Below are 72,089 nucleotides of genomic sequence, written 5' to 3' on the forward strand. Positions count from 1 at the left end.
ATTTCTGTTTTCCTGTGTTCCAGCTTTAACTCCTCCGAAACCTACAAACATCCTGAACATGCCTGGTGCCAGTGTTCCCTCACCTAGTTTACCCACATCTGGATTACCTAGCAAGCCTTCCTCTTCATCCTCCTTGGCTTCATCCAGTCCAGCGCAGACCAGCACATCCGTCTCCCACTCAAGCCTCACTTCAACCTCCACATCTACATCCACTTCTTCAGCTGTCCCGACAGGCCCCCGACCTGATCCTCCCAAAGAGCGTGACCCTGAGAGATCAAGAGAGAAGGAGAAGCCCAAGGAAAAGGCGGAGAAGTCGGCAACACCCTCTTCAACCGGAAGCACCCCAGCTCCTTCCACTTCAGCTGCGAGTGCCAGGAAAGAGAAACCAGACACGGCTGTGCCTGCTACGTCTATGCCTACACCTGGTATGGAATATGTGGTAGATCCAGCCCAGCTTCAGGCACTGCAGGCTGCATTGGCATCCGACCCCACAGCCCTCCTCACAAGTCAGTTCCTGCCCTACTTCATGCCTGGCTTTTCCCCCTATTATGCCCCTCAAATGTCTGGAGCTCTTCAAGGAGGCTACCTGCAGCCAATGTATGGTATGGAAAGCCTATTTCCATACAACCCTACATTGTCACAAGCATTGATGGGCCTTTCACCAGGGTCACTGCTGCAGCATTACCAGCAATATCAGCAGAGCTTACAGGACGCACTACAGCAGCAGCAGAGGCAGCTTCAGCAGATCCAGCAACCCAAAGCGAGCCAAACCCCCGCCCCCTCTCAACCCTCGGGGGATCGCAAAGAATCTTCCAAAGATTCAAGCAAGACAGTGGAGCATAAAGGCAAATCCCATAGCGAAAACTCCTTCAACAATAAAGGTCCCTCAGACAAGAAAGGGATGGATGGCAAAGTTGTGGACTCCCTCGTAGACCAGTACATAGTCCCCAAGGTACAGTTCAAGCTGGCCTGCCGCAAGTGTCAAGCAGTTTTCACCAAGGAAGAAGCAGCCCTTACCCACCTTAAGTCTATCTGTTTTTTCGGTCAGTCTGTGGCAAACCTTCAAGAGATGTTGCTGCGTGTCCCTAGTGGCGCAGAGTCTGGGAGTCTCTATGACTGCCTCGCTTGTGATACCACATTGGATGGGGAGAAAGCACTCAGTCAACACCTGGAGTCGGCATTGCACAAACACAGAACAATCAAGCGGTCAGCCAGAAATGCCAAAGAGCACGCTACTAGTTTATTACCTCACTCTTCAGCCTGCTTCCCCAGTCCTAACACCGCATCTACCTCGCAGTCTGCCACTCATCCCATCAGCAGCCCCTCTACCCCGCCAACATCAACATCCACCATGCCATCCTCTGCCGTTCCTTCTTCCCTGTGTTCATCTTCTACGACACCGCTCGTCACCACAGCTGCCGGTAAACCCTGGTCCCAGGCCCCTTTCTCTAGAGCTTTAGCTGGAAAGCCCAATGCCACTCCCTCCTCTTCTTCCGCCTCTTTTCCTTCAGTGTCCTCCCCTTCAACGGTTACCTCAAGTTCATTGAGCACCTCAGGAGTTCAGACCTCGATACCAACAGACGTCTTTACAGACGAGTCTGACTCTGACAGCAGTCAGAAGTCAGCAGACAGGCTGGGTAGGACAACGGAGGAGCCACAACAGCCTGGCTGTGTCAAAGACAGTAGTAGTTGTAGTAGTAATCTTGCTAGTGTAGGAACAGACTCCATCAGATTGTAAAAGAGCTTTCAGTGATGGACAATATTTAAAAAATACAAAAGACAAAAAAAAACACAAACGGAAAAAAACAAAAAAAAAAAGCAGCAATGTTAAAATACATTTAAAAGTATACAAACCAATTTCAGAAAAAAGATGTGTAAAGACTAACTGCAATTCCAAAGCTTGTAACCAAAAATTTTAATGTTAGTGGATTGTTTTCCCATATCAACATGCTGGTTTCATTTTTTTTTTCTGTCAACTGAAATACATGATAATAATATACAAGGATAGAAAACAAAAGTCACTGCAATTAGGTTTTGGGTAATGATGGAGTGAAAGCTGTACTGTATGGCAATGGACTGCCTTTGAAGTTGATATATGGCCCATAATCCCTTTTGACACAATATAAGACAATAAGCTATCCCTTTTTTTGTGTTATTAATATAAATATAATTATTTTTATTGAATAGCACACACACAAAAAAGCCAGTATGTACTGTATGGGAGAATAGTCTATCCGTTTTTCATGCTATTTAAGCATTCAGATACCAATGGCTTGCAAAGGTAATAGAATAATGTAATGTCTATTTTATTCTCAGGTCAACAGCTCACAGATGTTTTTTTTTGTTGCAGAAATTCATGTTTTACACCTTCTGACTGAAGATGACCAGTTTTTGTTTAGAAAAATTCGATTTAACAACAGAAAGTTTTCAAATTAATTATCTTAAAATTACAAGTTTTTGGGCATTCAAAAAGGATAGTTAATTGTCTGATTGGACATTTGTGCTTTAAAAGGTTGGGAAATTATCAATTTCATTATCCAGACATAGGGAGCATTGCAGACACGATGGGCGATAAAAAGATTTTTGATGATAAAAAAAACTTTCTGTATTTATTATAGATATGAACATTTTTGGTGTTAAGTAGATTGTTGCATTGGAACTGAATTTAACAGTATGGTAGAATGAAAAAAAACTGTGTACATTTAGCTTTTGTATTGTCCAACTTTAAGACGCTTCATTTGATGTTGTCTTGGTCATTCCAATAGACTAGATTATGGACAGGTAATTTATCTAAACTTTATTTCTGTCTTAGTCTCAGCTTCAGGGCAAATGTTCACCCAAATGCCCATCGTTGGCAAGGCAGGATCCTTTGTTTTAAAATCATTTCAGTTCTAAGGATCAGTTGGTATGACACTTACTAATAAGAAAAAGGTCCTGGATGAGGTGTTCATTTTTTTTTATGATCTTTGTGCACTTATCCCTGTCTTCACTCCTATTTCTCACTCGAAATTGTTACTCTTTTTCCGCACTTATTTTTGCTCCAACTGTTCTGTAGATATTAAGAAAGCTACTGCTCCTTATACACTACAAAACAGGTTCACGTAGTGTGGCTACAGTCTTTCCCAACTTTAATTTCACTTAAACTTTTATTTTATTGTCATGAATGAAAATGAAAAAAGAAACCAATAATAATTCTCACGCTTTAAACAAAAAGAAAATCCAAAGACTAAACACTTTCACCATTGGTGCATAAAGATGAGAAAGAGGCTTCTTTATACTTGAGAATTTGTTGCTGTTTTTAGGAAAGGAAACAAAGTTTAAAAAGATAAAGAGGTACGCATCAGAGTTGCCGTTCTTGCTTCTTTGCAAGCAAACAGGTGGCTTTTTTACGTAAATACCAAGAATACCAAAAACCAAAAAGGGCCCTTGTCCTGCATTGTGGAGTAGCACCGTTACAGAGCCATTGCAGTTTGTAAGATAAAGGTTATTAATCTTTGTTTGACTTTTATGTCACATTCAAAAGTCCATTTTTTTAAGAAAATGTATAAGGTCTGGTCTTCGAGGACGTACGTTTTGCTGCTAATGTAGTATTTTGAAAGAAAAAAAGTAACTAGATGCATGGTCATTTTGCTTTTGGCGAAGCTTTAACTAAAACAATAAACCAATTTCCTGCCTCTGTGACACCTTTTTCTTTCTCTTGTTGCAAAAACGGAACTTTGAAGACTGTGAATATATGTTCCAATGGACATTTTGCAGATTTTCGTTTTGAACAGACCAATGTTTAAAGCCAATGATCTATAACGTTTGTAAAGAACAGTGCATTCCAAATATCACAATGGATTTTTTTTTCTTACGCAAGGACTGATTTTATTGTTTTAAATTGTCATGATATATTTTTTTGCTAACTTCTAAAGTGACTGTAAGCTGTTGTGTAAATTTAGCATCATGGGTTGCTAAACAAAGTGAACTAGATATGTCATTTTGTGCTGGCAGAATACATCCATCCAGTTTAAGGTTCTTGCTCACGTGCAAGTAATAGTGGTTACCAAAAAATGTATATAATACATCTGGTACTGATGCGTCTTATGAGTTGTGTCACCATGCCTGTCAACTTGCAACTAGTCTCAGAAGGAATTTCTTTTAGGGGCCTTTTGCAAGTGGTTGCCAATTCCTTGGAAATCCACTTGTCATTTGCCCAGGAGCCTGAAGGGTGCCACTTTCGTGCAAAATAAAGGCTTACAGGTTTGTAGGGATATCTTCTTTCCAAAGCATTATGTATGGAAATAGCAGGAGGTTTTTGGAAGGTTTCCCTTGATTCAAAAATAGTATTTCACGCTTTCATGTCCAAAGAAGTCGACCACCACACAATGATGGGTATGGATATGCTTCATACCGTCTCAAAGAACACCCACTTTACTTTACTTTTCTTTTTACCAAAACCAATATTTAAATGTCTTTAAGAACCCTTTCTTTGGCCACAAATGTATAGCAGAGTGAAATTGCCCTATTAAATCCTTTGCGCGATCTCAGAGTTGTGTTTTAAGTGTTACGTTTTTAAGAGCAATGTGATTCGATGCTGACACCTCAGCATGCTTTTGAAATTGTATTCATTTAGTGTGGAAGCTTGCCACTTCTCTTAAGTCCTGTTCTCTAAAATATTGTTCATATGTACTTTCTTATTTTTGAGAATTCTAATGTACAGTTTCTTGCTTGATTTTTGTGTTAGACATGTATAATTTTTTATTTTTTGGGATCACATTTTAGTTGATTACTTATCACTTAAATTAACACTAACTTGAATTGGATTGACTGAAATCAAAAATGCAAACACATTGTATTCTATGACCTGGCCACTTTATCTGTCACAATCTTTTGTAGTGTGTGCGTGTGTGAGTGTGTGCACGTCACGCATGCGTCAGTGTGTGTGTTTTAAGAGCCAGCATCTATTATTTTAGTAAGTACTTTATACACCAAAACCAACTGAAACACATACCTTGACTATTAGAATAAATGGAAATTTAGAAAATCGAAAATTTAAAATAACGATAAATGAGTAGAAAGATAATACCGAAGCACTGAGCAGTTTTTACTTTAATTGAGAATACAAATGTGGCCAAAGCTTTATGCAGCTGAAACAAAAAGAACAAAAAGAGCCGTGCCCAAAATGATTATGTGTATATTTTATTGTGGCACAATAGCTTTCAGTGGATACTGAAATCCACTGTCTCAAAATTGGGAGACTTGATTTAATGGACATTTACAGAGCAAGTAAGGACAAGGGTTTGCTGTAGAGGTCATTTGTTTGCCCACTGTGAAAATGAACGTATACCTGTATACAGATAGATATATTTAAAACAAGGCATCATCTTTTTTTTTGTTTTTTGTTTTTTGTTTTGAGATGAAGACAAATGAAAATAAAATGACTCTGGGAAAGCTTTGGAGATCTTGTAAAGTGGACATAATGAGAGGCTGGGAGCACACCAAAACTGGGCACAGGAGCCAAAGGCAGGATTACCACAGCTTTAATGTCACCTCCTTATTTGAATAATGAAATCTCTGCAATGGGAAAGGACTCTTGAACCAATGAATACGTGTGACACAGGGAGGACCGTCTTTCGATTAAACTGAACCTGCAGTGGCCCCAGCTGCAACCCCCCCCCCCCCCCCCCCCCCCCCCCCCCTCCCCCAACCAACTACACACACACACACACACAACACCCACCCACCTTTGTCTCTTTGTTTCTCAAGCTCTGCCTCTGGTTCTGCTCTTTGATGGACGTTTGCCTCACTGAGGAACGGGATGGACAGAGATGCTTGCATACTTTCTCCCCGATTCACATCGTTGCTACTACCTGTTTGATTTCCTTGTACTTGTCTCTGGTTGACATGTAGAACTCTTCAAGTCAAAAGGAGGGCCCACCCTCCCCTCTGTGCGTCACTCCATGGAAATAGAGGAATGAACAACAGAGAAAGGGGAGGCGATCCTTACAACTGTCATTCTCTTAAAGAGACGGTGAAACACAAAAAAAAAGCGTATCAACCAAAATGTACAACCAAACTAACAAACAACCAACCAAAACCATTTGCTCCACCTTGAAAGATGAACTGTTTCTTGGAGCTCTCTGTTCCTTTTGTGACTTTTGGTGCCACAATGTTTTTTTATGCATTTGTTTTTCTTTTCTTTATTTTGTTTCCTTGACTTATTCCTCCTCTGAGCCTCACAAGCATGGCTCTGTGGCTCCAGGCAGCCCACCCGAGGGTAGAAAAAACAGCCTTGCAATGTACAAAAAAGAGCAAGTTAAACCAAAAATGTTGTTCTTGATGTCTTTTCTATACTGTAGTCTTGTTAGCTTTTTTGTTACTGTAATTATATGAAGATTTCCAAACTGTACCAAACAACATGGAAACTAACATACATAAACCACATGGAACTTCAGACTTTTAAAGAAACTTTTGTCACAAAACCTTGTTGTCCTAGTTAAGTTGATTGTAGATGGTAATTGAATATACTCCTTTGAAAATATTTCATCAAGTATGTTTCTTGCTCATTGTGATACATTAAAAAAAGTATGAGCATAAATCGGCTGGTTTCACTTATTTTTAGGATGATTACAAGGAATGAACCTGTTTCCCTTTATAAAATAGGTCCTTTAATCCTTTATCACAGAGGCGCTAGAGTAGTCGCTAACACAGGTGTATCTCATTATGTTCATTATGGGCACTGGCCTACCTGCAAACCCATCGTTGACCTTAATGAGCTACACCTGTACGTGTCTCTCCCTACTATTAAACCACTGTGATCAAGGCCGATTAATCACGTTGCAATTAAACCTCTGCGTTGATGAGCAAGCAGAGTTTTGGTAAGTGATTATGACAGTCTGAATGACTCTGCACGTGTCTAGGATACAGTATTTGTAGTTTGCTCTTTGATTGCTGTGTTTTTGTTAGCCTTTTCAAAGTTGCGCTTCCTCACTCAATTATTTTCCCCTCATGCTAAATGATTCATAAAACATGGATACAACTTTTACTGATAATAATAGTAGTATTTGTATGAAATGTATGAAAAGTCTCTGCCTATTGTGGGTTACTTGTGTATATTTGTAGGAGGAGAAGATCTGAATGAAAAGGAAAAACGAACAAAAAACTTCAAGCATAGAGGTAGCGTTGACGTTTGGAATCTCTGGAGAGTTTTCACAAAGAACCGTCACATTTCAAGCAGTCAGCCAGATCCATTGGCCATGTTGAGCCAATTAACACGCTGGGGCACATCTCGAAAGAATTAAAAACACCCTAATCTGATCAGTTTAGAAAACCTTCCTTCATAGGCCTGGACCAGATGGCACTAAAAACTCCCATGCCATGGTGAAACAGGCCAGGCCCAGCCACAGAGTGTGAAATTAGGTTAGCGCCTGAGTCTAACACAGGCCCCAGGCAATCTGGGCTCTCAAAATCATGCTCTCTTGGCCTTAAGGTGCATGGCCCTACCATACAGATCTTAGGCGCCATATTTAATTATGATCCTCTGTGCTTCACATTTAGTCAATCATCAAGTGAGGGATTGGTGTGACAGACATCTTTCTAGGGTCGCTTGGCTCTCAGCCCTACCAATGTACAGCTTAGATATTGTATTCCTCAAAGACTCTGGGCCTGGCATACGGAAAGTATTGTCCTCATGTGTTGAGACCCCTAAATCTGTGCTGTTGGAAGGGAAATCACTTTTAGTTTTGCAGTGATATGAAAACAAAACACGGGAATGCCGTAGTGTTCAGTGTGAGCTTCATATTTGTAATAATAGTATTGCATGTTGTTCCTTTTTATATAATTCTACATTATAGATATTAAGTATAGGACATATGACAAACAATATTGTCACGGCCTGGTGGATATTTAAGTTAATATCTTGTGCGATTTATGTGTGGTCAGTAAACTCAATAGAGGAGGTACGCCTGAGCCATCCTTTTGATAGGATCTGGCTGCAAGGAGCGGATGAGCGATAGCAAACAATGGTATAAAGTTGTAAACTCAATGGGCACATACAATGCCATCTCAAAGATACTGTTTGGCCAACAATATATTCATTGATTAATGTCCTAAATCTCTGTAAGTTGACTACATGGAGGTGAAAAATTACGTAAAGTAGTGAAATATTTCCCATTTTCCCTTTGTAGGTTCAAAATGGAACTAGCATGTTGGCTTTCGATTCTAGAAAATAAACAACACAATCTGGAGTGGACGCCTACTGCATTTCGCTGTATAAGTGGATTTCCACCTTATTGCTGTAACCAATGAAAAAGGCCAACACCTTTTCAGGCCATTTTTCTTAAAGCAGCGCCTTCACTGAATTAACATTGAAAAATTGTAGGAACAATTTCACTTTAGACATTTCAGTAAACTGTTCTGAATTGCATGAACGTTACAAATTATGTTCTGTCACCAGCCAGATATGGCGGTGGACATAATGGATACATTTGTGGATAAGCCAGTGAAAGGCCCCAGTTACCCGGGGCAGCTTTGCACATGAGCAGCTTTGTCTGTTGACGAGGGGGTTATCCTCTGATGGACGGCTTGCTGAAATAATATCGAGAAGCGTGAAGAAGAGGAACCTCATTGGCAATCCTTCTTTCAACATTTCATGCCTAGAGCCCTTGACTTGTTCCTTCCCCCATCAGTGTAGCTCTGAGCCACAATCTCTCTCTCTGTACCCTAGCAATGTCTTTTGCTCAACCACATGTGAGCTTCAAGGACAAGTCCAACTGATTATAAATCTTTAGTGATGAACTGTTAATAAAACATCAGACTTTATTGAAAAGTGTGAATAGCTTAGTAAGCCTTGTGAGACCATCTTGAACTCTGTTAATTTAGTCTCTTTCTGCAGAGCAGTCAGGTTTCAATCACGTTGAAATCCTCTTCCAAAAAGAAATTGGCAGGACCAATCAGGGCAAGGAGGAGGAAGTTTCAGTTCCTGACTGACAAGGAGCACAGCAGTCTGCTGAGCTTCTAAACAATGGCGGTGCCCATGGAAAGTGTAGAAATCGACAAAGCAATAAAAAAGTTTTTCTTCGAGATGTACTCAATCACAATGTTTAAAGATAAACAGAAGTTACTATGATTTTGCTTTACTTCCAACCGGATTGGGCACAAGTGAAGAGAGCAAAGGCTTAACATAGTTCTTTATATGATTGGCTGTTGTATTTTGAACAACGTAAGGCTGCATCCACTTGTGGTAATCCTTTTCTGCCCAGCCATGGCCAGACTGATATTCCTTGTGACAAAACAAAACACCACAACACAGCCACAATCTAGAATATCTTTATTGTCTCTCCTTTTTTGGAGCCTTTGTGTAGTGGTAGGAAGGTGTAGTGGAGTGTGCTTTGGGAAAATGGTGTCTTTATATTCCCCTCGCCTCCTGGCCATAGGATCAGGTGTCGCCATTTTTGCAAGCGCCTTCTGGTTCTGTTTAACAGGAAATGAGGTCCATCAGAGGAACTCTGACCAAAACTGAGCCAGAATGGACCCTGACAGGCAGGAATATTAGCCTTTGACGGCAGGCAGTAATTGAATGATCGAACCATCCCCTCCCCCCTCCTTTCACTCATAATGAAGAGAATATGTGCTGGGAATGTGTTTGCCCGTCTCCCTCCTTTATCTGCCCACTCCGTTTCTCCTCTCCTGTTTTTCACCCCTTTATAAATCATTGGCGGGGGGATAAGGGATAATTTGACTTTCCTTCAAAGTTCTTCTCCTGGTGTGACACCTCGATGACCTTCAAGTGATGCTGTGTTACGAGAGAGCCTCCAGCCCACTCCTCTGTCTGAATGCATTATATCCTCCTGAAACTTTGATGGGTCGATGGGTGTCGTGAGAGACTGAGCTGGAATACATGAGAGATCAATTATCACACCTCATTTTTGGCTCAAATATGCAAAATGATAATGGGAAGACCATGTAGGATCTCGAAGGGCGCGTGTGGTCCATAAATGTGTTAAACAGATTGCTTGAAAGAAGTCTGTTAAGGCACTTTATCAGTTTAATCATTTAAGGGGGAAGATGTGTTTTTCATATTACACAATTATTCTATTTAAAGACCCAAACTTCTATCATAAAAAAAGGACAATAAAATAAATAAATGTAAAGATCAAATATATGTGTAAACAAGTAAAGAAACTATGTTTTTAGCATGATTGTGTGCGTGTGTTTGAATGCACGCATGTGTATGTGTGCTTGAATGTAACCCCTGGTATTTGACTTGCTGGTTAGCAGGCTTCAGCTCGAAGCATCAAATTTCAATGACCTGTGAAGAAAATCTGAAAATTATTTATGCTAAAATTGCTCTTGGGCTAGCTTTTTCTTTTTTTTAATCCCAACCCCCTCCTCCCCACCTTAAAAAAAAAAAAAAAAAAAACATCCTTTAACTAAAGTCAGTTGTTGTCTGTTGCTGCTGGAATGTCTGTCAGACTGTAGGCCCTGACCCTGGACTGGCTGCAATAATGATGAGAAGATGAAAGCACCCGCAGCCCATTCCCAGGCTGCCCTGTTGGGGGGTGCAGGCCTGTGAAATGGACACATAATGGAGAGCAGGTGTGGAGTCCAGGACCGGGACACCACTGCTCTGTCAGTCTGAGAGCTCCACTCAGTGAACGGGACGGCTCACTACCGCCAGTCAAACATCACTGTGTGTGTGTGTGTGTGTGTGTGTGTGTGTGTGTGTGTGCGCGCATCTGCATGTGTTTGTGTGGTGTCCTTGATTGCATGGACATCATTATCACATTCATAAAGATGAAAAAAAAATTAAAATTCTGAGAACAAAGAAACTATTAGTGAAGCGCTTGCCCTTTGCAGCCACTGTTCATTTTCATTTTAAAAAGAAAGAGCAGGCAGATTGCCCGCAAAAGTTTTTTTAATCAGAACCGACAGACTGGCAAAGCTCATTTGTAATTACATTCTAATTAGCAAGCGCAGTACAACATGCCATTGAACATCAACGGATTAACCCTTTAGGCATTGAGGATGTGCCAAGTTATCCTTCACAAATGTGCCAAATATTGGTCTTCCCAATTACAATATTCTGCAGCGGATAAGAATCAATGGCATACAATCAATTGCGACTCAAGTTCAAGTCATTTGATTTTGATTGTATTGTATTAAAATATGTAATAATTATTTTTATAATCACTTTGTCTTCCCCACATTATCACAAGATTATTAATAGACATCTGCAGAAGCGTCAGTGTCAAGTATGAGCTAATTATTCTTCAATGAGGAGGACATTCAAAGTGCCATGAGAACAAAAGAACATGCAGAGAGTGTATTTGCGTCAGTTTCAACACAGTATTAATCAAATTATGCACACACGTTTGTAGGTCTGTCAAGAGAAGATTTAGAGGAATATAGAGTTTATACTATAAACCAAAAGTTTAAAATATAAAGCTAGAGGTTTACGTATTCTTTTTTGTTTGTGCTTGTGCCAGTATGTATATCTGATCCGACTCCCCATTTTAATGAATCATAACTGTCGAAGCTGTCATCCTGCCAAATTATCCTGGCAAGGAGATCTTTTGGCATATTAAGAGTTAGAAGAACACAGGGAAATCGGATCTCAAAGACAGCCCAATTACTTCATGGTGAACAATATTGGTTGCGGTTGAAAAGAGAGCCGTGTTGTTCGCCAGTTGACTTGGCCCGCTATGGGTTTTCTGTGTTCATTTGTCTGCAGCTCTCCGTGCACCTGACTAGCCCTGACAGGACACATATTGACTGTATCGGAGTGCTGGAGTCTGGATACCGGCAGCAGAGAGACAAGGACTGGCATCGTTTCATCTCTTCGCTCATCATGCTCACCACTGGTGCTCCACTCACCGCTTAGTCCAGCTCTCCTTGTTAGCTACATATCACTGAAGGACATTTGGACTTAGCCTATCATTCGTAAAGGGACGCAATCGGTGCCAGATTTTACAGGCGATTTGGAAGGCGCTGTCAGGAAAGGCAGAATACAACACAAAACATGTCCTGTGCACAACTTTGTTTAATGTGTTTCATCATGCGTAAAGCATGATGAAACACAAGTAGCTCATAAGCCCATAGCTCATAAGCTCATAGGTATACTGGTCAATTTTCACACCTTCAGGGCAGCTCCAGCAGAGACCTGATGCATTCATCTTATCATTGTTCTCTCTCTCTCTCTCTCTCTCTCTCTCTCTCTCTCTCTCTCTCTCTCTCTCTCTCTCTCTCTCTCTCTCTCTCTCTCTCTCTCTCTCTCTCTCTCTCTCTCTCTCTCTCTCTCTCTTCCCCCCCCCCCCCCACCCCCCCCCCCTTTATTTTTTTGACCAAATGATGTATGACGTATTGAGCCTTGGCTGTTGCCATGGAGACAGCGGTCTCCTGCTACATGTCATGAGAGCACAAACAAGCGCTGGCATCTAATGCCATTCCACTCCCCATGTGGGGAGTGATGAGGAACACTCCCTCCCTGTCCTCTGTTTCAATTGTTTCTGATGTGGATTATTTGGATTTGCACCATGAGTCACCATGGCAACTGTCTTGAGGGATTGTTAGGCCCGTAAAATGAACAAGGAGGTTGGGGGGGACAATACAACACCAAAGATGAAAGCTGTTGGTTTGTTCAGCCTTCCAGTTGCTCACTGTTTTCCTGTTGTTGCCTATAGTAAGGCTATGCTTCCTACTAGTTTGGTGTCCACCAGTATGTTTGAGTACCCGTATGTGATTGCTCATTGTCTGACCTATTTCATACATTGTGTAGTTATTTTTGGAAAACAGAAACATAAAAATCAATTGAAGATAATACATGGATTATATTGTAAACAATGGTATGAACAATAATGGTACTACAAATTTTCATTTAATTAATAATATTTAAGTCATACGCTTTAACAGGAAAAGTGCTTTAGTTCTGTTTTTTTGAGGTGAGGTGCCCTAACCCATTTATTTCCTCCCCGCCTTTTCTCTGAGCATAATCTCTTTCTCAAACAGAACATTAATCCTTCCTTATTTTCTCTGTCTGTGTTGCAGCGTTTTATTACTTCCAGGTGTTGGGGTTGGGCCTTGCGGGCAGATGTGGTTGAAGCTGTTCTGAAGAAACGATGCCTTGCATCTTCATTCTAAAAAAGCCTTATCTGGGTGGCTTATTTCAGAATAAACCTCATTAAATAAACTATGTAGAATGAAACATTAATCTTTATCAACAAACTGTTTGTATATATATGCTTCAATATAAATTATTGTAATTTTTTACTTAATAAATGCATGTATTATGTATTGGGGGGCTATATATTTGGAAACACTGATTTATCAGATAGATATAGATGCAAGGTTTATCTTGTGATTAGTATTCTTATATTTAATATGATTGACATTCAAATTCCAATCTTTGAATGGCCAATCTTTGGAAATTGCTGTCAATCCCATCAACGATTAATTGGATAGCTAATGTATTCTGTACATTGAAAAGTAATGTGTCTTAGCGCATTGAGAACTACATTTAAATGTATCTTTTTCTAAAAAAAATAATATTCCAAAAAGTATTTAATAAAAAATGACTAAGTGATATACTTTTCAAATGTCTCTTGTGGACTTTCTCCACTTTCCTTTGGTCAGCTAAACTGAGATCCCATGTACTTGCAATGAGAACTGACAGAGAATTGACCAAAGCATTGGAAATCAATGGAAGTAAATGTGCTCCCTAAGTACAAGTGAACAGCTCCAGCAGCCTCTGTCTACTTATCCCTTTCTCTTTCCTTTCCTAGCTCTTTTTTATTACGTGCTTTCCTTTCTCCTCACCTTTACTGTCTCGTCTTTCAATCACTTCTTCTTTCAAATTTGTCTCAGCTAAGTTACAATTAAGAAAAACAAGGCATTACTTGGTATCGTAATGCAATTGGCTTTTTCCGCTTATGGAAAAAGTAGTGACATGTTTTCCGAACATAGTTTGTTTAATACTAGGTCATCGTGTAAGTAGACTATACACAGACAGCAATATAAACAACTGATAAGGATAGAACTGATAGGGGAGCTTACTGTTCAGAATGGGCTTCGATGAGTGGTGCATAAATGATTTTCTAATAATCACATCGATCAAGCGGGACCTATTGGCTGGATGGTGCATGTCGTCCAGCCGTCTAGCCTCCTTAGCATTGTATGAGCAGGACGATGGCTAATGTAGTGATGCATGTAGGCCTACAACTGCTGTGAAGCACCTGAACTATTTTAGACAATTGATAAAAGCAGCAGTATGTTTACTTGCTAGCTTATTTTGGCCTTATTATACAAAAATATGGGTTGTATACAAAATGGTCAAGATGATATGAAGAGAAACATTGTTTTTGTGTTTCTATTGTTTGCAATGGTATGTCTGAGTGTGGCTGCAGCCTGGTTTCAGCTTTCAGCATTGCTGTCGAAGTAATGCATATATTTCTTTCTGCAAATAGCAGAAATCATCTGCGGAAATAGAGGATTGGGTAAAACATAAATTAGAGATGAGAAGACGTTGTCAAAACAAAGCAAAGGTAGTCACAAACATCCCCCCCCCCCCCCCCCCCCCCCCCCCCCATTGCCTGCTCCTTCTGTTCCACTTTAAATACCCCCCCCCCCCCCCCCCCTACCCCCCTCCTGGCTGGCGATGGGGTGTGTGCAGGCAGGGGTTAAACCCACTGCACCATAAAAACGGGGCTGTTCATAAAATGGAGGAATAAGAAGCAGAAATAATATTTCAAGTATGATTAGTTCATCCGCAGGGCACCTTGTGCGATTGAGGAAAGGGGGTGAGAGTAGGAGGGGGGCATTGTGCGCGGCAAGCAGTAAATTATATCTAGCCTTTGAATGATTCCTGCAGATCCTATTACGACAGTGGGGGGGGGGGGGGGGGGTGAAAGGGAAGGGGGCAGTTGGGAGCGAGAAAAGCAGCAGAACGAATCGGATGAATTCTGTTTCCAGCTGTCCGAATAAGGGGGGGGTGGGGGGGTGCGGGGAGGTGGTGGCGCTGGGCGTGGAGGGGGGGGGGGGATGTTGTGGGCAGAGAAAGGACAATAAGGCATGCATTCGTTCCCACTTCTAACACTGTCAACCAGCTACAACATTCAATCATGCAGGCTGAATAAAAAAAAAAATCGCCCTACCCCATAACCCACTTTCGTTTATGCACAACCAAGTCCTCCAGCCAAAACTTAGCAACAACAAATGGAACACACACGCACGCACGCACGCACGCACGCACGCACGCACGCACGCACACACACACACACACACACACACACACACACACACAAACTGGACACACACACACAGACTGAGAGGTGCTTGTCTCCTATTTGTCACGGTGACTGATATAGTAGCTGATGGTGGCATTAATGTGCCACTGCTGCTGGAGTTTGTATTTATAGGGAAACAGGGGGACAGACCTGAGACCACAGATCCATTCCTGTCTAGGCTGCCACAACAGGGACGAGCAAGTATCATTGCTCACGTTTTTATCCCAAATATTTGACCCGGTGTCAAGTATTGTTTGAGAATTGTTTGAGGAACCTTTTCTATACCGCATTCAAATCGGGTTGAGTTGGAAACATGGTAACCGAATGTGTTGTTCTTTTTCTAACGTCTTTGGACTAAAGTGCATGCGGAATGAATTAAATGGACATGAATATATGAATAATGCTCTAAAAGGTAAAAGGTGAATGCATGCTCTTTGCGAAGGTAGGCTTCATAACTCATCATTGAGATATGACTCCAAGGTCAATGGATGTTTGTGGAAGTGGTTGAACGAACTGAACTGGGAATTCGTTTACAATGAAAACCATTACAGCTCTTTATAGAGGATTGTTTAGGCAATATGTATATGATATTCCAAGGTTTTCTGTGTAAAGAAAGAACATGTAGAATGACTCTAGTATGAGTATGAGTAGCACATTTTGAATGATCTATTATCTATGGATGTCCTTAATTTACATGAGCCGTGTTCTGTATAATATTACAGAATATATAGGATGCATGAAATTAATGGATTAATTGCAGTTGTGGGACATGCTTATAGCAGTGGTGGTGTTGGAGCGGATTGAATGCAAGAGAATAGAGGGCCTGGCCATTTAACACAGAACATTAATAATAACAGAAGAGGAGGCGAGGGAGAATTTAAATGAAGGAATTGCACACCCAACCTCCCACTTTAATTGCAAATTCAAATTTCCCATAATGGATTCTGACATCTCAAGTCACCAAAATCCATCATTCTGAAGGGTATTATTCCCCAATTAACCTGTCACCCCACAACCTCTCTGCATCTTTCTGCAGGGTTCCAGCAAGTGATGAAGAATTATAATTATGCTCAAATGTAAAGCACATTGATAATCCACCGTCTCCAAGAGACAATCTCAACTATCTGTTCGTTCTGTGCCATGCCTCCAGTCAAGTCAGGGCTAAGCTCTTCCTGGGACCACCTGAATTCAAATTTGTTTATAATTAAACTATATGAAATTATTTAATACATTTTCTTCCCACTTTAAGAATAATTGATTAATGCCGTTACAGTTCATATTAACTGTAACATAACCTAAGAATAGGTTAAGCATTACTTCCTATATCATATCACCACATAATTGCTTTTTGGTATCAGGTAGGAAGCTATATTTTATATTTTCACTAGTTTCCTAAATGGGATCCAGTTGATATTTATAATATTCAGATCTTCTTTAAGTAAGCAGGTTAAGTGTTAGGTTAAAAGCCAAAATATTCGATCAACATTTTATCTTACATTTTCTGTCCCAGTCACTCTGTTTATGAAACAGAGCACAATCAAGCCCGTAATCTTAACAATCTATCTCCTTCAAGGCTGTAAATTATTGTATATATCTGCCTAGTTGAACATTGCAAATCTTTAGCAGGAACAAAATAATAAAATAGTAATTTTGACAAACTATTGAAAACAAAGTTGTTTTCTACCAAAACCATTTGCTGGTGTTCTGCTTATACAACACATCTTGAGTCAGATCCACATTGGCAGGCAGGTGCAACAGCAGGTGTTATCAAATCTAAAGGAGCTGCAAATAATACAGAGATAGGCCGACAGTACATCACATCTGTCACGTATGTCAAGCTCAAAATCTCAGCCGTGTCAATTTCGTGGTCTTAGACGTGCATTCCAAAATGTACGCCAAATGTATGCAGCCAAACTTGAATATACAATTAGAGTCAGATGGATCCCTACAAAACACCAACCATGTGTGACACAATGATGATTTACATTCAACAATGGTTTCACCATAATTCAATGTCCCCCCAGAAACCATGCTATGAAAGAAAAGTCAACATGCACATGTCTACCCTCGCAGGTTCAGATGCTCGGTCAATCTAACTACCATCTATTACTGATATATGCAACATTTCTTATAATATGAAAGACTAGAAGTGTCAATTTTACATTGGCCTACTGGATGCAATGATAAATCAGGGCATAGAAAGCCTTATCTCTCATCCAGCAATCATACTATGTTATAGCCAAACTCCTAGTGAGAGAGGGCACAGAGCCTGGGCCGGAAATCAAAAACTGAAGGCCCGGAGATATGCCGGAGATACAGAGATATTCAACCGAAAAATATATATTTCTTTTTACTGTTGACTAGTGCAAGACATTTTTAGTTCACTGTTAATAAACATTTACCCGCTTCCTGATCCCCGATTCCAGCTTCCTGATTGGGCTAAACAAATATGACCGAAAGAAAAGAAAATCCTTGTTCACCCAGATTTGAGCTCGCCTGCCATCAGACTTTAGGTTAGTAATCTTTAGTCTGATTTGTGAAACAAGGGAAAGCCTGACGAACCACATGCGACTTCACAACAATAACAACAACAACAATACAAACTAGCAAGTTACTGCAGAATGTGAAAATATAAGATATATATTTCGAGGACCCCTTATGAGACCTGTCTGTTTCCTGCAGCAGCCGACTGACCGGACCATTTATATATACACACACACACACACACACACACACACACACACACACACACACACACACACACACACACACACACACACACACACACACACACACACACACACACACACACACACACACACACAGCTGGAGGTTTCTGCTCACCACAGCTTCTCGTGTAATTGTTACAATGACTATTAACAAAAGCAATTATCTGGCTCTCTACCTGAACATTCACTGACTGGGGTTATTAAAGGATACACCTGCTGAATGCCAAGACTAATTACCAAGGTAGCGGATGGTAACCAGGTTTATACTAACATTTTGACTGGAGGTCCCAATGGTTCTTCGTTCCCGCCTACATGGCTTCAACGTGTTTAACACCACTACTATTAACACAGACCATTTGACTTGACTTGTTCCATACACCATATATTAACAGTGGACTTTTTACCATTATGAACTTGTATTGCAATCTATTTGGTGCCACAAACTTAAATCAACCAAATAAATTGAAAGAAAATCCCATTTTATTTGAAAAGAGAATCACTGGCCTAGAATATGCCAGAAGTATATAACAGTGAAGCTGTGTATTTGTGTTTTATTTTATATAATCATTCAAATGTAATTAAAGGCTAAGGGGGGAAATGCTAGAGCTGATGGTACGGTGACTGATGTTATAATGAATGGCTTGGAGCAGAGTTTTTAATATTCTGCTTAACAAAGATGTTGCAAAGTCATGGACGGTTTATGAGACACTGGGGCATGAGTGACGACTACTGCTGCCCAGATAATCAGCCTCAAGGACAAGCCTCCCATTTGCTAACTTTTCTGATTTATTCGAATAATTAGAATTAGTTTATCCTTCACCCCTATTCCAAGTTAACATTATGAAACACATGAAAAGCCTGATCGCAATTATTTTGCCAAGCAGGCACTCATGCATCTCTTTAATGCAAGCATTTCTTAAGGATTAAGGTGCCGGATATCAAGACCTTTATCAGTGCTTTCGTCTCGGGCTCAATGTGTAAATTAAATAAGGTTAAATGTATCCTCCTATAAGAACGATGACTCACTCTGACAATTATTAAAATAATAATATTAATAATAATTTGTATTATTATTAATTTTATTGTTATTATCATTTAAAATAATACTTATAATTACAATAATGCATGCATTTTGCTCATGTGACAGTTGGAGAAACATGCACACTGTGTCAGAAGTTATATAAAGGGATGGGTCAGAAGCCCTTTGTTCCATTGCCCCAGAGCTGATATAGAGAAGCCATGTGGTGTGTCTGACAAACTTAAGGTAAAAGCAATGCTTGTAATATAGTGCCTTGTTTTTATGGTTAACCTCTAGTTCTTATTCTTGTTCAACTCCATACTCAATTGTTTCTTAGGTTTGATTCAATAGACTTCGAATGAATCAAAGTGAAATTGTATGAGTTGTATGATTAGCGCAAATCTGATGGTCGACATCAGAGTGCTTTATGTTTTTGATGTACTCAAACAGAAACATTATTCTATGTTTTGGTTTGAATAGATACATGTTTTTAGCTATACCTTGGGCAGCCAGGAGAGCAAATAACTGGGATTTTGTTGAGCGGAATCCTGGCCTCCTCAAAGTGGCAGTTACAGAGCGAAGTGGATGGGCTGAGGTGAATGGTTTGACTATGCCCCGGATGTATGATGGGCCTGTTCCCTTCTCATCATAGTTGGCAATTACCATTGACTTGAATCAGATTTGAGCAGCTAACAGTAGTGCACCATTGCAGTGTGCAGAGGAATGGTGTAATGTGTGTTGGGGAGGTTGAACACAAGCCTGGCAATTTCGATGAGCTGCAGAGGTTTAATGGCACATGCAGGAAGACCAGTCAGAAGGGAGTCATAGTAGTCCAGACATGAGATGAAGAGACCCTGGACCAAAACCTGAATTGCCTTCTGAGTGAAGAACAGACATTATCTACCTGATCTGCAGGAGTGGATTGCAGCAATGTTTGCAGTGAAGGACCGCTGGTCATCCAGTGTCATACACCCAGGTTCTTCGCCGTCCGAGCAGCAGACTCCACAGAGTTCGCAATGTTGATGAAGAAGAGGGTCGGACCTAGAAAAGAACCCTGAGGGACCTCAGTAGTGATACTACAAGGTTCAGACACAGATTCTTGGTGACACTATAAGTGCTTAGGTAGGATGTGTACATAGGAGGGTACAGAGCCTGAGACTCCCAGTTCCTGGAGGGTTGAAAGGAGGATCTCCACTGTGACTAAAGCTAAAAGGTCCAGCAGAATGATTACGGAGGCGAGGGAGGCTTTCTAGCAGTGTGACGTTTCACTGTGACAGTCAAGAGGGTTAGGTCTTCTTTGAGAGGCCTGCCTTGAATCGCGGATCAAGTAGGTTGATCTGGTAGAAATACGCAGGAACTTGGGATAAGACTGCACGCCCAAGTGTTTTGGAAATAAATGGTAGAAGAAAGACAGGTCTGTAATTCTTGATGGGTTGAGTGTGGGTTTCTTTAAAATAAGGGCCGCTCTCACTTCTTTAAGAATCTTCTGAAAACAACCAGTTGTCAAAGAGGTCTTGATGAGATGAGTGAGGAAAGGAAGAGGTCAGGAGCAATAGAGTGAAGAAGGTGAGAGGGAATAAGATCAAGACGGCAGGTGGTTGGCGGATAGTACCTCATTGGGAAAGTGGTGAAAAGGAAGTTGGAGAAGGAGATGAAGAGGTGGATATAAGTGGTGTCAGAAAGTAGGAGGGCAAATGTGGAGCGCATGTCATGGATCTCTTTTACAAAGTAGCTAAGAAAATCACTTGGTATTAGGGAGTTGGGGGGATCGAGGAGGGTAGGGAAGGTAGAAAAAAAGTTTAAAAAGTCAGCTTAATACCCTGTATAGAGCAGAATTTGGGAAGCCATAACACAATAGTATATCATTAATTTGGCTACTTGAATGGAAAACAAGATTTAAATAATAGTTCATGTATTTGCTGTAGTTTTGACAGCTGAGTGTTAATGACTTTCACGCAATAAAAACGCAGCCCAATCAGACATCATCTAACCCTCGTTTTCCATTTTATATTTGCTTTACTAGTGAAATGAAGTTGAAAGGAAGTCGCTTGCCGTGCTTGCCACTCCAACACGTGAGCCTCCTTAACATCACAGGCTCTAAGACTGAATTTTGGATTATAACAACAACCCAAACAAGTTCGGTATTAAACAATCACTGGCATTATCCAAAAAACCTACAAACTCATGTTATGTTGGGTTTTTGGATGTGGATGTTTGTAAATATTGTGAACGTACTTGTAAACTGATAGTGTTTTCTTAATGGGTTGATCATTCAATCATTAAATTCTGTTCAATTCAGATAAACAGAGCCTAAAGTTAGAAACCTCCCTGATATATTTACCAGACTCATCATATCCATCTCGATTAATTGTATTCAAGCCAAAAAGCTTTTTCTGATGTAATTTATGACAAAATGTTATTTTTGACAATTAAAACAAAATTCTCCACTTTTGCTGTTAAAGTAAGTGACACCATGGTCAGGGGCCCATGACGTAAAGTTCTCATTGGCTCCTGAGGCGAGAGAGCGTTTTGTGAGGTGGGCATACTAGGCCCAAATTCCCTCCATTTCCTGATCACCTTACTATAGCTCCATCAAAAACCAACTCAATCCCAAAGATTAGGACCAAAGAGCATCTTGCGTCTACATTCTTTTGTATCATATTTTATTTTGACTTTAAAAGGTATTTTCAATTCTCTGATATAAAATTGAAATAAATGAATCTGTGAGTTTTTACTCAGTTTAATATTTTGAACAAGAGAAATTCAGCATTTGCAATAAATAATTAAAATTAACCAGTGACGGTTTTCGGCTAATGTAGCTAAGTAGGCTAATGTGTGATGATGTACTTGATGAAAATGATGGCAACCAGGAGGAATAATTCAACCACTTATAAGTGTGGGCAGTGAAAACATTACAAATTCATTATTTTCAGAAAAATAAGTATCTTTACATCAAAAAGCTTCTTGATAGCTATGATTCTAATAAAATGCTTCTTGTTAGCTGGCACTCATAAGAAGATCGGAAATTAAATATTTGTGATGGCATGAAAAATGTATTTATTATAACTGTGTTCATGCTCTTAGCCCTTGTTAGTTTATTACTAATTAATTTTTCTTCCTGACAATGTGAAACTATGTATTTTTGTACATTCATCTCCACTGAAGAATAATGAAGTTGATAAGGATGGGAAGAATCCAAGCGTGTCTCACTTTGCATGCTATGTCAGGGGACTTTATAAAGGAAGTAAGCTGCAGGATTCAGAATGGCCTTGGGGTGTTAGGCTTGATGCACACCTTGAACATGGTTCTAGGTGACAAGTAATAAAAGTTTTAGGTAACAGGGAATGTCTCTTTGAGTTTTGAATGTATCATATCTTTTAAAGTTGCAGTCTAGAAATAGGCTCGCATGCGCCTACTATACTGAACGTTCTTAGTATAAGGTACACAAACAACAACAGTAAATAAGACTGAAGTGGCTGACTATTGCTGTATGCGGATAACCTTTAAATTGCTGAGCGAGAGGTCCCCCCCAAAAATGTTTGCATTGTTGATTGCCATCCCTTTATTTCCATGTGTTACTCACAGCAACGCAAATAGGCCAATCGTCTAAAATAACAATGGTTCTAATAATCATATGATTGTATAAACCATAAAGCATATAAAAACGCATTTGAGACTTTCTTTTGCTAGTTTGCCTCCCAATAGCACTGCTTCTGAATCTACTTAATGAAATTAACAAGATTAAGCAATGTATCAAATGGATAATTTTTTCCCATTACACCACCAACCTCTCATTACAATTAGACAGAACTCATTAAAGGCTTATGATTTTAATTGTTCACAAGCAAAACAAGTGCAAAAAGGAGAACATAGTGCCTGTTATCCACACTGATACATTTTTTATCTACTGACGGTGAGAATTGCTGTTTATCCCAGCTCCTGTTAAGGAACTTTGAAGTTGTTTTGCCATCTTAAACAGAGCTTTGTCTAGAGAGGGCCCTCTCTGGACTTTTTTTTAGACGAATCACAGTAAGATATAATGTGCTGCACATGCAAACACCTTTTTTCTCTAAGTGCATAGGAATACACGACGAGCTGTATGATACGGAATGGATTGTGTGATGGTTGAGGTGAACAACTGTCTATTTGTGGTTGGATGATGTGGCAGACTGCTTGTGTCGGGTGATACTTGATCTGATGTTAATGTGCTGCTGTGTGTAAGAGACCGAGTGGGTTGCAAAAGGGAGAGGCAAAGATGGCCAGATAATCCCGTCTGCTTGATGAGATTGAAAGCTGGGATTGATTGATCGCCTAATCATAGGAGGAAATGGGCCTGAAAATGAATGAGACTCTGCCCTTGGCTTGCTGTGGAGCTGGGCAGCTTGCGTGCAGAGGGGATGGTGGGTGGGGGATGTGAGCTTCGGAAAGACATGGCCTTAATGTGCATGGGACCTGATTTCATTTGTGTCTGATATACAGTTATACGATCCCGGCTAAATGATCAAATAAAAAAGGGAAGAGGGCGAACACGGAAGGTGGTGTAAATCAAGCTTTATTGCTGGAATATTACTTTTTCATTCATCTCAAAATGGATGCTGGAAGAAAGGTGCAAGAAAAAAATCAATTCTGAAATTTGAATCGGATGAGCTTTAATCAAGCAAAGGCAGCCTGAATTGGTTGGTTGTCGGCATCGTTGAATATTATAATAATATCCTTAATATCCATAATAATTATTATTATTATCATTTGTTCCATTATTTGGTGTGGTGCATTTTCATCAAGACCAGGATATTTGTTTTGTGAATTGCACAGAGATGGTAGGTTGGATTACACAACGGCTTTGCTAATAATACTCCTGTTTCTTGAATTGAATTTCCATCCACACCCCCTTCCTTTTTCTGCCTTATACGCACCGAACTAAAGGCATTGTTCACTAGAAGAGGTACATCTGATGTTTTTACAGTCCATATTTTCAGCCAGATGAAAATGGGATTCTCTTTCTTCCCCCATCTCGTTTGCTCATCTCGTTCCCATCTCTCTGGCATAATAAGCACACCAACTTGCATGCTGGAATGGTAGATTGGCCCACTGTTTGAGGGTGCCTGTGTTTCGCAGTTCATAGAGTGAGCACTGCCAGAACATATCACCACGGAGTCCGGACTGATTAAACTGGTGGACTGGGGGCCTTCCATCAAGACACCATCAAACCCACCTGTTTGTCTTGTTGTTTAAGGGTGGGTTGGCAGTTGCCACATTCAGTTTGTCTCCATGTCTACACCTCCGAAAAGCTCTTTGAAAAGCAAATAGCCCCTGGAGTTGATGGAACATTTATCTCCATTTTCTACTTCATGGTTGACAGAGCACCAACACGTCCTATGTGACCCTTTATGTTAAATTATAGCTTCATCTGTGCCCAAAAGGGTACATGTATAATACAGATGGCACTGGTATGCATTGGAATTAAATCCCCTCAACCTCCACCAATCCACCATCCCCTCGGCATGCATTTATTAAACACATCAATGAAAGCTATGTGAGATAAACACAATCAAATATTGTAACGGTGTCCATACTACAAACCCCTCGGTGGCTGCAAATCGCCACCTAGGTGGCTTGTACTGGGCTCCACCATAACAAATAAACAGGGTGGTGATGTTGGAACTGGTTATTGCATAGTTTGTGTATAACGATACAAAGCAGATGGTGTAACATGCTCCCATGTAGAATATCTTCTTGAGTGTATGTGGTGATGGCTGGATTAATCTGTGCACATTGAATGAACAGCAGGTGTGCAGCCACACCCAGCCCCAGAGTCCAACTTTCCAACTAGGGGGAAACTGTAAAGCTCCTAGGCCAGAAACCAGAAAGAGAGAGGGGTGGAGTTTCCTGTTATTTTACAGAGATACTCTTCCTAGATAAACTAATTCACGAGTTGCAAGATGGAGGTTACAGGATACGACTTTAACAAATGTATTTGTACAGTGGCCAGACTGCTACACAGGAGTGATTAAAAGTCTTTGCAGACACTTGGACTAAGGACGTTGGTGTCCGGAAGGACGTTCGGCTTGTCTTCCCACTGGCTTGCAGGAAAAGCTTAGTTAATCAATGCTGGCCAGGTTTGTGGTCAGTTTGCCAAGGAGGGATACGACAATGGGAAGACAATCCTATAATTGTAGTTATCAGTCCTCTTCTGGAACCAAGATTTTATCACGTTTGTGGTGTTTGGCCTGGTTGTTTCGAGAACTCTCACAAATAAGGCTTTATCCTACTTATTTAAAATCTCACGGCAGAGAAGCTTGCATACTATTTAAATTTCATTAGCTTCACATTTGATCATTTTGCTGAAAGCTGGGATTTGTAAGAGGTTAATTTGTTATAAACAGCCTCACTAACTCTCACTAGAAAAAACAGAAAACAATTTTCTGCAAAGGTGTCAATTCAACACTGCATAGACCGGCCACTGTAGAAATACACTTATTAAAATCCCTTTCAGAAAACTTACAGCGCGAACCAGTTCGTCTTCGGTAGAATTTCTCCGTTACTGCGTCACCCCGCTCCTTCCGTTATTCGGTCGTTCTCACGTCACTCCGGAAGTAGAACTAGAATTGAATTATGGCAGGTGCCATGTTATCCAGAACATTTGATTTTGTTGAGGCGATGATAAAGCACGGACAACGTACACTGTCGAATCATTGATTCACAGCCCAGAATGTTGCGTTCAAAGCCAAAGTAAGGATTGACGTTCATTGCAGAGCCTACATTAATACAAACACAGAAGCATTTTTTCACATTATTGACATATACGATCCGTGATCATGGTCAGCGGTCAGCGATGTATTGTGTTAGTATGTTTACCAGCTAAACTAAGTCACATCACTAAACTGTGCATGTTAACTTATCCTCCTGTTTGGTAGCCTATTCCTAAATCATTATTTTTTCTAATACTCAATACTATATTCCGGTGACCTATAATTTACCATCAAAGGGAACAAAATGAATTAAGCTAAAGGCCTATACTTAATCATACGGATTAGTGCATCGGCCATGGTGTGATTTATATTGATTATCTTTACTTCAACTCGAATTCAAATATAATGTGGTAATTTATATTGAGTCTACGTGTATATTGTATTGTGTTTATTAACCTTGTGAAAGGAACTGAAAAACCATGAAAAATACATATCTTTGGATGAGAGGTTGAATGCAGTTGAAGAAGGATGATCTTTGCAGATTGATCAATTCACTTACCTTTAACTAAGTTAATGCTTCACATCTACTCTTATACTTAGAAAACTGATACATAGATTGGTTGTTGAACGTAGTAGATAGATTTATACATTGCTTTGGCTACAACATTGCCGTTTTTTGCCTTTCACCTTTTTTTGATTTGTTGTGCTATTGGAACTATTGTTAGCTTCCAAACCAAAATATTAACCACAATCAACTATTTCACATATGTGGCCAATGGATACAAAATATAAACAAGCATGAAGGGGAAAACTGGTGTCATGTCATTCTATTGTAACTGTAATTATAGCTTCCTGTGGAAGTTGACACATCTTTCCCAAAATAGCCATATATTTTACCAAACACACGGATCAATTAACCTGAGGTCATATTCTTCTGACCTTCCCTCTCTGTCTCCCTCTAGAGTGAAGCGGAGTGTGCTGCAGTCCTTTGGTGCAGGTGTTGTGTGTAAGTGAGCAGAGACGAGTTAAAGCACCAGCCGGGGCTGGCTGAGGCAGCAGAGGAGAGAGTGTATAAGACCGCACAAAGAGCTTGAAGGTAGGTTTAGTGATCAATGGCATTGATCAGCCAGTCAATGCCACAGTCTATATCCCCCTGTGTTTATGCTCTCTGAGCACTACTGTGTTAAACTGAGCGTGCTCTAAGCAGCCACCTCAGGGAGCCCTCTGAAAGCTTGCCTCACCCCCGCCATTGATTGACATGTCGATTAGCTGGGAAGCTGTCGACAGCGCTGTTGTTAGGCATCTTAAACATTAATGATGATTGCAAGCGGTGGCCTAGAGTTACACCCCTGACGAAGAGACAGTGACGTTTCTCTCCACAACCTTATGATACCATTGACAAGTGGCTTTAGCATACTAAAGCTTTTCACGAAATATTGAATACTTCAGAATGGAATGCTTCCTTCTATGGTTGCAACATTAAACGGAATGAAAAAAACAGACAATCCTCGGAATAATATCACTCTGTAACTGAAAGGGTTCATTACGATTTCGATATCCTGCACACTATACTTTCATATGGTAAGAATAGAGATCTCGCTTGCAGTATTGCATGGGTTTATTTGTATTTGCTTACTTGCGGTACATCAATCTGAAATGAAAATAATTCTGATCGATAGATATCATGTAATGCTTTGAGTAAATCTCACTATGGTCGTACCTTTCAGCTGTTCAACCATAAGGCATGTACGAGCGTATAAACTGTTATCAATAATACATAATATACATAGAATATATTGTCTTCATTAAAATCATAGATCTATAGATTAAACAGTCTCCACAAAAAATCAATGCATTAACTTAATTTCTCCCTAATAATGGTCCATCAAATAGTCTCTATACAAATAGGTCTTGTTTTTTGTATTGTAACTGACAAAGTGTGTGTGTGTGTGTGTGTGTGTGTGTGTGTGTGTGTGTGTGTGTGTGTGTGTGTGTGTGTGTGTGTGTGTGTGTGTGTGTGTGTGTGTGTGTGTGTGTGTGTGTGTGTGTGTTTGCATCTATAACTGCAACTGTATACAGTTGTATACAGTGTGTGTGTGTGTGGCATGCCCGTGCAGGAAAAGATAATTGCATGAACTATGCACTCTCCGACTCCCACCACAAGCCTCAAGCCCTTATCCTCAACCTCAAACCTGTTTCCCCTTTTGAGCATAGTTAACTGCCTGTAAACAGTTTGTGTAAAGCGGTTAACAGACTATTTATGAGAGTTCCAAGAGCCGACCCAAAAACGTGTGCCCAAGTTAAACTAACTTTGGTTTTAATAGACACACTGAAATAGGCCTGGCTGTATGAGTCAGTGGTCTTGAAGTGGTTTAAAGCCCAGTCTACCTACCACATAGCTGGAATAACTTGCTGTCCAAGCACACAGATCTATTTTAGCGTTTTTTCTTATTCCATACTATCCTATCTTCCTCTAAAAGAATTCTCTCATGGCTGCCGGCTTGTGTAGAGCTTGTAATGGTCGGTCAAGGCGTTGAAACTTGTGCCTTTACAAGATTGTCTTTAATCTTCCGTCTCCCTCATGTCACCTCCAAACGTGTGGAGGCTGATATGATAATGATGTGTGGAGCTGTAAGGGGTGTTAGAGTTAAGCTGACTGATTAGGCCCTGCATCGATTAGTCCATCACTCGTCACATACATGGTAGCCTAGTCTGGCCAGCATGCAGTAAAGGGGGGGTGGGGGTGGGGGGGGGGGGGTTGATGGATGGTGGAACTGCCTTACTGAACTGGGATCAATTCTCATAGATACTACAAGAAAACATTGCTTGTAGTGATGCCCACACGTGCACTCCTGCTGTTTTAACCCCCTGAAGTGAATGATTATTGAGTCAAATATATATGTTGTGGAATATTCCTTACGCAGTAAGGAATATATACTACAAAAAAAAGTCACTATACTACAAATCTTCCTTATCATTAACCAACTTTTCCATATTTTCTACAATCTTTCCATTGTATTATGAATTACAAAAATGCAACATTATGTTGAATGAAATATTATTACACAAAACATCTGCTAAGGGTAATACAATTTCGAAGATAAAAAAAATATTTCAACAAGGCGCAGAAAACTAATTTGAGACGGTTGTTGGAAAAAGTGGGCAGCAGATGTGAGATAAAAAGTAGGAGGTAAAAGGAAAGAGTAAAGAGAGTGAGAGTAGACAGTTGGGGGTGGGAGAGGTAGAGCGTGGGGGGGGGGGGGGGGGGGGGGGGGAGTCAGAGAGGAGGAGAGCAGCTGAGGAAAGGTTAGGACTCTCGCATTGCCTGAACATTCTGAGGCTTTTAATCCAGGAACAAAGTCATTAAGGTTCACCGCTACAGAGGAGGCCAATTAAAAACCGTGTAGGCTTGCTTCTGGAGAAAGGCATCATTTGCTGTCGGAACCCTGGCTGTTTTATCAGACCAGTGGGAGCCCTCCCTTGTGCATCGGGGGAATCAAAACGCCTTGCAGACATCTCTCTGAAATGTTTTTCCTTTTTTCATCTTGCTTCCCTTTAAACATATTCGCTTTTACTGAGGAATAGGCTAATGGTGAAATGTTGTAAGCCATGACAACCCAGAGTTTTTTTTATTGTTTTTGTGAGATACATATTTACTGGCGTTGTTTTTTATAGTAACAACCAAAACAACCTTTTGAGATTGTTATTGAAAAAATGCAATAAAATTAGAAAGGTTTTTTTTCTTAGTATGTGTTTTTTGATATGCAATCTCTATTATACTTAATTATAATCTACTAAATTGTTGACTTTCATAACTCGCTAAATCTTTCCTGATACTTAACCACCACTTCCACCATTCCTCAATTGTACCACACAAACTCTGTTTTTAATCAATGAGCTCCAACATCTCTTCCTCTTTGTTGGAATGACTACAAAGGTTGAAGAACAGACTAAGGATTGATCTTGGCCCACTTGTTTACCTCCATAATTGTAATATAAAATCCTTTCTGTTCATAAGGATTAAGACTTAATCTGCTATCGTACCAGTTTAGCATAAACAAAAGATTAATATTCATATGACTCAGCCCTCTGCAGTCAACTAGAATTTAATTTAGACTTGTTATGTTCTGTGCATTCACAATGTCAAACAAAAGTGTAAAATGCAAAAAATACCACAATAACATACTCAAAATATTGTTTAGTACATCATGCAAATATATATTTTTTCAGCACTTTTCGCCCAGATTCTATTGCTATTCCAGAGGTACTTATTTTATAATCAAAAACAGTTTTTCCTCCCAAACTTACCATTCTTTATATTCATGATAACAACATTAGAAAGATTAACCATCCAACCATAATAATCCATTAATTTAATGCCGGGCTCCTCTCAAATATGAGCAGCTAAATTTATTGCACATTATCTAACTATCTTGGCTATGTTTTGGAAAGGATGAGACTTGTTTCAGTGGGCCACCATGTGAGACAACCAGGGGCGTTTCTAGGATATTCGAGGCTTAAGCGTAAAACATACTGCCGCCTCAGCCCCACGGCGTGCATTTGTCGCAGGTGCCGCCCCTAGCACCAATAGGAGGCGATGCGCTGCAGCGTCAACAGGAAGACCCAGGCATACAAACTCGTGTTTTCAGGGGCGGAAACGTTGTTCAATAGGACAGTGGCGCGAAGGGTCGCGGAGCGGCTAGCCGCAGCTGGTGTGGGGGTTGTACATAGAAAATAATAGGGCCGGCTACAGAAATGTTTTTTGATGCTTCTTTATGCACTCTGGCACCCTATTTACATTCAATGAATGTCTTAATCATCAGACACTTTTTATTCATTCACTTTTTCTCATAACATTAGATGTTGTTAGTAGTTAGTAGAGTAATAGAGAGTATTGAGTAGAAGCAAAATACCTCACGACGGCTTTCATTTAACATTTTTGGACATGCTACTGTACAGTACTAGAGAAAGACGGTTAAATGTATTTATGTTAATATTAATTTATTAGAATATGTCATTTTCTTTCACTCTCACACACACACAAACACCCACGCACGCACGTACCCACACACGCACGCATGCACGCACGCATGCATACAATTCATACAGTTTAGTGCAATGACAAGCCCTGTAACAGGTCGATCTCTCTCTCTTCCGCTCTCTCTTGCTAACACAAAACGTGCAAGTGCCAAGAAGTATGAATATATGCTACTTGAATGACACACAGAGGTCCCAAAACGTACTTGCGTTTTTGATTAACAGTATCATATTACTTTTGAGGACTTCAATGCATTATCAGAATGACAGATGTTTCTTTATTATTCTTATTTGTCTGAAAACAAAAAAGATCCAGAGCTATTCATAAAACATTGGTGCCTATAGCCTAACGGCACCACTGAGGACAACTTCTCTCCCAAGTTTAGACGGGTCGCTGTAATTGTGGGGACTATTAATTATAAAACACCATACCAATCTGTACTTATTTCTACTCAGGAAATAGTCATTTTGGCCCTGAGGCCTCTCTGTCAAAGTTATTGTTGTGTAGGTGTTTGTGAGAAGAACAAGTGGAGCCGAGCATCTTGACTCTTTGCGTGAATGTTATGTAACATAGGCTTCTGATAGCGTGTAATCTCTAGATTATATTAATGTCTATACATAAAATAACCATGTCAAATACATTTGAATTGAGTCCCATATTTAATATGACTTCCTCATTCAAAGCAACGTCAATAACAATACAATACATAAAATACATGTTGCCAGTTGCCCAACTACCGAAAACAATTACAAGCAAGCAGCAGTGTTACATCCACCATTAAGTAGTAAACAGTCATAAGTGTCAAACAAATTATGATTTGTTTGATTATTTTATCATTTATCTGGCTCCGGCAACAAAAAATGTTTCACATCTGAACTGGGACTTTGAGCGCACACTACCTTGCTTCTTTGTGCAGGTCTACGGGTAGCCGCTGGCCAGCTCCTTTTATCATGTGCATTTATCTGTATGTTTCTATTAATTGTACAACCATGGATGTCTGCTGACAGTCGATTTGGAGGAGCGTGTGATTCCGATGAGTGCACAGCTTACGATCATTAATGTAATTAACGTTTATTAAGAAACACCAGTTAACCGGAGTGTGCTCTATATCAGTTATATGTTATACCCTAAACCAGCACTCTTGGAAAGCCTCTTGTCCAATCAAATCACTTGGTTGGAACCAACTGTTTAACCAACTTATACCGGTACTCGATGGTTATGATGTGTTGGACTCTTATATTCCTACTCCTGCTGACTGTATGTGTTTGTTTGTGTGTGTGTGTGTGTGTGCTGGCACAAAGAGACAGAGAGCACTCGTATATAGTATGTGTGTGTACGTTTCATTTGAGTGTGTGGGTTGGCTTCTCTCTGTCTCCCTGTATATATCGGAGATGGCACACCGATTTGCATTGACTTGGTTCAATCTGGAACAAGGGAGAGATCTGGAATGGCTAAATAATGTATGTATAGAATAGTGTATATATTGAACTGGGAAATCTCACATTTTCACAGAGGTTTGTCAGAACACGGTACAAGACCACAGTTGAAGGCAACTGAATCATCATGCCACAGCCAAACCCGCACGTCAGCCGTGTTGATTGATAGCTCTTTTCTCTTACCCCCGCAACCTCCCCCCCCACACTCCCATCCCTTATCGCGACTGTGCTTTGCTGCCTCTTTATTTTGGCGTCTTTTTGTTGTTCTATCGCTTTCTCCCTGCCTCTCTGCAGACTGCAAGCTGATATCATGCTTTGAAAAGGTAATGATCCCGGTGTGTTGAGATTATGTATGAGCGGCGCGCAGTGTAATGGCCTGGCTTTTTATTGCCTGCCGCATACTAATCCCACATCTGAAGGAATGAGATGACACCTGCAGGGAGATTTGTACGCGCTGCAGCCGCACATGAAAGAGCGACCATTAAAAATGATCAAAGAAATGACTGCACACCCACTGCACAACACTGCTCTCACGCCTGGTTAGGTGTACATCCCTCCTGCCCCAACACTCATCCAGAGACTCCATGCAGATGTATACAGTTGCAGTTATAGATGCAAACACACACACACACACACACACACACACACACACACACACACACACACACACACACACACACACACACACACACACACACACACACACACACACACACACACACACACACAAGGCACACATCCTAATTAGCATTTTTCACTTATGGATATTTTCCATAGGATTCTCTCTGGATTTGTCCTGAGTCTAGTTGCCCAAGGCAGTTGCAGGATATCGAAGTACCTGTAGGTATGACATCTAAGCTCTAGATGGGTCAAAATAAAAGCGCCATACATTTCTTCCTCACTACAACCTATAAAGGAGATTAAGCGTTTCCTAAATTCCTTGCAATGTATAATTTATTTGTGGTAGTTCTCACCTCCTAGATCCTACAATTATCTTACAACCACCATTAATTAAATATTCATCTCACCTCATTTAGGCTTCAAAATTGACTAAACTAAACAGCCAAACTAGCATTGATTTGCATGTTGATTGATTTTGCAAGTACATTATGTTTTTCCCCCTGTGCATCAAGTCGGGGGCAGCATTTCCATTCTGGCAAGACTGCACAGTGTAAACCAGAAAGTTCTTATCAGGGACTCCCATTGCACACTGTTTGAATTATGACATTATACCACTGAAACCTGCTACCCCTCTCTATGAATTCACTTTCAGTGCGGGACCACGCTGATGAATACCATTTAATTTCCTATAGAGCCCAGAACAATAGCTTCTCTCTGTTAAGTGACTGGTTTCAAATTACAACCTTTTCTCAATGGGCCATTGGAATCCGCACATGCAGCAATAAAATAAGGTATTATTTCTGTAATAAAGCGTTGGAGGAATTGTGAACAGATGAATTCCTAAATTGTAATTTTAAATAATTAATTTTAACACCTTTCTGTGGTTATCACTGGAATCCATTTGGACTGGATATGCCCCAGCCCCCCCCCCCCCCCCCCCCACCCCCTCACCCCCTCGTTCCCTCAGCAGCCCCATGCCAGCCCCATGCTTGATCGGTAATTTCACTGACTTTTCCTGTGTCAAGGAGCGATGAATCACCTTGCATTAGGTGGTGTGTTCTTGTGATGCATGATATATGCGCAGAAAGGCAACCTGATGTTTATTCATGACTTTCAAGGCATGGCATTGACTCGTCTTAGCCCACTGATTTCCTTTTAGGGAACAAAACTATGTTGGATTGAAACTTCATCTTAAAGACGTACAGACCCAAAGTAGAGCACCTCCTTTCTCCTCCCATCTCATCCACTCTCTCCTCCCCCCCCCCACCCCCTCCCCTTTCCTCTTCTTTTAAAATTTCCCCTGATATTATTTCTGTCAGATTAAATTTATTTGACCCTTAAAAAAAGATCACTTGCACTGATTTCCTTCACATTTTGCCCAACTCTTTTCCACTCTCGCCTCTGTACTTTGCTAAGGACTTTGATGAAGAGACGACTCTTGCTCGGTTTTTGAGTAGCTGGCATGTTAATGAAGCACTAGTAATATGAGACTAAAATGCCCTGCAGACAGACAGACCGACGGATGGACTGAAGCATGCGCACGCACACACTCACGCACACACGTACAGACACACGTGCACACGCACACACACTCATCCAGTTCTGGTTTCAAAACGGAGGTACGCTGGCATACTTTGGATAGCACTCCTCTCTGTGCTCTCCAAACGTGTGAACCCACTTATTTCACTTATTATTTCTCATGGTTCTTCGTCTTTCGCAATGCTACACATTCATGGAGGTGTCTTTGACAAAGCACCTAACCCTGACCCTGTCGCGATGTGATGTCGAATCCAGACATCCTGCTGATGCTGGAACAGAGACTTCCAACTCTCCAGCAGAAGCGCCCCAAGGCCATGAAATGCGCCGAGCGGGAAAAAATGATGATGATGATGATGTTTGTATGTCGTTTTTTTACTTTTGACCTCGTTTTTTTACTTTTGTCCTTTATCTGGAGAGTTACAGTAGTTTAAGTTTTCCCTTCCCCTCCCCTCCTCCCCAGCATTCCATGTCTCCACTTACCCCGTTGCTCTTCCACTGCTGGGGCTACCTTCCTACCTGTAGCTACCTGGCTGTGGCCAATACCCTGATCTACCTCTCCACCTGTCACTACCTGGCTCTGGTCACTACCTGGATCTACCTCTCCACCTGTCACTACCTGGCTCTGGTCACTACCTGGCTCTGGTCACTACCTGGATCTACCTCTCCACCTGTCACTACCTGGCTGTGGCCACTACCTGGATCTACCTCTCCACCAGTTGCTACCTGGCTCTGGTCACTACCGACTAATCTGAAAAATAGGCTCTAAATTAGCAATTGAGATTAGGAAGCCAGAAGGGGAAAATATTGAATGTCAAACTGAATTCATCATCACATATATAATGGTCAGTCAGTCTGAAATCAACCAAATATTCTAAATATCCTCTTAAATGAATCAATCACATTTTACAATAGGCTATAATATAAAACAAACTATGTGTGTTGTGTTGGACACATTGAGTTCTCTCAATTTGCTTTTTTAACTGCTTCATTCGGTATTATCATTCTTTCATATAGTTATATACTTAAAAAGGTTAATATCCCTTCATCGCGTGGAAATAGGTTGAGCGGGGTTGCGGTTGTTTTCGTACGCTCAGCCCTCGTGGGTCTGTACCATCGAACGACTTGTAGTCACACCCGTGCACGTTTTAGCCCTCGCACAGGTGGGTCTACAGTACCATCCACAAAGGCTCCCCTGCCATGATATGACCAATATAAAAATCACTGTTATTACTGAAAACACTGCACATGCTTGACCATGCTTTAATGCTCAGCTGAACATAAAAGTTTCACTGTTTTATGGAACTGCCTGAAATATAAACCCATTTGCTGCAATCAGCCCCTTACTGCCAAACGTATCCTATTTATCGCACACTATTTATCGTTTCTTTCAAATAACCTACACTGCCCAATGACTAAATAACAGGAGCCAATACAGATATACTCTTTGTCAACGAGACCCGGCATCAAGCGCGATCTTATCAGAGTTTCAGTCAACTTTGTCAACCTGGCTATAGCTATATCCACAAAGCCAGAGACTCTAGGCAGGGGGTTGGACTAGCTGTAGTCTACAGAGAGGCCTGACATGATCCCCACTTTTAGAACATGCTAAAGGTTTCTTTGAACATCTGGCATTTAAATATCTGCAACCTCGCTTCATGATAGCCCTGTTTCTCTTCTGATCCTCCTAAACCAAATTCCTCCTTCAATCCTACCCATCCTACCCATGCAAAGTAATCATTCTGAGCGACATCAACATTCATATTGACCACCCCTCCCAAGCTGCTGACTTCCCTACTCTCCTGGATTGTTCAAATCTTGTCAGCGGCCCCAATCAACATGTGGACACACCCTTGATCACCTCATAACTGATTGTGAATCAGGTGGAAGCATGCAGATCATATTCCTTAATATCTCCGACCATAAGGTAGTAGCTATCGACCTGCCGTTTGCTACCCATCTCTTAGAAATTTGACTCTCATCAACACAAACAGCCTTTCTGACAAGATCGCCAACTCTCTACTACTTCAGTGTAGCACCCCCCCCCCCCCCATCTTGATTTGTCATCTTCTACATCAATTTGCTGCTCTTGACCTTCATGCACGACTTCAACATTTTTCCCGATCTGCCCCTTGGTTCAACCTTGAACGTAAGGGGCTTACACAATGCCCAGACCCAAACCAATGCCCAACTGCCTTTATCTGACCACTCTGTTGCCTCTTGTCTTACCTGTTCGGCATAAAAGTTGCAATGCAACACAACGCGAAGACTACCTGCCAGCCACACAGTAGCGTGTACGGTCTGCGCTTGCGCGAGATGGTGCTAGTCTCGTGGCACTAGTCCGGGGCGGAACAACACATTCAGCATAATCAGCGTCAGCGTGCTAGTGAATCAGCGTCAGTGTGCTAACAGCCCACAACCAATCAAGAGTATCTGATGGCTCAGATCCTCACCCGTCAACACTCTCAGACTTGTTGAATCGGACCAGACAACGTCCGCGCGGTTCCAAAAAATTCAAAATACCTGAACACTCGTCCAAGTCTCCCAAAACATTTAAGATGGCCAACGGTTGGGCCAGTGTGTAGCAGGCTTAAGGTCAATGAAATTGAACAGACTTCAGCTTGAGGGCCTACTTGAGGGTCCATAGCCTGGCCGTCAGAGAACACCAGAAGCCCTACTCTACTGCCCTTAGCAAGGTGAAGTCCACCCAGTATTCAAATCAAATGAAGAAACAGCCAGGAGATGAAAACAAACATTTCCATCGTAAACTGCATTCTCAAACCAGCTCCAATTGCCTCAGTAGCCACTGAGTGTGACAAATTTTTCCTCTTTTTTCAAAAGAAATGACATCAGGCACAACACAAGCCCTTCAAGTACTTCATGCACCTATTCCACACTAAAGCATATATAGAGTGAGTTCAAGGAAAGAGTCTATACCGTTATCGTCCACAGCTTGGGAACGGGCAATGAGAGTCACAGTGCTTACAGTTAGAAGAACATAGTACAAATTAGGGATCGACCGATAGATTTTTTAGGGCCGATACGATACCGATATTTTTTCATCAGCCTTAGCCAATACGCCGATACCGATATTTAGAGCCGATACTACTTTTATTTATTTTTTTATTTTTTTGCTCCCTCAATCATAAAAATTACACTGATAACAAATGTTACAAGTCTCAATTAAAAAAAAGGAACATTTATTGAACTTCAATATAAAAAACTATATTTAACAAATAGTAAAAACAGGTGAGGTAGAACAAGTAAAAAAAAAAATAAAAAAAAATTTGGCGATAAAAATATCGGCGAAAATCGGCCGCGTATCGGCCGATACCGATACACGTAAAAAAACGCGAATATCGGCCGATAATATCGGCCGACCGATATATCGGTCGATCCCTAGTAGAAATATACCAGCACACATGGTTTAAAAAAGAATATTACAAAGATGACAAAACTCTCAACAGAGACTTCCCTAATAATAACAAGATATTTGCGTGACATGCAGGCACAGCGTTTGTTACAGGAGTAGAGAATGTTCGGACAAGGACATTGATAATTGAAAGGAGGATACATGGCACAACTCCCAATCCTGACCTAGTTTACCTGCATCCCTCAAGGCTCAGTCCATGGTCCCATTCTCTTCCTTATCACACCTACGTTGATGTTACCTAGTTATATCTCAAAGCCATCCTTGAGTAGATCAAAGCTAAGATCCGACAACCTTCTCCAACTTAGCAGCAGCAAAACAGAAATTCATCATCAAACCCATAGTAACACCATAACCTCCCTCAACATTGCTGATGTCATCCTGGCACACTGGCAGCTGTTGTAACAAACATTGTGTTATGACCAGGCTCAGCGAGCACAACATAGACAGGAGTCCTCAATTGATTAAAGGATAAGCAAGATATGTATGAGAAATAAGATGAGAATACTATACCAATATAACATGTCATCTGTATAATCAGTGGCGAGTGTAGTTTATGGATGATTGGAAAGTTTGCTTTGGTGATATTGTTGTAGATGGCTGATGTGGATCCCCATATGAAGCCTGCAGGCCATACCTTCACAGGTGCACCCCATCAGCTGACAACCCCCTCAGCTCCGCCCACTGGCTCCATGCACAGATAGGCAACCAGGAGAACCAGCAGGAAGAGGGAGGAAGATAGAGGGTCGTCAAACCTCGGCCTCATCGAGGCCTATCAAGAACATCTGTAAAATATCCTTCTACCATCTCTGCAACATCGCCAAACTCCACCCTGCCCTAACAACAGCTGATGCCGAGTAGCTCGTTCATGCATTTACAAGCAACTGCAAGAGTCTCCAAACAAACTGCTCCAAAAACTGCACAACATCCCAACAAGCAGCACTGCCCGGATCCTGGGAAGAGTCTGGAACCATGACCACATCAACCTCACCCTCAAGTCTGTCTCTTGGATATCAATCACATATCACAATGACTGCTTGCTCACCATACCAAGATGCCCCCAGATACCTCACAGACCTCCTATAGCTCAACAAATTCCCCAGGGCCTTCAGATCTGCAAGCTGTAACCTGCTCGTAAATTTTTCTTGTAAAGCGTCTCTGAGATGCCATAAAGCTCTCTATTATTCCAATCGATTATTATTATTAGGAATGTCCAACTATTGGTGTGTGTGAGCTCAACCACATCGACCCATTTCTAGTTGAACACACCCCATAGAACTGTGTGCACCTGTCACATTCCTAGCAATGGTACAAAGGGCTTGGATATGCTCAACCACAACCAGTAAAGGCATTTGTGAACTTATAAACTTTCTAGTAATTTTCTTTCTGTCGGGTTTAAGGTTAGTAAAGTAACAACAAAATCAAGCGTCTATTTGTCTAGTAAATTTGATTTGAATGGAAGATTTATCTTTTCTATCCATCATAGTTGCATCAGTACATTCATAATAGGGTTCTTCCTTTGAACCAACGGTGTCCATTTATAATCCAAATGACTAAGCTTGCATCAGCACATGCACCCAAATTAAACAAAAGGGCATAGTGCATGACTATCCTTTAAAATGTGTACTTACACTAGCCCGAAAAAAACACAGGTTTGCTGTTTGTATGTGTTTACATGTAGTACGTTTTACATAGTCCTGGGGCTTGAGCCTGCCACCTGTCAAGTAGCAGGGTCGATGCACACATCATGTTCTTCTTATAGAAGTAGCTAACCGAATCACTTCTTGCGTGGTATTAAGAACCTACGTAATATAAGGAAGAAGGGGATGCAGGTAATATACCACAAGCATGACAAACACACACAAACAAGGCCTATTTATATCACACGTGGCATGGGTAAGCGTGGTACTATAGACAAGATCAGTCTTTTATTTTGTGGGGCTTTTGTTCTTAACGTATGTAATGCCACACTAATCAACGCACGGCAGTGAGCGGTGCCTATTCAAACCTGATATGATAAATAATGCAAATGGAGCACCCTCTGCAAATGCCAGACAAAATAGTGGGTAGCGGAGAGAGGGCGAGGAGCCGAGTGGGGAGGACGAGAGAGTGAGAGCTGGCGGAACCAACTGATTGTTGTGCTGTCAAATTGATTTGCATGAAAAAGGGTGGCCTAATTGCAGCACTTAACTGCAACGTTCAGATAATACAGAGCAGGATTACTTAAGGACACGGAGGGGCTTTCATTAAGAGGAAGGATTTCCTGGGTGTCTTTGAGAGACACTCCAACAACTTCTATTTCACAAAGGGCCCTTTTACTACAGCATTTCACCCAACACGTCTCGTATGCTGTATTCACCATAGTACACACATACAAACTGCTCTCTGAGCAAAATATTAGTCTTGACTACCATATTTCTGATTAAAAGCTCTGGTGTGTTTTTATTTGTTGAATAAGGGATGTGTGTTTTAAATTAGGCAAAGCGATATATGTTTTAGTGTGGCTATTAAAGGATTTGACCGGCCTGCTATGACCTCAGGTTAATTGTTGACATTATCTGTGTCGAGATTTCAATCTGCCGATATTTTTGTTCAACTCCGCCCCTCTTGCGCTGTGAGTGCGTGCCGAAATTGGGCAGTTGGACAGCCAGCCAGTGTTTGGCTCTTCTCATAGCTGTATCTTTGTTTGTTTAACACAAGTAAGCGCATACGAACTGGTTGTGTTCTTAAATACTGCCAACAAATGAAAAAAATCCACAAGTTTCTATTCTGTGTAGTACCCAACACTGCCCATTCTCACAAAGCTATAAGAATAAGGCGAACGGTTATTATTCAGAGCAAAGATGGGGGCTTTTATTTACCCAATGGGATATTTCAGAATTCTGAGTTTAGACCAACATTTCAATAAGGGTAACTGTTGGAGAGGTCTTTTCTAACTGATTGGAACGCAGCCTAAGCATACAATTTTAAATCAAAATGAAGTGCTCAGTTCCTGTTGTATGAATGTGTGAATAACAAGACTGGCACCTGAACACAAAGAAAACTTTTTCCCACTGAGCCAGTCAAATTCAACCGGTGGGTCGAAGCAATAACAAAATCACAGTTTGATTCAAAATTCAAAACCAAGCTAATGACCAGGACATTTTAAATACAGGCATTATATCTGCACTCCTCTCCATCGCACAGTGGGCATGTAAACACAGAATTGCAACTTGTGGATTAGCTCCTTTGTTGGATGTCAACAGCTCACAAACTGCCCAATTTCAGTATACACATACACCAGGAGCAGGGGTAAGTTTATCAAAAGTCATGTCTGATTTACATCTGGATAATGACAATGTCAACAATTGAGCTGGGGTCTTAGCAAACCGGCCAAAATTCTTTCATCATGCTTTGCAACCAGCCAAACGTGAGATTTTAAACAGCTAGAGGTTTTTACATAGACATGTCCATTTCCCACATAAAACCAATTCCAATTGCATATTTCTGGCAGAATTTGGAATTTAAACAAAGGCTTTCCTATAGATTGAGTCATGTCCTTTCGGGTAGATTAGTTGGGGAAGCTGTGCAATATGCCTTTTTGTCCTTTTACATTTTTCCAATTTCCTCCTTTCCTCACTCACCTTTCTCTACAACCCAGACTCCCATTACTGTTCCTCTACTTTCTTTAATTCCCATCTCCCATCACCATCTCTCCACTGTCTCAGTGTGATTATCCCTCCAGCTGCAACACGTGTGTCTCTTGTGATGGTAGGCAGGCACATCGTGTAGGTCCTAATGAAGCCAACGTGAGCAGCACAGAGCCTAGGGCTGGAGGAAGTCTGGTGTTTTACTTTGCCCCGAGATTGGCTAACAAGTCCACCACATTGAACAATGTATGGAGGAATAGGCACTTAGATTTTTTAATGAATCATGTCCTGAAAGCCTCTACACAAAAAGAAAGCTAATCTATAAAAAGTCTGAGAAATAAAAAAGGCAGAGAGGTGCTTTTAGCCGTAAAAAGGCACATTTCCTCTTTTTGTTCTGTCCGTGATCGAGGTAATTCTCTGCATTTGCTCTGAAAACACCACTAATGTCTTTTGCTCGTGTGAACAGGGAAGAAAGAAAGGGTCTCAAGGTCCCTATTAGAAGCCTTTTATGTCAATCATTTTCATACTGAGTATTCATTTATTTCCATTCCTCCTTGCCTCCCTTTAGATCCTTAAAACTGGACATAAAAGCAGAGATGCTATTAAACCTAGCTTAACTCTTCTCGCCAGGTGTTTCTCTGACTTTCTGGAAAAGTCCCACATTTATAAAGCATTCTTTTCAGTCTGCTTATCTGAAAGCCGTCATTTTATTTTGAGATCAAAGATAGTCCATAGCAATTATGTCTTAATTACTGTAGCACAATGGCGCACACCAAGACCAGGATGTAAAATATGTTCCTTTATCATTTGTTTTTGCCTGTGAAGGTCTCACGACAGGTCTTATTGAAGTTATTTCTCATAAATATGCTGCTTAAATCTGACCACGGTGTAGTTGATCAACTGTTTGACAAAACAAATGAACCCTATACTGTAGCAAACAAGGTATAAATGATTAAGCTACAATATACTTATTTGGCTATCGAAATGCCTTGGGCAAATGCAAATTAAGCATTAATTACCAGAATATTTTTTTATAATCAGTATTTAAAAACACCAGCATGAAAACGATAAATGCTCTTTGTTTGGGTGGTGATGCTACAGCCTCTACTCCAAAGCAGGGAAGGGCTGAGGTTGGTGGTGGTGGTAACTGCCTGTTGTGTAATGAGAGAGTGAGCTGTCAGAGGCACGCGTGTAATGGTTCCCTTGCTGGGTGCCCCGTTCAGGCCCTATGGGAGCACGGCAGAGACACACCATTTCTTTCAAGCCTTCTCCTCTCCTCTCCTGTTTCCCCTTCGCCCCAACCTCCCTCTCTCTCCTCCCCCCTCTCTCACAATCGGTGATCTCAGCAGAGACCATGCTAGACCTCTTGTATTGTTGTTGCTCTTTCTGTTTCTGTCATCAGCAGGACAGGCATTTGTCTTCAAGATACACATGCATGTACAAACAGGCACATGCACACCCTCACGCACACCCTGGCATACACACACGCACGCACGCGCGCGCGCGCACACACACACATGCACACACATTGAATCTCAGTGGTCATTTGGGAGGCCTCCTAGGAACCCTTCTTTACTGCTTGCTGTTGAATGTTGAGCAGCTGAGCAGTCATTCTAGCTTCACAGAATGTGTCAGACAGGCTGCACAAGTCGCTTCTATCTGATGGTACATCTCTTTCTACCCTGACATCCCTCATTATGTTGCAACGACAGCACTGCCACAGGCTGAATCCGGTTCATATTCCTCCCCCTACCATACACTCCTCGAAAGGAAGGGGAACTTCTAGGTCCATAAAACTGACCACATTCGTTTGTAACTCAAATGTTATCAATGTGGTCGAACGAGCATAGTAATGCAGGCGCTTCGGTACACCTTTTCAGCTCTTGCTAAAATCATTCTCATACTGGCTTTTGAGGCTATCATTATATTATGTAGGTTGATTGGTTGAATGACATCTGACCTCCACCCCACTTTTTAAAAAGATGGTAAGATGTAGCGGGCCTGCTCGATTGCTTTAGCAACACAGCATTAATACTGATACTGACTAACCAGGAACCAATTAATCTACAGACCTTGAACTCAACAGCAGTTAAATGAGAGAGCCTTGCTATCCAGATGGTCTAGTGTGGCCGACACAAGTATCTCTCACAAGTGAGAGATAAGTCAATTATCTGTTGGAAACACAGTAAAAAGATTTGTATTTAGCATGACGACATTTTCGTCATCCACCTTCGTAAAAGTCTGCTTTGCTAGTATAATAGCTTTAGAAGGACAACAACTTTTGCATAATAATATCTAATACTAAATAAGCTTTGATATGGCATACATAATGGCATTCCTTTGTATCATAGTATAGCAATCGATAGATATGTATTCACAAAGTCACAGACATTGTTTGGACTGTTGCACATATTTTCACGCCTGAAAATGGACCTTACTGACAAGTAAACATTTTGATAGCATTGGGAAAAGAGTTGTTGTTTCAGAGAGAGATAGCATTAAACAGACAGTAGCGAGGGCATGGGAGAACAATCCAGCAATACAAGCCCACACTGTGCTGCATGCTAAAGAAATTCCTTATGCATATTAAGTGGCACACTCTGCATAATATCTGCACAATGTGACACGCTAGGCCATACACGGACACCAAAATGGTGTGGCTATACCTTAGTGGTTTTTAATCGCTATCATTTGCATTCTCCCCAAAACCTGACAAGACTCATTTAAACTCTTTAGCTGTGGGTGCCATGCACGGTCCCACGTGTCTCGTAGCCTTCTGCGTATTAGCACTGCTCCTTGACTGCGCAGCAGAGGTGTGTGACGATACCAAACGAGGTCCTCGTTACCTCCCACTTGGACGGTGGAAGCCTTTGAAAGTACTACAGCGACATCTGCATGTGCCATGGCAATAAAGCGCCAGTCTGATACCCACTATTCGCTATATGCGCTGGGTTTCTTCTGCCAGCCTCCGCGCTGCCCCCCTCTTCCACAGCCCTGCGGCACTCATTACTCAAATTGCTAAACAGGGCTAATTGTGCGGGGCGTGAAGCTGACTTCATTTGAATATTCGGTGTATGGCTTAGGGGGAATTTGACTTACAGGCGTACAGGAAGGAATTAGTTAGGGAATCGGTAAATAGGAGTTCATAAAATTGGAAAACGCAAAGTCTCTTTGGATTATAATTATACCTGGGAAAAATTGCGATTGTCTTTCCTTGAGTCCCCGAAAGTCCATAACGTTTTCGGGGACTTTGGATGTTTTTTTTTTTTATTCAAGCCATTTAGAATTCTATTATTCAGAAAATAGGAAATGGCATTGGTTTGATGCGGAAAATACAATTGCAATAAAGGGCAGATAGTGAGCACTCAGTCCGTAAACATTAGGATTAAGGGCTAAACTGTACCTGAAATGTGAGGAATGGGTATCTTTGTAATAATGTGTGGATTTAGTTTTTTCACAGTTTTGAAGATATCATAATCACAGTATTACTTTCTCTTTTCTGTCGTATTCATGATCCAATATCTGTGGCGCAGTCACCCCTGTCTCCTTGTCTCTGAGCATTCAACCAATTTGGCTAAAATCTGCTGCCAACAGTCATTAGCCAGCGTCTTCTTACCCAATAAAGAATGTTAAAATATTACAGTTGATCAGACCAAATAGACATCAGAACAGGATTTTTATACATCCAGAACTGCAGTTGGTTAAAAACAATCCCCTTTATAGTACATTTAAAAAAAGCAATCATTAAACATTTCCCGATTCTAATCGTATCCGTTTCTGCTACATGGATATATATATATATATGATACATATATAAACAGACTGTATGCGAAACGACCTCCCTCACAGATTGTCTGCCCCTTAATTATTCCGCATCTTAGCTTAGCCGAGCCCACTTTTTTAATTAATGTCAAATTAGGCAAATTAGCATTCGGCAGGTTGCCAGAAAGCAGGCGCGCGGCTTTGAAGATTGTCATCTCATAATGAGTTGCTTTTTTTTTCTTTTACACTTTGGTCTCCTCCATTTCCACAATCTCGCTCTCCAGCGGCGGTTGCCTGTATGCCTTAGCGATTTAATGATATGCAAATGAAATATGCATAAAACCATTCTGCTGCAGGATGATTAAGCACAGAGGACATTAGCCAGTGCCCGCCACAGTGTCTGTTTTCTCCTCTTCATTTCGCTTCAGCCAGACGCCGGGAAACGGCGCGCTAATGACGCTCAATACTATTAATGTGCGAACGCTAATCATTTCAACATCACCAATAATATCCAGTGGAGAAATTAGAATCCAGGCAGATTTTCGTCTCGCTCCAGTTTTAAGTTGTAAGATCCAGAGCCATGGGTGGCAGATGTCTTCATTGGTGGTGTGGTTGTGTAGAAAGAAGGCAAAGAATGAGTCTTTTCCAGAAGAGAGCACTTGAACATCACTGGCAGTGCAGTACCTTTTCTTTGCTTGTTTGTGAGGGCTGGCATTATTTGACTACTGGCATATAACGAAGGAAGAAAAAATATGCTCCTTCTTGCCTTCTCCCTCACTCACATACACTCACTCCACCCCCATTCCTTTCTGCTTTCTCGTGCAGCTCTTTTTTTTTTGTAATCCATTTGTGTAATGAAGACATGGCACAATTAGCATCCCCCATGGAATCAAATAAACGACTGATCATCCAAAGCTCATTAGCTCCGAAAGATTATATCCACATGCGATTTGCAATGAAGGGTACGGGGGAAAAAATAGCAAAATTACAAATTAGATTGTATTTCGTTCGTGATCGCGATTGTGTGAGGTTATTGTAAATGCCCAAAAGATGCCACCATTCCATCTGCCCTTGCTGTGTGGAGGCAAAGCAAGACTCAGACATATTGGTGGTGCATGCCAAGGTAGGGTAGCAAGCACAAAGATCTTTTAATCCCTCCCTTTGGATGACTTCTTCAATTATTCATATTCCATAACCATGCCCCTTGTCCAGAAATCCAAGAAGAATCCAAATATTTAGGCCAATGGAGGTTTCCAGAGACTGATGAATTCCTAATCATCCCTTCAATTATTGTATTCTTATTAGCAATTTAAAAAAAAAGCTGGTGAAAATCCTAAAATGTATCAAAGCCTATAAACCCACAATACAAGGCACTTGGTATGTTGGCATTGGCTGTGCTTCACAGGAACACAGGATCCAAACATTTTAAGATTGAAGGATGTTGAAGGATGTTGAAGGAGATTGCGAGAGGTTTCCATGGCCCAGCTGCCCCCACCTCAGTAACTTCCAGGCCAGCAAAGAGGTCACATATTCTCAAGTGTCCCAACACTGCATACCCTCTATATCCTTTCCACTGTCCATCCTGGATCTGTGCCATCCTTGCCACCTAGTCCTTTTGGTCCAGTTTCAGTTTGGAGCCCATTAATCCATTTGGAGACTGCAATAAATGTAGATAAGCCATAGGCAGTCCTAGTTTTTCTTGTTCATGATGAAAATGACAAATTTAGTAAGGATAACTGTAGTTTCCTTTTACCTTTCCCATTTCCCTAGCAAAAGTCGGTGGCGAAACGAACCCAGAATGTGTCATTACATCCAAAAACAGTTAAAATGACGAAAAAATAAGTCCCATCTGTCCGTTGATTTTAATTAGTTTTGGCACTTCATTAGTATGCGTCCTCATGTTTGCTGTTTTTTTTTTTCGCTTTTTTCGTCTGTGTCATTGTAAACAGCTGCCATTGAGCTTCTGGCATGGTCCCTAGGTCTGCTCTCCCTCCCTCTCTTGTCACATGCAGGCTGGCGATTGGCAGATTGGCAGCGTATTGGACAGCAACGCCTTTAGTAGAGATCCTACACCACCAACAAGGCTGGCAGCCGCTGCAATGAAAGACGATGGTGGTGAAAATGATGAGGCTAAGGACGGGCTGGGGTGTGGTGGTGGTGGGGGAGGGGGGCGGGGGGTGTTGGCACAAAGAGGTACCCGCTTTACACCCTCCTTCCAATTCCCAACAGCTCCTTGCTTTTGTCTTGTTCGTCATGTTTGTTGTTTTTTTCCACCCTGGCGGGTTCTCCTGTTGGTTAATTAGCCCAGAAATCCTTTTAATCGTGTCCGTCACGCTAATTAACAAAGCAAACTTTGTTGTTGTAATTAACCGTTTGAACGCTTAATTATCCTTTCTTCTTTTTCCCTCTAAACTTAAAACAAGCGACCCGTGTATCGTATCCATTCGCGTTGATTTGGTTAAAACGCTGGCGTCCCCCTCGCCGTTTGTTTCGTGGCAGATGCCACCATATTTCCCAGTGGCACACCTCTTAAGCCGGGAGATCGCCGATAGTTGTCCCGTTGGCATTTTCCAAAGCGATGACTGTGGCATGAGTCTACAAACAAGGCTGCTCACGTTCGGAATCGGTCGCAATTGTCCAAAGAAGTACATCCTCCTCGATTGCCAACGAGCAGTTGGCATGGCGTGTTCTGCCCTGCTGGCTGGCTGATTGCTTGGCACAGAGTTGTGCCTCAGCTGGTAAGAGACTGAAGAGAGGGAGAGGGAGCAAGTGGGAGGGGCCTCATCTTATGCCACCGCCGCCCCCCCCCCCCCCCCCAGTTATCTCTAAAACAACAACAACCTGAAGTTTATTATTTGTTTTACATCGCTGCCGTTGGTCCCAGGTGCCCACTTCTCCGCCAATTTTCTCCCCTTGCGTTGATCGTGGCATGGGTCATGTGCCATCTTGAGTCATCTGCTAAAATACTTCATGACGGGTAACCGCACCAAACCCCTCCGACAATATGGCATCAGGGGATAAGCGTCACTTAGGTCCCGGAAGCACTCCAATAACTCTTTAGTGAGTATCTTGTCTTGGGTCTTCTTCTTGGTCTGCAAATGTATGTATCTTTTTTCCAGGGTGGCATGAAGGATTGATGAAGGATTCTGGCTCTTGATTCCATGTTTTCCTTTACTTACAATCTTTTGCAATCAATTTCCAACACCGTGGCACGCAGCTCACCAAATGGCGCCGCCCGATCTGTCTGTGTCCCCAGCTGCATCTAACCATCTACCCACGGGAGCAAACCCAAGTCTGCCTGGGTACCACAATTGGATGGATGGCACTGTGCCAACTTCTCTCTACCATCAACTGCATTCGCTCTCTGTTTCTCCCATTTGCCCAGCCCCTTTCTCCATCAGCCCCCCCCCCCCCCCCCCCCAACCACCCCTGTGTAGCCAGCCTCCTCTCCTCTCAAGCGTTCTTACCACACGCTTAGTACCCCCACCCCCCGCTCCCCCATTGCCCATGAAAGCCATCTTCCCACTCACCACCCTACCCCCTTTTGTTCTATGGAGTTGACATTAATTAACGCCTCAGTTAATTGATTCTTAAAGGCGATGAATAAGGCTTATGTTTCTCATTAATCGGCTACTTATGGTCCGCTCTGCAGCATATGTCTTTAGGTTGCCTTCGCTCCATTCTACTCGGTCCTACGTCCACTGTTGAAAATAGTTTAGGGAAAAGAGAGCCAAGCCCGGGCATCAGCAGCTCTTATCGTGCTAAAAACCAGGGCAAGTATTGCTTCTATACTGAGTGGTCACCAGGGAAAGATATGATTGGATTTTAGTCTGGGGAAGTTTATATTTTTCTGCCTGAGAATGCAGTGCTGGAAATTTGCTATTTTCAATCAGAATCCTGTTGCAGCAACTTGCCATCCTCATTGCTATAGATTTTCACTCCTTTCCTCTTAACCACCTCTTCAGACTCCACACACCTCCTCCTCTCTTGCTCAGCCTATACTCATCGCATCACCAAGAAAGATGGCACGTATCCCATGCTTTTTACCGCAGTGGGTTTGTTTTTACTTTTCACGTAAAGTGGATTATAGATTTTTTTTAAAGATTGACCATGTGTTTGGATAATTTGCGATAGCGCACAGTACGTACTTGCGGTAATTATCTTTTTATACATCGTCACATCGTTAGCACATTTTTTCTTAATTCCCTTGAATTAGCGATATATGTCAAATTTGATTAAGTAATTATTCGGCTATATTGCCTTTTCTCTTCATTGGCTTTTGTTTCAGGTTTTCGCTCGGCGCTGATGAGGTTGAAAGCGAGAGACGGAATTTATTTTAATTATTTAATAACGTCCCCCACCCGTTGACGAAGATATGCCCACCGCCGTTAATTAGCAATCCCACAGCGTTGATAGTCAAGGTAGAGTAGACAATTAAAATGGAGAAATGCACATGCTTATACATACTGCATGCTAAGCTTCTGCTCTTTAATTGCGGAACATTCTAAATTCAAACATTTGGTCCGTTGTTACCTTTCCACGTCAATGAAAAAGTATTTGGGAAGCAATCACACTGCACTGCTAATTTCCTACGAAAAAACCTTTTGTTTTTTTTGCATTATTTAATAAAAAGGAGGAACTGGGCATCAAGGGAAATTCATTATGCAAATGGTGTGATATTTGCATAATGTCTTATTCCAAGCATATGCAAATGAAGTGTATAATTTATGAGCGCCTGTGTCTGTCTCATAGTGTTCCCATAACTTACAAAGAGATTCCCCCCCCCCCCCCCCCCCCCCCCGCCACCCCCCCGTTCTTGTTTCTCTCGTCCTATCCAAGCTGGCATGACATGCGCCACACTCGCAGACCAGACTCACTAAACAAGCACTGACAAAAGGGCTTGCAAGCTGGGTACTATGACTGGGTGGGGAAACGAAAACTTGTCTGGTAGTCTTAATGGGAGGGAAAAAGAAGGGCGATGGTAGTATGGGAGGAATCGTTAAGGATGGTGGGGGCACATACATCCTTCTACAAAGGCTCAGTAGCAGAGGTTAATCCCGTAAAACAACTGCAGAAGCAAATAAGTTGAGCGACAGACGCACGAGAGCGAATGGGTGGAGCAACGGTGGCTTTTTAATTATTTTTTCCTCGTCGCCTCGTTAGTGGAATGTAATTCTTGCAGTTTTTGCTGTGCTATTCCATGATGCCATCGTTCGAGCTCCATCTCCGGAGCTGCTGCTTCTTCTTCTTCTTCTTCTTCTCAGGATTTCTCAGGACACAAATGAGAGAAGCAGCTGAGCCCGGGGTAGGATGGAGGGGATGCAAAGGATTGAGAGGAGGAGGACGCGGAACGGTGGAGAGAACTGTGCACTAGTGGGCTCCGTTTAGTCCCTAACCCGTACCTCTGGATGTCTCTGCCCAGACTGGTCCGACCCAAAGTTTACACTATTGTAAGGCACGGGGTACATCTGGAGGATCGGACACGCTTTCTTTGCCATAATAGAGTATGTTCTGTTAAGCAATGGGCTCTCTAATGCCTAACTGGAATTTTCCTTGAAGCTGCTCCATTTTTTACATACACAACGTGATTGATCTGCTTTGCATTCTGGATCAGAGGCTCTAGGATAAAAAAAAGAAAAAGTAAAGCCTTAATACGGTCACTTGGCTGAGTTTTGTATCGCTGCTAAACTATTTTTATAGTGGATTCATATGCGTGTTGAAATCTTCTATGACCTTTTTTTAATGGTAACCCAACCAGCGTTTACACTGTTTCCCAAGGTGTGTGGCATAACAAGAATGCCATGTCATACTGTTGAGCCTGTATGCATGCATGTGTTACTGCCACTGTCGATGTGTTTGGGGGCATGCGAGTGTGCTCTTGTTAGTGTAATGAGTAAATTGTTTGAAATGTCCCTACACCATGTGAGCTCTGGGATACTTTCAGAGATGCACATAACTTCAAGCAATGCTACTTTTCTGCTCATGAGGCCAGTTGGAATCACCTTCTGAGTTTCTCTGCTTGTTGTGATATTGACACTATAGTGCATCTCTAATGCATTCCTGATTGTATGATGGTTGCTGATTTGTTAGCTCTGTGTTTATTGCCTATTCTATTACTTTATTGAGTATATTGCTGAAATGTTTTTTTTAAGTTATTCAAAAGTCAATATTTATTTTGTTGTTTTTGTTGACATATGATTAATGGTTGAGTCGTTGGGCAATATATGGTAATTAATACAGTAGAATGAGCTCTTCAAGGTTGTTTACATGAAATTCAATTGAAGCTTAACTGAATCAGAAACCAAAAGTGTACTTTTACCTTCATACCTGTATGTTTGGCAACAGAATTTAACCTCAACAGCAAATTCCCAAAGATTGAATAAGATGTGATCTGACTGGAAAGATGCATTTTGTGTTTGGAATACTTGATGATTAAAAATGCGTACTTCATTACATGTGTATATGTTTATCAGTTTGTGCCAAAGCCCTAACATTAACAATGCTACCCTATATTGTCAACATATTTCAGTCTTCATCAAGTTATCGCTGTATTGAATCCATGAAAATGAAAATATCAACTATCAAGCTGGTTAAAAGACTTTGTATTATAAATATAATACATAGGATGTGTAGTGTGTGTGTGTGTGTGTGTGGGGGGGGGGGGGGGGGGGTGTTCGTCCCTCCATAGACCAACCATGCCCTTAAAGTATTTGATCACAAGTACACATGTGCTATCTGCCTACCCCTTTGATTATGGCCCTCTAATCATCTATTTATTTTTGAATTCATATTTCTATCGTGTGTAACTCAATTTCAGCAGTTGTATTGTATTATATGGTTTGTTAACTGTCCTTGTTTCATCTTTTAAATAATTCAATAAGTTGGTCCTCCCATATCATAGATAAATGACATATTTTTACTTATCTGCTTCTATGTTCTTCCATATGTCAGATCTTATAGCATTGAGCTTGATAAGCTGTTCACTACTTGCTTTTGACATCTGACTTGTTCTTAAAGTGGCTTGACTTGTTCTTATAGTGGCTTCGCTTGTTCTCATAGTAACCTGACTTGTTCTTATAGGGGCTTGGCTTTTTTCTTATAGAGGTTTGACTTGTTCGTATAGGGGCTTGGCTTATTCTCTAAACTTTCAGAGGTCAGAGATAGGAATTAACATGGAAGCACTTTTCCTAAAAGCCATTGCAAATCTAGCATCAAGCCCAGCTGTTTACAGCTGGTGATATCAAAGACGGCTATCTAATTTGATCCCCTGTGTTAGAGATATTGGCAGCAGCTGGTGAAGGTGACATATCTCATCAGTTTGAGCAGGAGTTCTTCATACAGGGAGGCTAAGGAAGGAGGTTTGGTGGTTGATGATATATCCGACTCTGAGCTATGTCCCAGCTACGCGCTACACCGTCAACCTGATTGCGTTTCATGACCAGTTCTGATCAAACTACACAAGATACAATCTATTAGAGATGAAACGGTAAGAAAATGTCGTATCAGGATTATAGTAGCCGAAATTATTATCGTTATCTTTCATCATATATATGAAGAATGTGCTGAAGTTGTTCAAAAAGTACTTAAATACATTCACCAAGTTTTATATTGAAAACCAGACCAAATGTTTTTTTTCAGGAGGAGCTTTAACCTCGCAGTCAAAGTTAAAGAAAATGTTCAATCAATTATAACTCTTGCTTCAACGTAGCCCAGGGACTTGAACCTCAGAACTTGCTTAGTAGCCTTGCTAGCATTAGAAGGTTAGCATGGTCACGATAAACTAATTGGCTCATGCAACCACATGCTTTTTCTTCAGAAAATGCAAATGTCCACATGTGAAGTCGGTTGTGAAGTAAGCCATGTTATTGTCATTCTGTATCTTTTTGGGAATATTTCAGTGCAGTGCGTGTCTAGTTGTTTTTGCAGTGGCGTCACATAGTTAGTAGTAGTACCACTCCAGTACTACTCCGACGACAACCACTCCAGACAATTGCATAGCAGCAGACAATTGCTTTGTCTGTATGTAGAGTCATAGGCTCACCATTCAACTCCTATCCTGCAACCCAGCCATTGATCAGCACCACGGACAGCAGCCGAAGCGCCCCATTGGTCAACGCTAATCTAAGTGCCTGCACTGGCCTCAGTCAAACCACCACAGCAATCATTTCTCAAAAACCAAATATCCAAAATAGGTGTAGCCAGCCTACAATAATAAATCGACGCAAAGGTATTTTACACACTATGTGGATAAGCATAGAAAAAATAGCCATTGCACAGCATTATATTATTACATCGAGCCAAATTATGTAAACACGCTATGGCAGGTAGAATAGAAGAAGCTCAAAGGAAAACATCCATGTTTTAAATTGCTTAAGTTTCATTGCTGGAATTGCTCAGATAAACCAAACATAATAATAGCCGGTGATAGCTCTGCTTTCAGGGATTATACTGCCCCACCCTAAGCCCCGCCCACCGAAGAAGGTTATTGTTTACTAAAAGAGTGGCTTCATTTTTTTTTATATAGTGGCTTCATCTGTTCTTATAGTGCTTCAACAGTCCTGATAGTGACTTCACTTGTTCTTATATAGTGGTTACACTTGTCATTATAGTGGCTTCACTTGTTCTTATAGTGACTTCACTAGTTCTTGTATAGTGGCTTCATCTGTGATTATAGTGGCTTCAGTTGTTCTTTTGTAGTGGCTTCACTTTTTCTTAATCAGTGGCTTCACTTATTCTTACAGTATCTCAAGCAAAACTTTGCATCCTTCCCATAATTGTAACAAACAAAAAGAGTGACAAAATAGCACTGTACTGTGTGTGTGTGTGTGTGTGTGCGTGTTGCGCCTGGCTGTTTTTCTCCTTGTGAGTGTCCTCTATCTATCTTGCAGCCTTTTCAATCTTCCCCACCATCCCCATCCCCACGTATGCATGTGCGTGTGCGTGTGTCCGTGCGCATGTGCATACGTGCGTGTGTGCGATGAACCAGAGACAAGTGCCACGGGGTAAACATGTCCACTGCTACGTCTGTGCTCCTGAATGGGTGAATTAAGCATGCACCACCAGGCTGAGTGGATGGATATTCTCCCAAGCACACACGCTGGTACACTCACCAACATGCACACAAATGTACCTTTAATGAGGCTAGGCCAGAAGCACACACCAGCCCAAGGGAGCTCGGTGCTGTGTTAAGAAACTGTTAAATGTTAACTTTAACATGCAATCCACACTCACACACTTGTAAGCAGAATCCTGCATTATTAAATGTGTGCCGGTAGGGTAATTAAGACTCTTGTAGTTCCTTCATAATTCATCTGCATTAAAAGGGGCAATTGTTTTGCTGGTATAAACGAGAGCTGGCACATGATGTGCTGGTCGATGAGCCAACATGACACTTGGCATGGCTGTCTTTGTAATTCTGTCTGCAGGCTGTGTGGCTAAATGACTGTGGAAGTGATAGAGGGGTTAATCGGTTGATTACAGCTAAAGTGCTTGACCTGGCTCAGCAGCTTTACCACAGGCCATATGCAAGGAACACTGGTTCTGTTTACTTAAGCGACTTGCACCCATCTTAATATTTGGATTTGAAAACTGTTTTCTTAGAAACGGTTGAACGATGAAGACCACCGTTTTCAGAACTTGTGCTGTACACCACATTCAATCTGGACTGAACGGTTCTTATACATGAGTAGATCGAAAAATGGTTCTAGAATCTAGATATTTATGTTAATTAGGCAGGGCCTTTATTATTTGGAAATACCGGGCAAAGGTCAATGATTGTCTCATATATAGCAAGCAATACCAATATGGAAGATACTTGTGCAATGTGTGTATCTCATGATATATCTTACCCATATTTGTGCATTGCAATTTCTCATACATGATCGTATTGGGTCGACGCATGTTCTGAAGTAAAAATATAATATCATTAAAAGCAAAGTTGCATTTCATCACAGACGAAAGCTTGATCTGTACAAAGCATTTCCCACACAACAGAGCATAAGCCTATGTAATTATCTTCAATAAATGATATACATAATAAAAGAGCAAAATGTAATCTTATATTAAGAGACAAATTATAAAGCTATACTATGCAAAATAATAAAAGCTCCATTAAGCTTCAACTTATTATGTCGCCATTTAAATGTTAATGAAAATATGGTGAATAGATATTGTTGCATATTCCTGTCCAATTAATTATGCATGAAACAAAAAGATAAATGAAATTTAATAAAGATGAGCAGTGAAGAGTGTTCAACTGAAGGATACTAATCTTTTCTTGAATAGTTTATGGAAAGGGAAGACAAACATTGCTCCACTGTTGTGATGAAAATGAGGAAGCTGGTATTCTAATTGATGCTCTCTGGTTAGGCTGTATAATGGCTAAGATAACAATATTACAATTAACTTATCACCTATTTACTAGGTATTTATGTTATTTAGTTGCCAGTATTTTCCCGTGAGCAGTAGATGAGAGCAAGAGACTTATTCCCCAAACTGCCTCACCGTGATCTCCATAATAACACTTACAACATAATGCGTAGATTAATATTGATAATTTGGATTTAAGTCTTAGCCAGAAGCTGATCCTTTTATCCACCCTAAAGATCAGAACAGTTAGTAAATGGTTGGATAATAATTGGACATAAGCGGGCCATTGATCATGAATACTTAGTTACTCTCCCCCAATAACTGATTGAATAGGTTCTTACAAATGTGCAGCTATTGAGTGACATGTGCAGCTATTTAATTGACACTAGCAGGCACTGTACTGGAAATGGAGAGCCAGTACAGAACATATTTGTTGCTAATATTATATGTCATTCGTATATCTTCAAGAAGTAATGACTATGACCCCTTTATGTTAAAAAGAAAAACATATCAATATATGTTTGAGCATAGCCCGATATGAATGAAGAACAGAACAAATAAAATCATTATTAGCCATCAGATCAAAACAAAAAATTTGATCTTGCACCATGGCCAGTTTGAAAATGTCATTTTATGAATTACAGGCCTAATGACAGCAAAGCTCCACTCATAATACCTTGATCTTTCCTAGACTCTCAATCAAAGAGTTCCATTCTTTTTAAAGGGATACTTCACCAGTGGAGATATGAAGGTTATATGAACTAAATAATTCTACGTATTATAAATGTGCAAAAAAAAATTTAGATCGGTTCATCCCAGCCTGAGAAAAGGCAAAAAGTGTCTCTCTGGCTCAAAAGTAAGAAATCATCCAACTACCACAGTGCACTGTGCTCGCTGCACCGCCCGCCTGTTTCCGTTTGGAGGGGGAAGGACCCATGGTCCTAGCGCGAGTCGTAGCGAGAGCGAACTTTGTGTAAACATATCCCCGTGATACGTTCTAGTTTAGACTTCTGCTCCTGTTTTTTCAAAGGCATCATTTGTATATTACTGTACAGCATAAAAAACATTTGCTAATTACAGTAGCTCAGCATATCAAGTATTTGTGCTCAACCTTTTCTCCCCAGTTGAAATAAGTGTTTATCCTATACAGTAGGCGTACTTTAGTATAACAGCGCTCGGGTTAGTAAATAAATCAAAACAACCAACTTGAATTTGAAGTATTATTCATGAAAAAATATGAACTATTTACAAAAAATGTACGTGTAGAGTCAAAATAGTCACAGCTCATCTTGAGCATCTACTGTCTCCTGGTAGCCACGGTACTGCCCATCTTGTGCTGGGTAATTAGCTCTGATGGCCTGGACAACACAGAAAGAAAGAGAACAACATTAGCAAAGCAAGATAAATTATGCTTTGAGTAGCCTATACAGCATTACACAGACTTCAAGCTAACGTAACGTAGCCTATGCTCTGCCAATAAGATCGGCTACTTTCGGATAGCTACATTGTCAGTTTCCCCGGGACTCAAAACTATTGTAGTAAATGTGTTAGTAAAAAAAAACCACTTACTCTACGCTCAGAACTCTGTTTCTCCCGGCGGGCTTTGCCTAGCGTTTCCAGTTCACTTTCTGGGTCTAGAAATATGTATCCAATACCCAACTGTTCAGATGAGGCGTAAAGCCTGGTTGAGAGGTTACACACATGGCCCCGTCCTCACCAGATTCGCAGCAGCCTCCTCCTCTATTTGTGTCAATTCTTCCTGGCTGTATTCTGGCTCCAACAATAGATTTTCAAAATCCACTTGGCTGTTTCACATTGCAAATTCCTCCTCTAGCTACGCGGTGAAGAAACATGGCGGACATTGTGTTTACATCTCGTACGCAAGCTCCCGCCCCCCCTCATTCCTTATTGGTGGGCTCACAAATTTGCGGAAACAGTGGTTTGTAGTCCTCTGCACTTCTAGCAGGCAAGCAAAGTTCTCCCGAGATGACGTCAAACGCGTCATTTGACGTCATCTCGTGAAAAAATGATGTAAGGAAAGCTGGGCCAGGGGAAGACTGGGTTAGACTGAGGTGAAAACTTTTTTCATGTTACAACAGTGATTTTATAATGACAGAACGCCGGTTCTGAATGGGTGAAGTATCCCTTTAAGTTTGAGTCCATCACATAACATTAGGTTTGAGTAAAACAAATCACACTTTCCATTTATCAATACACACTGTTACAGCCACATCCTGGTCCACTTTTAGTCACTTAGGGCCCTATCTTGCATTGGCGCAATTTACTTTCTCACTGGCGCATGTGTCGTGTCTAGTTTGCAACTGGCGCAGAGCGTTCTTTTCCCTCCTGCGCCACACGTCGGTAAATTAGGGAATGATCTTGTGCCCCAAGGGGCGGTTCGGCGAAAGGAGGAGGCGTGTTCTGGCGCAAACATTCCCCGGTGCTATTTTGCAGTTTCAGAAATCACTTTTGCAGTTTCAGAAATCACCGCGCGTTGTTCAGATGCGATTTTAAGGGCGCATGCATAATGTTGCTTGTGCACCTCGCGCATACACTTTGCTTCTCTCATCTACCTAGCCACACATTCTTGGTAAATTATTTGGGAAAGAACAGCTGATACAGTGGTAATAAGTTGTACTTTTAAATCAATGCATCTGCAAACACCGTACAGCAAACACATATTTTCTTGACACAGACATCATGTACATGCCCATAACTTTTAGGATTGATGAGTATTTGATCGTGAGAAAACATTGTTTTACCGCGAGTGAGTGTTAAAAAGAATGAATGAATGCGGGAGCTCGTGTGTGCATCCATCTGTTTAAACACACACAAACTGAACACGTAACGCATTATACAGTCCATGCATATTAGGAACACAAGTCGATAACGATAATGCATACTATACTGAAGAAACAATGTTTATAATGTATTGCTTATATCATTAAATAGAACCACAGTGACCGCATATCATATGTGTGCTAAGTTTTCTTTGCCAAAATTTATTTGAGGACTCGAGATGGGAGCTGGCACTCTCATTGGTTTATTGCACGTTACGCCCAAACCACACCTAAAGATAATTAGGCTACTTCAGACCAACCCTTTTTAGATTTGCGCCGGACGAAAGATAAAATAGCACCGGTAAAATAGCAACATCGCCATAGAACCACCCACAAAGCTACTTGCGCCTGGCGCTTCTCACTTGCGTTTCAGACTGTTAAAATAGGGCCCTAAGTCACACATTGTGTGTTCATTGACATCCTGGTATTCATACAAGATACATGTTGCCTATTAATGGTATGTGGAAAAAAAAACGAAGTTAAAGTCTGGTGTTAGTAAATTAAAAAGTTCATAGTTGCTACACCTTGCTATTTTTAAATGTGTTGTTCTTGTTTGTCTGCCTTATTTGTTGCATTTCAGAAACACAGGAAGTTCTCGCAGAGCTCTTTAAAAAGGTCAGCTCGGCTCCTTGTTCCCCAGCAGTGACATTTGATCGACAAAGGGAGAAATTCTGCAATTTGTGGAGATGATGCCAAAGCTCATTCACATGTTACACAGAGCAATCTGAATATGTGACACAAAGGGTTTCTACCCCTCCAGGTTTCAGCTTCACGTTCACTCAGCCCTTCCTTCAGCAACGTTCTTTACTGTGAGACACCTTGTGGGTTTTACATGTCATTTCGCTGAAATGGTAAACATTGATTGTTTGGCACGTCAACTTGCGAGCAAGCGTGTTTAACAACCACCCAAGTTGAATTGCGCGTTACAACCACGCAAATTCAACCACACCAGGAACCAGAATGCTAGTGTGGTTATGATTTAGGTGAGCTCCGTTCTGCGAGAACGAATAGAACCGTCTGAAGCCATTCAATCCATCGTGGCCCAAAACAGACTACCACTCCTATACCTATCCTCCTGCTTTTAGCCCAATGTTTTGTGCTGCCTGCAGTCTTGAGTGCAGCATGCTGTGGTAGCTAAAGGCACTCGTTAAAGGCAATAACTTATCTCGCGTTTGAAGCTAATGGAGGAATACTGGCCGCAGTGAAAAATAAATTACATTCAACCCCCCCCCCCCCTCCTCCCATCGTCCCCCCATCTCTCTCTCTCTCCACCCTTCTTGACCTGTAGTGTGATGTAGCAGCGGTGAGAGTGGGCATTACAGTATTAGAATTTATCTGTGCTGCATGACGCTGACTGATCCATTTGGAAATAATGTACTGGGGGCTGAGCATTACAGGGACCCTGTAGCTAACGGGCTTGCCCGTGGCCCACCGATGTAGATCATTCAAGCTGGCCGAGCTCATCAACTCCTACAGTTCTTGGCAGGGCAGCACAGTCTGACCAGCCGTTCAAGGTCTGCAGTAAAGCCTCTTTCTTGCAGTAAAAAAAAATAAAACATTAATTACTTGATCCTGGTCTCATTATTGTTACACACTTATTCTCATTCACCTGTTTAGCTTTTTATTTATAAAGGTCTTTACTTTTTTTTTCCCTCCCTATTATTAAATGCCATGAACCAAACAGGACCCTGGCATTGTGTTAAGGGAACTTGTCCGACCATTCGCCTTGAGTCAGTTATACTCTGCTAAAGGGATATGCTATTATGGATCCATCCCTTTTTTTCAGCTTTCATCGATTTTGAGTCATAACTGAATACGTTAACACCCTTGTTTTTGACCATAGTTTTAATGTGTATCATGCAATCCAGTTAAATCTCTGAAGCTCTGCCCATGTATTATAATACTTTATATTTGATTTATATTGGGATGTCAAACTTAGTTTGAAAGCATACCAAATGCATTCTAGAAAAAAAAATGAATAGCTGTTTTTGACCAAAGCACCTTTTCGTAGGAAACCAGGCTTTAGACACAGGGGCTGCCTTGATGAATCCCAGCTACAGAGAGGTCAGAGACGGCTATTGCATAGCAATGTGTTTTTCGCAGTAGGTAGGGGTAGAGAGGAGACTAATAAGATCATAAGAGTTGAGGAAGAGAGGGTACCCACGGGAGCCGGCAAAAATGTTTTTTTAGTAACATTTTTAAAAGAAAGTGGTTTGAAAATATAATGATGTCTACTTTGAAATGCATCAGTAATAAGGGGTGTACTGTTTTGTTCTCGGATATGGAGGCGGATTGCAATTCCCCAGTCCAGTTGAAGTGCGGGGGTTAGAAGGGGCGATAGGTGAGAATTACGAATGGGAAATGTGTGATTGCGAGAAGGAGGCATTTTTATTTCCTTGGTCTTTGTCCAGGTGTGCTGTGCAGGCGAGGGAATAAAGAACAATCTCATTATTTGTTCTTGTTCTCGTTTCTCTTAATATAATAATGTGCTTTATATCTTGTGTTCTTTTGTGCATTCTAACAATGATATTGAGCACAAAACGTTTCCGGCCATGGATGAATGATGAACAATGAATGCTTTGTACGTCTAAATTATCTGATCTTCATAATTCTCCCAACTCCATATGAGGTTGCAGACTTTTAACCCAATGTATTATACATTCTGTAATCAGAACGGTCTAATATGATACATATATAAGCCAAGTAGGCCTATGTTTTTTCTTGATTTATTTATTATTGTAAGGGACTGCGAGATGCATCGTCCACTGCAGTATAAAGCAGATTTTTTTGCCCCTCAAATATTTGACCAAGCAATGCTTGGTCAAAGCAGTGCTACCTAATATTTTTATGATACACTGTAGCCAATATATGGAAGTCTTGTACTTAAATGTAGCTAGTAATAAGAATCTGCATGAAGATATGACTTGTGTCTACCCCATTACCCAATATAATTTAAATGATCACAAAGTGTGTGTGCATGTTTGTGTGTGGGTGCGGGTGGATGTGGTGATGTACGGGTATATGTGTGTGTGCGTTGGTGTGTGTCTGATGACATCTTAAGTGTGAAATCTCTTCCAATGAGAGCATATGCTGAAGTGTCAGGGTGGGGTGTTGGTTGAGAGCAGTCATGGCTATTTTCTGACTCACTAGCTGTGCGAATGGGTAGATTAGCTGTGCACTGTCCTGTAACATAGGTCGTTACGACACTGTAGGAGATCCATAGGGAATTGAGGTCAAGGTCAAGTCTTGGACGATGACCTCCGCAAACCTGTCTGGCTCTTTCTGAACTCCACTACCAAGGTGGGCTGCTAAAATAATTCAGGAAAAAAATTAATCGCTTGAGCAGGCTTTGTTGAAATTCAAACTGCAGAGATAGCTATCATCTACTGGTCCACCATTAAAAGGTTTAACTGCGCCAGGGCTGCAAGAGAGATCCCGTGCAACCAGCCCAATTTCAGATAATCGACACAAAAATTGCACATTTTAGTGTGCGTTCATCGTGGCTCCGGTAGATGTTTTATTTTATTATCTCTTTCGTCTTTTTACTGTGGATAATCATTTGTAATTTAGCAAAATACATCATACCATTACTGCGTGGCTTGGTTCAGACTGGGCTCGTTATCTCACTGCCCAAAAAAATGAAAAATGTCTAATTTTTGGGATGGTAGACAGATAAAAGATGTCAATTATAGAGCAACAACTCATCCAAATCGTCAACTGTAAATGTCTAGTTTGTTGTATCTATTTCAGCTGCACATGTGCACCACAAGCGGCCCCCATGTGGATGTCCCAACGCTATCAGTCTGTGCTTTGATGTGGTTTATCTTTAAACCTCACCGCCACCCCCAGCCATCCGCCTGCCCCCCTCGGGGTCAGCACCTTTGATGTTTCTCATGTGCCCTGCCAAATAGAATATTTAATAAGGAGTCATTATCATTTTGATTTCTTGCTCAATGGGAAAGGGTGACCTCTGGCATTTAGCTGAGGGTATCTCATTGAAGGAAGGGGTAATTGAAGCAACAAGGATGTGTGCATGGTTTAGGGTTTGGTCGAAGCGTGCAGGCAGTTTCGCTGTTTAGAATTTGTGTTGACATTTTTTTTTTTTTTTTGGTAGGACAAAAGAGGAATTATTATCTTGTTTCGTGATATATATATTTATATAGTCAAGGCTAGACACATACATATATATATATATATATATATATATATATATATATATATATATATATATATATATATTATAGGTTATGGAATCACAAAAGGTATTTTATGTTAGAAGAAATGATCATGCTGATCCAAAGCCAGCAATAATATTTTTGGGTGCTTGAATACCTGAATAATTCCAAGACGAATGTGCTACATCACAAGCTTTTGCATCACAATTTTTGCTGCAGCCATGTTTGGTAGCAGACTGCATACTGTTCAGGCTCTAAATGGTTACTCTCAGGTCCCGGTACCGTTGGTAATACTTTTTCACAGTTGTTGAGAGATGAAAGACTCTGCGTTATGGCAAGGTTCAGAGGACCTCTTTGCTTAAGCAGTGCCCTGGTTGTGCTGTAGATAGCATCAGGTATACAGATAATGAACACTGAATAAAAATCCCTTTGGAGGTGCATGGCTTCTCACATTGGAGCATCGTCAAGGGTAATCAGGCTACCTAAAATACCCAAAAGCTTGAACTGTTAGAATAATGTTAAATGTTGCAAATATAAGTCAAGATCACAATTGATCTGATGAATACTTTCTAGGTCCATTCAAAATCACATGGGAGCAGGACTCCCTGAGGAATTGTAATATGTTTTCCATATGTTGATATTACTTGAAAAGCAGTGTGAAAGAAGCTCCTCTAATGGGATTGTGAGGTTCTTGGTAGACTTACCAAGAAGACTTATTTATTCTGTAATGATTGAATACCATCCATACATACATACATACAGTTAATTTTTCCAAAATCGAAGCTTCAGATTGTTTTAGACGTTGTTTGTCAGAATGTGTCCTGTACAATTATGTTAATCCTACAAAAAATGTTACTGCATTGGTCCATTCCTTGAATTGAGTGTACAGTTCTATGAATTTTCCGTTGATGCATACAAAGAAAATCATTTAGATGTCACAGGTCACAGCTGTAATTGCTCCCACGCAAACATTTAGCGACGTTTACCGTACCAGGCATTCGCTTATAGAGGTTCATGGAAAGAGTCGAGTCGGTAGCAGCCTGTCCTTAAAAAAAAATCCTCTGGGAATCGGGAAAAAATACGCTCTGTTTCTATCTTTTGTCATTTCCACACATGTGGCACTCAGCCAAGACACGTTTTCAGTCAATTAGCCAGAATTAATTATCATAGTTTGCAGTTTTCATCAGCTCATAATGTGGGTGTAATTACTGTATAATTACTGGAATGGTTTGATTGCAGCACAAAGGAGACCAAGCATCTTAGTAAGGTCTCATGCAGCCTTGCTAATTGAACTATCTTCATGGCCTTTTTATTTGGCGTTCTTAATTCAAAATTTGTGCAAAGAAAGTAAACAAAAAAGATGCAAGAACCTCTTCTTCTCTTATTGAATTAGGGAGGTCAAGGATAACAAACAAGTGTGTAATTGTGGGTCAAGCAACTAAGATATTAGATTGCCCAATTAGAGTGTGGTGCCGTCGATGATAAGCTGGTTTCTCCTTGCTGTAAAGCACTACGACCTTGGAGTTATAGAAAATAGCATGGATATCGTTCAATCGCTGAATGGGCTTCTGTCTGTGATAGCTCACACTGGAGTCACATAGACAGTATCTTTCCAATGCACGCAAGCGCACACATCCATGCACGCGCACACACACACAGGACACGCACACAAACAAACACACACACACACACACACACACACACACACACACACACACACACACATAAACAAACAAACACACAAACACACACACACTGCACCAAACTGTTCCAAGTGCATCATACATGGACGAGCATCTCATCTTAACGGGCAGCATCGTTTGCGCCATGGAAAGAGATACTTTGCAGACGGTCGTTCTCTTAGCACAGTTCCCAGCAGTTTTTCTTTTTGTCTTTTGTTTTAAATGCATCCTCAACTGGGGGGATGCGCCCCTTCCCCCCCCCGATGGCAGCCATTCCCCCCCCGATTTCACTGTGCCCCCCCCCCCCCCCCCCTGTACCCCTCTACCTCATTTGAAAAGCGAGCCAAAGTCACACAACATTAGTTGAGTGGTGGCTGCAGCGTGGCGCTGCAGAGGGCCCCATTACTCTTCCTTGACAGTATCAAAGAGAGCAGCGGAGCCCTGCCTGCGCCCCGGCCTCCCCGTCGTCACTCACCACGCGCACCACTCGCAGGAAATTGCCTCATACTTCAGCAGGCAGGAGGTGACACAGCAGCGACACCCCGCGCACGTGCCACTTTCCAGGCCCAGGGCACGAGGTGGGACGCACGCGGAGGCACGCGGACACGCACCGATGGGCGCATACACACTGGGAGACACACATTAACCCACGCACACGTATGCACGCATGTGCTAAAGCTCGAATGCGCGTGCATGTGTGTGCGCACACACACACACACACATACACACACATATACACGCATGCATGCACACACACACACACACACACACATACACACATACATATGCACGCATGCATGCAACTACACTTACACACAAACACGCACATATGCATGCATGTGCATAGATCACGCAGCGGGGTTTGGGGCGGAAGAGTGCCGTCCAGAGGGGGTGGAGCCAAGCAGGACTGGGCATGGAACTCTGTGTGCTCACTCTTAGACCTATGGCCACTGATTGAGTATGACTACAGGTATGGGTCACTCATTTCCCACCGCAGTAGCACTCAAGAGAATGTTTTTAAAAGACCACATTTGACCTGTGTATTGGATCGGATTTTTTCTAATACTAACACAATTGTGTAGAATATCTGTTTTTTGGTTCATGATAGCGTTGAATGTGTAGAACATATATATATATATACACAAAAGAGGGAGTGCTGTCTTATCTGAATATCAGCACGGCTGTGATTGGTCCGAGGAACAAGGCCACAGGCCGAGTACCGAAGTTAATCACAGCCGTGCACATAGTGCTCATAATCAGTATGACAGCACTGCTGTGAGTGTGATATGGCTTTTATACATAAACAGTTCCACAAGCACCATTTATTAGTTTACAGTCAGAAGTTATAACATATTACGATTTGTTTGTTTATTTGATCGTTTATTCGGTTCTGCCAACTCAAATAGTTCCACAACTGGACTAGGACTGGACTTTTGCCCAGCGAAACATAAACATTTTCCAAACTTTCTGCTTTGTGTAGGGCAACACGTGACCGCAGGCCAGCTATTTGTGTCATGTACATGTATTTGTATCTTTCCATGAATTGTGCAACCCTTGGAGATACGAGTCTGTTGACAGTCGGTTAATTAATGGCTACGAGAAACACCTGTAAAGCGGAGTGATACATGTGTAGTTAAATGTCCCAGTGCTGTTTTACTCTATATTAGCACCCAATGAAAGCCTGTTGTCCAATCAAATGACTTGAATCAGAACTTATTGTTGATAATATGTATAAACGAGAAAGGAAAGATTGCAGCACAAGATAAATGGTGTTGGGTATATTTTGGTGTAATAATCGTTATCTGGTGGATTCTGGCTAGCTTCAGTGTGGAGATTAAGGGTGACATATGCAGGGTTAGGAGTGAGCATGGTATGCTATCTCTACCATAGAACCAAGAACACAGCGAGCCCCTTATTAGAAGGCAGAGCCTTGAGGTAGATTTAGCTCACGTTGGAATCTTCGTATTGCCCACACATGTTTTAAAAGTGGCCTCTGGTCTCTTACCCCCGTCCATGACAAAAGATGGTCTGATCCGAATGTAGGCAAATGCTACCATGATAATGTGTTTGCCAGTAAGTGCTATGCGAGTGATGCACTCCCTTGAAATGTTTAAAGGTTGAGGTTTATATAAAAATAAAGTAGGCTTATAATGATGTGTTTCAAAATCAATATCATAACTTGTGTTATACCATCACAATGCTACGGTTAGGAAAAGCTACAGGCTCCGGAATCTGCAAAAAAAGGGAATTGTTTGTTGTTAACATATAGTGAGCGTGTTCATGTATTTTTGTATCGGAAGGGGGGGGGGGTGGGGGGGGTATAGGAGGCACCCAATTTTCTCGAGGCAGAAGAGGTAGTTACATATCTGTTTATACCATCCCAGAGTTTCCCTCACTATACAAGGCTGCCGCCCTCTGCACAGCTCTCCAGAGGATCCCACCATGTTTATTGCAATTGTGAAAGCGGCCTTTGTTTGTGATTGTATGTGCTCTTCATCCCCTTCCCCTTGTTTATCCACTCCTTTCATTTCATGGTGTGGTGGCGGGGGGGGCAGTGGGGCTGGGGTGGGGTGGGCTGGGTGGGGGTCCTCGGGTGGCGGGTTGGAGGAGCGGGGCACTGTGATTAGGGAGAGGGAGAGTGCTTCTCAGCAGGCCCTCTCTGTTTTGTATTCATCAAAAGAAACTGCCTTTGATTCGCTCCCTCTTTGACGGGGTGACATCGCGGTCTGCAGCACAGCATCCGTCGCTGAGGAAATTGTGCTCCTACCACACCCCTATCTGCCATCCCCACTTCTTCAGCCCCCCTGCTCCTCTGTGCTCCTCTGTGCCACCCGGCGCCCCCATCTCCACTATTTCAGCACCTACGCTCTCGGCCTGACCCCCCGAAACCCTCCTCCAGTGCAGCCCTTCGGGCAAAACACCACGCCAGCCTAATTATGTCTCCATTATTATTGCTATTTTGTTTTTTGTTAGGAATGTCTGTTTGCCAAGGAATCTCTAAAAGGTTTCTCTGTTAAGACTTTGCCCCCACTTCTTGCCCTTGACCCCCCCCCCCCCCCCCCCCCCCCCCCCCTCTCTCGGGACCCACAGTCGGACCAACGTGGTCAAATACAAGAGGATGATTGATGCCAAGAATACAAAGTTAAATGAGGACATTTTAGTTTCAGAATGGACCAAAACACGATTCTTGAATGGTATGCCTTATAAATAAAACGGTAGACCGAAGATTAGGACATTATGGTCTTATTCCAATAAATAGGCTTGATTTCACAACTCTGGTTTAGCAGAAGTAGAATAGGAGTTGTTATTTCAGTTAGTTTATACCGTTTTTTCTAACATCAGCTAGCATGTGTCATGTTAACATGTATGTAATGTTTACCTAATATTTTCAAGTTAGCATGTTATAACATTTGCTTTAATGGTTGTGTGAATGAATGCCTTTCTTTTCTTGGCAAAGCATTTGATTATTATTGGAGCCTGTGGCCAAGTTCTTAGCAAAGTACATGACCATCCATTCCTACTAGATGACAGAAGCCATGCAATTGTTGACACAGAAGCCCATCCTAAAACTACCCTCAGCTACCACACCAGTCAATTGGGTTGAATCTGTGATAGCTCACACTGAAGTCACATAGACAGTATCTTTCTTACCGCACACACACACTTGCACACACACACACACACACACACACACACACACACACACACACACACACACACACACACACACATGCACAATTGTGCACGTATGCAAGCGCACACACAGGCAGACACACAAAGACATACGCTGCACCAAACTGTTCAAACACAGCTCTGCGTGAGCTCCCAGTGGCCTGAGCAGGACTAACAACACATATATACGATGTACGCATAATAACGAATACTTTTGTTTGAACAGGACTGCTCTGTCCCACAGAGACCAAGCTGGTTATTAACATTGTAAATTATTAAAGCAATTCCCAACTCTTTAAACAATACTGCTGCAGTGTGTGTATGTTTGTGCAAGAGTTTAAGTTTACTGTCTGAATGTATGACTTCAATACCATTCTAGATTATCCGTATAGCCGTATTCCCTTTTATATAGTGCAGTGTCTTTTTATGATTTATTGGAAGGGACAGGCAAACTAAGGTCATTTGCTGGTTTACTCTCCATCGCAGCAATGGCACAGCTAATAATGTGACACGTGCCCAAGGTTACTTTCTGAAGAGAACATGTCTGCGCAGTGTTTCACCCCCAGTCTTTATTAGACACTCACACACACACACACACACAGAGACAGGCAATACATGCACATTTCTTCTTTGAATTTTCTAATCATATGCCATTTGCCAACACTTTGTCCTGTGGCACAAAACAAAGTATGAGCCATTGAAGTTTAGCTTCCGAATTCCGAATGTACCTGTATATTTATACTTTATTGAGATTATTTGGGTCGGGCCAACCTTGTAGTGTTGCTGCACATCCTTTGTCTTCTTGTCCTCTGGTATCCAGCTGTGCTATGCTTGATGGAGTGAGTTTGTGTACCTTCTTTTAGTTTGTTGTTCCTTGCTCTGGCTACTTTAACTTTGACAAGAAAAGCCCACAAATCATCAGTGTCCCTAATGCCTTCAAAAGCTTTGTGCCTTGTTGATCAACACAAGCGCGGCAGGTGAAGAAACGTCTTCAGAACAACAGCTTGTCACAGTGCATGCGTAGTGATGCGGTACAGAGGTCACACCACCTTCTTTTTTCCCAGTGGCCATAGGCATCCGTTTGATTTTGCTGTCAGTTGCAGTGTAGTTTGATTGGAGTTTGACGCTGTGCCGTGACCGTGTGATTGCCCTCCTCGGCAGATTACACCAGGCTGCTCAAGGTGAACGCGATGGGGTCCTGTCTACATGCATGCATCTTATCACCATCCCCCCTAATGGCCTTTGCTTGGCTCTGAGGCGTCCTCCGCAGCACTAAAGCTAATGTCAACCTCTGTCATTTCAGATGTTCACTTGCCCCAATAAGCAGTAAGTAAGATGTTCAGCTCCTCTTTCTCCTACTCCACCACTTGATAGAAAGAGACGAGTAGATTGGATGAGAGAAAGCAACGTTGAAGAGGGTGTTACCGTTTGCAACACTGCACTTTGTGTCAGATGTGTCGTGTGTAGTCGTCCTGCACGGTAATCTCTGAAGGCCAATGTTGGGTTTGTCAGTGTCGAGTTGAAACGCAGCTTTGGGCGTCTGTCTGCGGACTTGCAAATTAAGCTCCATTGTAGCACCCATAAAACCCATAATCCTGGCCAAAAAGGAGCACCGTAGCCAAGTTGGGTTTCTCAAGATTGACTGATCTTTTCTCCAACACACACTCACCTTGTCTAGTTGCAGATCACACTTCCGCCCCAGCCAAGCGGGCAAGTGGTGGGTGCTTCCAGTTTGTATTATCCCCCATCAAAGTGACACTGTTCGGGGAGGGGATTTGATACCTCATCCTCTTGGATCTGCAGACTGCTTGGCCCTAAATGCCTCATATCCTATATATGAAATTTAAAATTAACATTTAGCAACATTGACTAGAGCTAAGAGACCTGGTGGGGCAGCTTGATTCGCGAAAGTCTGTCTTTTGCAGGCTTAATGTTTTGCTCTTGTGGCCGATCCAAAGTGGTTCAACAAGATTTACGTGATGGACTGTGATGAGCTTCCATCTTCCCAGATGGTTCTGTGTAACAAACCAGCTTGCGCATCAGGTTAAGAGAAGCGTGTTTTGAGGGAAATGTTGCCTTTTTTTACCTTTACGATGTCTGAGAGAGGAAATGAATGGAGCGTTGCCCCAACCCTCCTTTGAAGTCAAGGGTTGGTTGACATCAGAGGTGCAGTGGCGTGTTACGTCTCTTGGATATGCAACCCATCTGCAGAAATATTGCTATAATCTAAAGAGCATATATACCCCGTCTCCCTGCCACACACGATGTCTTTGTTTGTGTACCCGGGGTGGGCTTCTCTTCTCTATCTGACAGATAACTGTAGCAATGCATGTTGGGAAGAAAAAAAGCGTCTAGGGGGCGTGGTTGTTTGTTTTGCTTATTTGAAGCAGCTACCAGATTGGGCATCACTTAGGTATTCAGTGCTTTAGTAGGCCTACGTTTTTTTTGGAGCGCTGCTATGGGGTTCTTCTGAATTATCATTTTTTTTTATCCATCCAAGGGGGTCTGTTCTCCCTCAGTTGTGTGTAGTCAAGGTTTGGGTCGGGGCTCTCAACACAGCCACAGTTTGGCAGCTCCCCCTCTCTGCTCACCAGACCGCGTCTCCAAACGCAATACTTTTCAAGATGGAAGGAATGAACATATGCGTGCGCTTGGCACAGGTCCGGGTCCACGTGTTTGGATGTAGCCAAAAATATAAACAGGCAATGTTACCATCGAAGCAGATAGAACATGATCCGGCAAAGCGGCGGCCTAATCTTATCAGCGACACATATTGCTATCAAGTGAAATCTTTTAGTTTAGCAGAACTGAACAGATCATGATAAGTCCCAGGGACATAAAAAAATATCCTATGGCTACATATGGGAACACCTGTACCTTACTTGGACCAGCTTTAGCAGAGCCCACTGCAGGCAATTATTTGCCGGCGGTCAGCATTGGGCCTATCTGCAGGGATTAGCTGGGGGATTGCTGACCTAGGAGCTGGCCAGCCGTAATGCGGTCACACCTGAGTGAGTGAACTCTAGGCTCAACTTGGGCTACAGATAGACTCCTCTCGCACGCGGGAGAGAAGGGGGTAGGTAGAGAACAGTACATCTGGCCTTACAGTCACAGCTGCAGTGGCTGTTTGTATCCTACCAATCACCTCCAATAGAGGTGAAACTTCTGCCGTGAACTTCTGCATAATGCAGATAAACTCAGGTCACTGGTCATAGGGAGAGATAGAGAGGCTGTATTTAACTAGGTAGTTTCATACATCGCCTCTATGCTCTGAGGCAAGAGCTGGGCTAAAATGAGCCTTTTGTGTGATTGCATGGATCAAAATGGGCTCGCCCATGTGTGACAGTAAGTTGATGTTTCTGTGTGTGTGTGTGTGTGTGTGTGTGTGTGTGTGTGTGTGTGTGTGTGTGTGTGTGTGTGTGTGTGTGTGTGTGTGTGTGTGTGATTATGTGCAGATTTGGTTAACTGTCGTTTGAGCAAAACAGCGAGGGCGAGAGAGAGAAAATGACTTGAGTTTACTTGAGTGCAAATGTGAACCAGGACTGTATGTGCAAGCGTGTGTGCATGTGTGCGCATTTATGAGTGTGTGCAGGCACACACACACGTCTGTATAGGTGTGTGTATCCGTGTGTCTGGTCTGTCAGCAGTCGACGTGATTGTGTTTTGATGAGGTCTCAGTGGTGCGCCAGGCTCTGGCCTTGTTGAGATTCTTGCCACCCTTGCATCCCCCATCGCTTTCCCAATTGACAGTTGATGGGATCTTAGATGGAATGTGTGAGTGTGAATAGCCTGCAATATACATAACAGTCTCATTTCTATGTTCCATTCCTCTTCTTGCCGTGTACCTCCATGCTTTTCTTTCCCCTCCACTTCTCTTGCCACTCAGGCAACAGTCTCTCTTTCTCTTTCTCTTTCTCCCCCGTCTCTCTCTCTCGTTCTCCCTTCACACCTAGCATACAATTCACTGGTTGCAGGAACATTGCCGTGTTGAGCATTTGTTCTCGATTGGTCCCATGTTATCAAAATGACCGCAACTCAGGATTTCCATAAACTGCCGTCATGAAACTAATCGTAATGTATTCGCTACGGCTGATGCAAAGTATGCACGTTATCATCTATGTCCATCTTGCTGTCTGTCTGTCTACATCTCACTATCTATCTACAGACAGATATGGATTTATATCCTGTCTTAAGTAGTCACTGC

General features: G+C 41.7%; 1 protein-coding gene and 1 long non-coding RNA gene across 2 annotated transcripts in view; both read left to right on the plus strand.

The window, feature by feature from the left end:
• Positions 1-6,580, plus strand: part of zfhx3b (zinc finger homeobox 3b) — a 134,991-nt gene extending 128,411 nt beyond the window's left edge. Inside the window, exon 12 of the mRNA XM_030378032.1 lies at positions 24-6,580. Coding sequence (XP_030233892.1) covers positions 24-1,738 — 1,715 coding nt within the window. The 3' untranslated portion in view covers positions 1,739-6,580. The remainder of the gene's footprint in view (positions 1-23) is intronic.
• A 19,023-nt stretch (positions 6,581-25,603) lies between these two features.
• LOC115559166 (uncharacterized) lies at positions 25,604-51,601 on the plus strand. Its single transcript, XR_003979449.1, has 3 exons — positions 25,604-25,736; positions 26,659-26,792; positions 50,413-51,601. It is a non-coding gene; the product is annotated as an uncharacterized LOC115559166 (long non-coding RNA).
• The last annotated feature ends 20,488 nt before the right edge of the window (positions 51,602-72,089 follow it).

The sequence above is a fragment of the Gadus morhua genome, chromosome 14 (genome assembly GCF_902167405.1).
Source record: "Gadus morhua chromosome 14, gadMor3.0, whole genome shotgun sequence".
Taxonomy (NCBI): Eukaryota; Metazoa; Chordata; class Actinopteri; order Gadiformes; family Gadidae; genus Gadus; species Gadus morhua.